Below are 72089 nucleotides of genomic sequence, written 5' to 3' on the forward strand. Positions count from 1 at the left end.
TTTGGTATCCCGTTTTTCCTTCGAATTTGATCCCTTTGTCGATGAGAGTGATGATATCAGAATTACTTCATCGACGTCAAACATTTTCTTTGTGGCTCGTTGCTCCCCGTAGATTGTTTTGATTCCCTCTAGTGTTGGGAATTTTAGAACCTGGTGAAGGGTCGAGGGTACTGCTCTCATGTTGTGGATCCACGGCCTCCCGAACAGGGCGTTATACCTCATGTCGCCCTCGATCACATGGAACTTTGATTCTTGGATGGTCCCGGCCATGTTTACTGGTAGAATTATCTCGCCCTTAGTTGTTTCACATGCCATATTGAATCCGTTTAGTACCAGGGTTGCGGGCACGACCTGGTCCTATAGACCGAATTTCTCTACAACCCTCGATCGAATGATGTTGGCCGAACTACCTGGATCAATTGAAACAGGCTTGACTTGAGTTTTATTCATAAGTACAGATATTACCAGTCCATCGTTATGGGGCTGCATGATTCTTTCTGCGTCTTTGTCATTAAAGGACAAGGTTCCTTTTGGTATGTAATCTTGAGCTCGAGATCACTTCTCTCTTACACTCGACATCTTAGTGCGTTTAAGCACTGGCCCCCGGGGGGCATCGATTACTCCGATGATCATGTGTATAATGTGTTATGGCTCTTCTTGTTCGTTTTGTCTATTGAACTCTCTGTTTTTGAAATGATTCTTGCCCGGTCACTTAAAAACTCTCGAAGGTGCCCTTCATTGAATAATCGGGTTACCTCTTCTCTCAACTGCCTGCAATCTTCCGTTCTGTGGTCATGGGTGCCATGATACTTGCACATTTGATTGGGTTTTCTCTGGGCCGGAGCGGTCTGCAGAGGTCGAGGCCATTTAGTATCTTTAATACGTCTGATAGACGATACGATGGCGGATGCATCAATGTTGAAGTTATACTCTGACAATCGCGGTGCTTCCTTAGGTTCGGTATGCCTGTCGAAACCATTCTTGTTCATCAGACCTCGAGACCCTTGGCCTCGATCACTTCTCCTTTCACCTCGTACGGAGTTGCATCCTGGTTCGCTACCCCTACGATCTCAATTATACGGCCAATATCGGTCCTCAATCGACCTCGGTTCTCGATCGATGTCCCTTTTAATAACGGACCCAGAAGGGCCCCCCAACTGGTCGTCTTTGACTCTAATCTTCAATTGATATCGATTATGTACATAGGCCCAAGGTAATAGCTGGGTACTCAATCAAGTTCTGCTTCAACTGCTGTAAAGCCATTGAGCTTCGTTCGTTTAGTCCTTGGGTGAAAGCTTGAACGGCCCAATCATCAGTGACTGGTGGTAGATCCATTCGTTCCATTTGGAAACGAGATACAAACTCTCTTAGCATCTCGTTATATTTTTGCCATACCTTGAAAAGGTCTGACGTCCTGGTCTCGACCTTTATGGCTCTAGCGTGTGATTTTACAAAAGAATCTGCAAGCATAGCAAAAGAATCGATAGAGTTAAGTGGTAAATTATGATACCATATCATTGCTCCCCTTGACAGGGTTTCCCTAAATTTCTTTAATAATACGGATTCGATCTCGTCGTCCTCTAGATCATTCCCTTTAATGGCATATATGTAAGAGGTGACATGTTCATTGGGGTCGGTGGTTCCATTATATTTAGGAATCTCGGGCATGCGGAACTTCTTGGGGATCGGTTTGGGAGCTGCGCTCGGGGGGAAAGGCTTTTGTACGAACTTTTTGGAATCCAAACCCTTCAATATTGGTGGTGCCCCTGGGATCTGATCAACCCTGGAGTTATAAGTTTCTACTTTTTTTGTCGTTTGCTTCAATCCTCTTTTCTCGTGACTCTATCCGTTTTGTCAGTTCCTCGAGCATTTTTATAATTTCGGGGTTAGTCCCAGATTCTTGTTCATTTGACCTTACTATAGCTGGCCCCATTCTGTAGGTGACTTCTCGGGGTGGACCGGGCTCAGGCCTGCTCGGTGTCTTGGTTTGGCTCTGCAACTGAGCTATCGCTACCTGTTGAGCTTGCAACATTTCAAAAATCATACGCAGGCTGATCCCGTCTTCTCCAACATTTTGGGTATTTCGAACTGCAGATTGAGTTCCACCATGAATGTTGTTTTCGGGGTCGGAATGTTGGTTCGCTTCAATGGCCACATGCGAATTAACGTCAATTGAATCCACGACCCGAGTTTCAATGGGGTCAACGAGTGGCCTTTCATCCTCGGGCGTCACGTTGTTATTCTCACCTTGATGGTCAGCTTCGTTGTCGATAGGTAGGGCCATTAATTGAGAGTTTGTCATTTTTAGCCTGAAATCAAAGATACTTCCAAGAGCAAGTGTAAAATAGTGCGTTTTAAAGAGATTCGTACCAAATAACCACTATTATCCTTAGCCCCACGGTGGGCGCCAAACTGTTTACCCGAAAAACGGATAGAGTTTAATTTATACGTAGTTCTAAGGATGCGTGATATAAATTGATAAAAATTGGGAAAGATATGTAAATGAATATCGAAATTAGTTGTAAAAGAAATGAATGCAAACCGAATGAACTAGTTAGCCTAAGCCTTCAAGCTTTATCACCTTCAAATTGAGTGAAGAATGATTAGTAGAAGAAATAATATGACTAAATATCAAAAGCCAAAAAAGTATAGTATTTGCTCTCTTTTCTGTATATCTCAAAATGAATCTGTCTTCTCTACAAATGATAACAACTCTTAATATAGTGGGGGAATTTTATTTTGGATATAATTAAAAATACATAGTGGGGATCCCATGATAGATTAATTAATTAACTTTTTCTTGATTCAAGCCGTGATTTCTGCCGAGATTCTCCCCCTAATTGCGGCTATAACGACTTTTTTGTTTCTTGGCTCGATCTTGACCTTGGCCGATATCGACCCTGATTGGTTTCTGGGGCTTGAGCTCGATCTTGGCCGATCTCTATTTGTTCGACCTCGATGTCTCGAGCTCGATCTTGGCCGATCTTTATTTATTCGACCTCGATGTCTCGAGCTCGATCTTGACCGATCTCGATCTAGATTGATTTCTGGGGCTCGAGCTCGACAATCAAACTCCACATCATGGCTCGATATTACAATGACGAACCTTAGTCCATCATGTTCCAATCTCGAAGGGCAAACCCGATTTTGACCGTATACAAACTCTATAGTAAAAGCTTAATATGGAGTGTTCTAACTGTGTTGTGTAGACAAGCGTTGCCTTCCTCTTGTTTCTAAATTTCCTCTTAATTCAGTAAGTTTGTGAAAATAGATTTTTTTTTAATATTTTTTCCTTTTTCTCTTGACTACAAGATCTGGTTCGATCTTTACATTTTAAGCGATGAGTTGGTCGAGTTCCATGAACAATTGTTTGTTCTTTGGTTTTATATAATGGAATTGCATAATCCTTCATGCATCACACTACGACACATTCTTAAGTTTTAATTAACAGCAGAATCTGTATGTAATAATCTTATAAATTTGGACTAAGAAAAATTAAGTAAGGTAGTGAGAATACAAAGTCAAACTTTGGTGAAAGTGTGTATTAAACCCTACAAAAGTGTTGGGCTAAAACGTCCCAATTATAGTCTTAACATGATGTGATATTGTCCGTTTCGAGCCAAGTATGCACAATTTTTTTCAAAGGACCTCACACCATTAAGAGATCCTGACACCTTATATATATAGACTCTTCTCTTTTCAGTTAATAATGTGAGACTTTATTCGTATACAAAACAAAAGGAACTGTTAAGAAATATACAGGCTTCCTAAGAAATTATTATTTTTTTGTTTTTCACCCGATGCCGGCAAGAATCCAATTTCGGCCGAGAAGTCTCATTTTGGGGATTCGTTATTTCCTAACAAAGGTGACTCTATATTCAGATATTATATTTGAAATCTCTGATTAAATATTAAAGAATATTTATCATTCCATTGCAATTCTTATTTTTCTAATAAACTTATTTCATTGGACATGTATATGATATCGACTGTTCATTATTTTTACCATATTACAATCAATCAAAATGGTCAGTACTATTGAGGGGTAATACACACAAGCTAGCCGTGGAAAAATATTAGTGGACAACATGTTGGCGCCTTTTGAATAAAGCAATTGATTCCCTTATCATTCCACATAAAGGTGAAAGGAATATAATGAATCACTCTTGTATATTCCTCCCCTTTAATTGCATGTCCATGAGCTTTTGGCAAAACTTATAGACCAGAATTAAATCATGGCATGGCAAAACAGTGCATAATAGTACTATTTCCGTTTCAATTTATACAGTATTTTCCTCTTTTCAATAGTTAATTTGATTAATCTTTGAAGTTAAATTGAATTAAATCAATTCAATATTTTAAAAACTACATTAAAAATACTATAAGTTATAATTCTTTTTATATCAATATAATAAAAAAAATATTTTAAAATATTAATCAAAGTTTACACAATTTATATCCCGAGAAGTAAAAAGTGTTACATAAATTAAGATAGAGAAAGTAATAGGTAACTGGCTTTTACATCAATCATATATGGGTAGCAATAAGACATCTTCTTTATGCTGGAAACTACAATGAGCAATCTTCCAAACATGATAAATATTTATTCCCTTCTATGCTGTAAAGTTCAGAGAGGTATATCAAAGATCTAATAAAGTAAATAATCCACTAACGAAATGTCCATGGGAATTATTCTAATCGCATGGCGGATCCAGAATTTAAACTCTATAAGTTCAATTTTTAAGATTTTTATCATTGAACTCATTATATTTTCAAAGTTATAATGGATTCATATCTACTATTTGTTACAATTTTAGTAGATTTTTGCACATAATTTTATATTCCGCGTCGAAAGTTATGGTTTCAGTTGAAGTCGTCACCTTAATGCCACAAACGCCCTGTCCCCAATGTAATTATCTCTTAAGGGTTTGATAGTATAATCTAGAAAAATATTTTTATCCTATCAATATATATATATAAGCAGTTAAACACCACAACTAGGAAAAATTTAATGCATGAGAAGTAGACAAACCAATGAGTAGTGCCATTATTTTGGATGCATGGACTTTCCACGTACTCAAAAACCTTTTTCTCATCTCTTTTTCTTGTGAGTACTGTTATATGTTATAGTTTAATTTTGCATGAAAGCAGTGGCGGATCCAAAATTTAAATTTTATGGGTTCAACTTTTAAAGTTATGAGTTCATATCTATTTTTTTACAATTTTAATAAATTTTTACACATAAATTTTTACTCAGTGTCAAAAGTTATGGGTTCAATTGAACCCGGTAGTAATATACTGCATCCGCCCCTGCTTCTCGTCAAGGTAAACTCTATATATATGTAAATTGTAAGTTGTGAGCTGTCTCTATTAATTAATAACAAATTCTTGGTATATACGTAATTAAGAGAAGGCAAAGGCTTCGTTCAATATACATATCCATGCATGAAATGTATAAGAAAATCAAGGTAAATTTACTGCTCTATTTTAAATTCAGAATTTACTGTTTTAGTTATCTGTTTATTTTGTACTACTTTGTTCATAAAACTTCTTACTGGCATTTACTGCTGACTAATATGATTAATAAGAAGCTCTAGGGCTTGATAAAGTTCATTACATTAATTACCAACAAAAAAGGTTCAATACATTAAACCACCACCATTCTTCAATTTTGCATAACTTTTTGGGGAATGGTTACTTTTAGCCCACGCCAGAAATTATTTATATCTACTAATTGAAAAAGTGTATAAAATTTTGTATAATTTTTGTATATAACATACAAAGTGTATATATATATATATACAAAACATATATAAATTTTATACATTTTTCGGCTATTATTTTTACATCGGCTATACAATGTCATTTTTCCTAACTTTTTTAAGTCACTCAATTTCTTATTTGTGCATAACATTTCACGAAACTAAAGATTATGGAATTAGCTGTCTTGTTATCTAACTTTGTGCAAAAGTAGCCACTTGTAGGACTGCTGTTTAAAACTTAATTATATAACCAGCATTTGCAGTGCATTCAAAACATAATCACAACTTAAAAAGAGCAGCAAAGACTTGTTTCTTTGAACTTCAGGTCATTGTCCTCTAGTTCAGTTTTCGCAATTCAAATTTCAAGCCATTGACCTGAAGCTCAGTTTTGGCAATTCAAACTTTATATCACTATATATCCTTAAGTTCGAAATGTAATTTTGTGATAAACCATAACAACATCAATTTTCTTTACCTTAATAAACTCAAACAAATTGGTAGAGGTGTGAAATCATACAAAATAATTCCGCACTTCGAAAAGATAAAAAGAACTTGCCAAACATATTTTGCTTAATAGTTACTTATAATTTCTTGTAATAAACTTATAATAATAATAATAATAATAATTTCTTGTTATAAACTTTATAATAATAATAATAATAATAATAATAATAAATTGTGACTATATTTTGAATTGCACAGTTAAAAGTGGCTACTTGGTGTCATTTCTACAGGGACCATTGCTGAATACTAAACAGTAACCTTATTGGGCCAATCTTGAAAGTACATACCAAGACCAGTCCAATTCACAGAGTGGGCTTTTGTAGTTAAGGCCCATAATATATTTATTCCTTAATGAAATTTCTTCTATTTCCACTTTCCACTTTCCATTTCTTCAATTCTTCACTTTCCACTTTGACCTCAAAATCCAAAGCTTTTTCACATCAATGGCGTTGGAATGGGTTGTTCTGGGCTACGCTGCCGGAGCAGAAGCAATCATGCTCCTTCTCCTTACAATCCCGGGTCTTGACCCGCTCCGACAAGGCCTAATCTCTGTGACCCGAAATCTCCTCAAGCCGTTCCTCTCAATTGTACCTTTTTGCCTCTTCCTCTTAATGGATATCTACTGGAAATACGAGACCCGACCCACTTGTGAATCGCCCGAATCTTGTTCCCCATCTGAACACTTACGTCATCAGAAATCAATTATGAAGTCTCAGCGTAACGCGCTTCTCATCGCGTGTGCTATAACCTTTTACTGGTTGTTGTATGCTGTTACTGGTCTCGTTGTGAAAGTTGAGCAGCTGAATAAGCGCGTGGAGAAGTTGAAGGCTTCGGATTGATCTGGTATGATTTGATGGATCGTGTTTTTGGGTCTTTTTAGTTTCGGATCGGATGTAAGATCCATTTTTTGTTGCTGCTGCTAAATATGGAGTATTTAGTGAATTGGGTATCATTTTTTCTGCTTTAGTTTAAGTTATCGTTGAATATTTATGTTGCTAAGCTTATTACATGTTATATTACTATGCTGATTTTTGATATTCTACTGTTTAAAGGTAGTGCCTTTTATTAAATTTTGGATTTGGTTATTATTATTATTGAGCATTGGAATGGTTCAATAAAATGAATATTGAGGATTCGTATAGTCAGACATCAATGATCACGGCGTAGTAATACTCATTGTTGTTAAGTGCTGTTTGATCGTATTGTTCTTGCTTCTGTAGAATTGATATGATTGGCAGAGTGTTGAATTGGAGTTTATCTTTAGTGGTTTGTTTTGCAACTCTTAGGTTAATTTTTAACTTGCAAAGTGCTAAAATTTTTGGCTTTTATGCTGGTTTGGGGGATTTATAATCTTTAGTATCTCAGTGTGGATAAATCGGGTGCTAACTGCTAAGCAATTAGTATGGACTTTCTGTGTTGGTTGCTGCATGTGTCTTCTTTGTACCGTTGTTTACATTGTTGGAAATTTAGTAGCTGCATGTATTGAAGAAGGGCATGTAGTGTTCTATCGTGTGCTGCTTACTCTTGGATTTTCTTTAACTGAAATTGGATTGCTAACTTGTAGTTTTAAGGATGAAATTCGTGAATTGGTGATTTGTCAAACTAATTGGCCTAACAGAATAAGTATGGGAAGCAATATAGGGAAGGAGAAAGTAGTGATGTATGTTTGCCTTACAATAATTTTGTAAGCTAATAGTGCACAAAGGACTTTTTGGTGTCCTTACACCTTTTACAGTGTCTTTTTGAGTGATCAGCGTTCGAGTTTTTCGTATGTCTAAATAAGTAAAATGTGGATAAAAAGAGTGTTCAGTGATAACATATTATGAACTCGCTATGCTAGCTGATGTGCGATCCTCTTAATTATTAACATTTTGAGTATTGATAGCTGCAAACATTTCCAATTTTTCTTGTACCTTGGTGGAGTTCTTGATTATGTGTCGTGCATTGTTAGAATTTAAGAGCCCAAGGTACTCTTGAATTGTCTATGAATGAACAATAAAATCGGCTATTGAATTCAGTGGTAGACCTAGTAGAGAATGTGAAAAATAAACAAGCAACCATTTCATGTTTCTACAGAGGAATATGAATATATGATAAGTTATAAGTAGTTAAGTACTCAAGAGAGGTTTAGGTATCGTTATAGCTTTACACTGTTTTTTTGAGAGATGAGTTGGTGAGTGGACTTTTACAACTGTTTTTCCAGTCTTTGCTATTACCTATCTGTCAACAGATTTGGCCAATCTCCATATTACAAGACCCTGTTCTTTTGCTATTTCAAGGATTCTTTGGAGACGCTTGATTTGGCACTTGAGCTTGCTATTAACTTAATGTACTGAGTTTCTGTTATTCTAGGAAAAAATTGTGCTGAAAGTGATTAAATTTTAACGTTATCTATCTTGTTTTCCCATGCATCTAACTGTTACTTGTGTTAGTCCTTTCGTTTTGTATTGTCAGTCACAGAAAATTTAGCGGCCTCCTTGGTTTCTATCGCCCTTTATGCCTTTTTTGGGTGAATGCTCTTTCCAAAGCCCAGCAATGACAATTTCCTGGCATTGCTGTTTCCTGAAGGTCCACTAGGAGTCTAGGTGTAGGCGGCCATTATTCAATTGTGAATCGCAGTCAGGTGTTTATACTTGTAATATTATGAGTTATTGCTGTTAAAGTCGGTCAGTTCAGTAATTCTTGTGGAGAAGTTGAAGCTTAGGACTTTGTAATTTATCTCATAGTTAGAGCCATTTTTTGGATCTTTAGTTTTTGGACCAGTAAGTGCTGTATTGGGTTTCTCTTGAGCAGCTGTTATTCTTGATTTCTTACTCTTTGGCATCCGTGTTTTTGGAGATTGACGTGGAAAACTGGTTAAGCGTCGGTTTAATCTGCTGATTTTTCGAATCAGGCTATTTATTAGCTAGTGCTTTGTTTATGGTTTGTCTGTTAATTGCTTCTTCTTGGTGCTGCATTCGTTAGTTGTTGATTCTAAACTAGAACATCGATATCTTAACCTCTGTGCTGAAAATGATGATAGCTTTGTGCATTGCACAAATCTTTCTTATTTTTTTATGGTTGTCCAATGTTGTTTGGTTTTAGAAATACAGTAACATATTGCTGCACTGGTTTAACTTACGTGTGTTGCTTACTCTTGAATTTTGTAAATGCAACTGGATTGTCAACATGTTCTATACTGAAGTTTCTAAATGGTTGAATAAATAATGAATTGTACAAACATTTACTTGTTCATGTTTCTATAGAAGGTTATATGTTTTGGGTGATTTTGGAGGGGAATTTCACTATTTGGATTGGGGTAAGTATTTTTGACTCGGATTTGGTTGTATTTCATCATTTCATCCTAAACTTGGCACTCATAAATTAGCATGTCATCTCTCATAAATGTGGTCGAATTCGGAAAGAAAAGCTTTTAGAAAACACCTAAAAAATCTGTCTAGCAACGTTAGTATATAATCCGTCAAGCTCGCGCCAGAAATTATTTACATTCGGTAGCGAAAAAAGTGTATAATTTTTATATATAACATACAAAATGTATATATATATTTATAAAATATATTTTTCGGCTATTAATTTGTTAGCGGGCTATATAGTGTCATTTTTCTTAGATTTATAGATGAGTTTTTCCGGGTATGGGTTTACAGATATAGCCGTGATAAAGGAAAAATTATTGTTTGGAATGGTAATTAAGCAAATTGTTGAAAACAACAAATAAATGAAAAGTAGTTTTAAGTCGAGTGGCTTATATTATGACCAGTTGATCCACATATATACTCGTCTGTGTGAGTTTCCCAAAATAATCGTGCATAATTTGATTCAAATTAACGTCTAAATTATAATCATGAATTGCTAGAGTAAAGACTTGTCTCTCGAATTTGAGCTACGGAAAAAGAAACAACCATATAGATATTCAATAATGAATAAAATAATTTAATTATGATGAATCTTTGAATATTACAGAATATATGTAATGTTTCGTATAAGTGAAGCAAATTAATTTGTAATTAAAGTGTAGTTAATTGATAGAACAAAACATACTAATATCATTTTTAACAAACATTAAAGAAAAATTAAAACTGGGGGGACCTACGTAGAATAAAAGCCAATGAAACTACTGTCTGCCTAACCAATGTAAATTAAATTAAAGAAAACAAAAGAATTTGGATTTACAGACAGAAAAATCAATTCCAATCAATATGAGAAGATGAATAGTAAATGCAACTAACATGTTGTTGATGCGTTATGTCGTTCCTTAAGTCTTTATAGTATCATTTTCTGTATCTCCTTTGGGGTTCGACTCATTTGGACTAGCATAGGAAAGTTCGATTTTACGATAAAATGATTCCCACCAAAAAAAATTTCATACTCAAAATTCGAAACTAAATCTCTAATTAATAATGAAGGAGTAATTATTATTCTAGGATTTACGTGATTTTAAGTCTTTATTATCGTTTGCTACCGTCCGAAGTAGTAAAGTTCCCACAGACAAGAGAGTTTATACCTGATCTAATTGGCCGAAATCTCCCTTTATCTTTTGACTTAATTACACTTTCCTCCCTCTTTCTCTAACATTTTCAAATTTCAGATTTTCTATTTGCATTGCGGCTGCATTGTTTTGTTTTATTGCAAAATGGCAAGAAATTATTTTCTTTTTCCTTTTCGATTTACTTGTCAGTTGTATCGCTTCACTTTGCTTGTCTTAATTTGACTCGACACAAGTTTAATAGATGGAGAAAACTTTTAAAATTTATGGTCTTAAATATATCATAATATTTGTGTAACGGTAAACCTTTTGAAATTTGAGGTCTTAAATAAACATAATATTTATTTATTATAAAAGCTTATCATTAAGAAATATAAGAATATATCATTCTTTTTGAATGGTTAAATAAAACAATAATATCAAATAAATTAGAACACAAGGAGTACTTGCTAAACGAAATGTGATAGACTTAAAATATATGAAGATAGAGAAGTTATTTCCAGGATTAACAATCACTTTTGAACCAATATGTTTAACTAATAACAGAACAAAAACATAGCAAAATAATTCCAATAAGCACCCAGCTACTAGGGATTAAAAAAGTTAGTTGCTTATTTATCTTTATAGTAGACAGAGGAGTTGCTTATTTATCTTTATAGTAGACAGAGGCGGAACAACCAGAATTTTAACGTGACGGGACATTATTATTCTGCTCAATCGGTGCCTTCTAAAGACTTTCAGTATTCAGGGTGCCAAGTTACTTATATAATCATTTTCAAAGTATACATACATATTTATAAGATTTCTGTCGAGGTTTGCATGGTTTGGTAATCCCTCAACGTGATACATAGGTCCCCTATAATTGTAATATGGCCAAATTTTCATGACATTTGTGATGACATAATATCTATTATAATAAAATTTGTGGATCATGACATTTGCCGTGACATAGTATCCATTATTAGGCCAAGGATTTCTTGCTATAAATAGAGGGGTTTCTCCTCATTTGCAAACACACCAATTCAAGAGCTTTTCACTCTTGTCTTTCTTTCTCTTCATTTATTTCATTATAGAGTATTTTGTAAGAGAGTGAGTGTTGGGAAACACTTGTGTGAACCATTTCTTTGGAGTGATCTTGTGAGGTTATTCTCTTGGGGTTTTGGGATTAATTAGAGTATTTACTCTAATTTTGTACTCTTGTTGGAATAGTAAAACTGTTCCTCTCCGCTTGTGGACGTAAGTCACCTTGACCGAACCACGTTAAATTTGTGTCTTCTTTATCTTTTTTAATTGCCTTTATTATCAACTTGCATTGTCTTTGTTATTGTCATTATAACGTTGTTTGGCTAAATTCTGCACTATCCGGTAACCCGATCCTAACAAATTGGTATCAGAGCCAGATCTAACCGGGTTAGTTTAAATAGCCAAAATGACTCTAACAAAGTCTTATGTTGAGAAATTTGACCGAAGTGCAAACTTCGGAATGTGGCAATTAAAGATGAAAGCTATCCTAATTCAGGATGGCTTAGATTTGGCACTGCAAGGAAAAGGGAAAATGTCGGATAAAATGACGGACGAGGAGTTTGCCGTCATAGACAAAAAGATAAAAGCATGTATTATTTTAAATCTTTCAAATGAGGTTTTGCGTGAAGTTGCAGCAGAAAGCTCAGCCAAAGGCATATGGAAAAAGCTTAAAATCCTATATATGAAAAGAACAGTAGAAAACAGGTTTTACCTAAAGCAAAAATTCTACACTTTTCGTATGGCTAAAGGTACCTCTATACTTACTCATCTTGATACTTTTGATTCTCTTCTTATTGATTTAAGTAACATAGATGTTGAAATCAAAGATGAGGATCAAGCTGTGTTATTGCTTGTTTCCTTACCCCGATCGTTTAAACATATAAGAGATACTATGCTTTATGGAAAGGATAATATCTCTTATAAAGATATCAAATCTATTTTGAAATCAAAAGAACAAATAGATAGAGATATTACTGGGAAAACTAGTGGGAACCAAGGGGAAGGCTTATTCATAAGAGGTAGATCCAATAAGAAGATTCAAGTAGTGAGAAACCTAAATCAAGGTCAAAATCCAGATACAGAAATGTCATGTGCAAATATTGTCATAAGAAAGGTCATATTATTTCTGAATGCTTTAAATTGAAAAACAAAGAAAAGCATACAGAAAAGAAAAATGAGCACAAAAATACTGACACTGCCGAAGCAAGTGTAGCTGCTGATGAGACTGAGGGAACTATTTTTTTAGCAACTAATAATAGTTTCAAATCTAACAATGAGTAGATTTTAGATTCAGGTTGTTCTTATCATATGTGTCACAATCGGTATTTGTTTACCACATATGAATCTATTGGGGGTGGAGTTGTCTTGATAGACAACAATGCTGCCTGCAAAGTTATTGAAAAAGGTACAGTCCGAATCAAAATGCACGATGGTGTGATGAGAACTCTCACCGATGTTAGACATGTTCCTGACTTGAAGAAAAATCTCATCTCTTTGGGAACTCTAGAATCTCTTGGGTGCAAGTACACAGGTGAAGGTGGAGCTCTAAAAATTTCTCATGGTGCTCTTGTGATCATGAAAGCACGCAGATCTGGAACGTTGTATACTCTTTTGGGATCTACTGTTACAAGTGCTGTTGCAGTTTCAATATCAGATAAATCAAATTCTGACATCACCAAATTATGGCATATGCGATTGGGGGCATATGAGTGAAAAAGGTCTTTCCATCCTCAGCAAAAGAGGTCTCTTATGTGGCCAAAGTACCGGAAATATAGAGTTCTGTGAACATTGTGTGTTCGGGAAGCAGAAAAGAGTTAGCTTCAAATCTCCCGCGATTCATAGAACAAAAGGTACTTTGGATTATATTAATTCAGATCTTTAGGGTCCTTCACGTACCCCATCAAAAGGTGGTGCCAGGTATATGTTAACTTTCATTGATGATTATTTAAGGAAAGTTTGGGTTTATTTCCTGAAAAATAAAAGTGATATTTTCTTAAATTTCAAACAATGAAAAGTTTTGATTGAGAAGCAAACAGGAAAACAGGTTAAGCGGCTTAAAACAGATAATGGCTTGGAATTTTGTAATGATGAATTCAACAAATTTTGCAAGAATGAAGGAATTGCTCGACATCGTACTGTGAGAATGACACCTCAGCAAAATGGTGTGGCAGAAAGGATGAATAGAACTCTTTTGGAAAGGGCTCGTTGCATGATTTCAAATGCTGGGTTGACAAATGCCTTTTGGGCAGAAGCTATCTCTACACCTTGTTATATTGTCAACCGAGCTCCTTCTCCACCTTTGAACTTTAAGACTCCAGAGGAAGTGTGGTCAGGTACTCCTGCTAATTATTCTGATTTAAAGATATTTGGTTGCCCTGCATATATGCATGTAAATGATGGAAAATTAGAGCCAAGGGCTAAAAAGTGCATTTTCCTTGGATATGCATCTGGGGTGAAAGGATACCGACTATGGTATCCTGATCCCATGGCACCGAAATTTATAATTAGCAGAGATGTAACATTTGATGAATCCTCTATGTTATATTCTAGAAAAGAGTCATCTAGTTCTTGTGATACAGATAAAGGAAAGTGTACACAGAACCAGGTCGAGATTGAGATTGGCATTCCTTCTTAGCCAAACTCATTAACTTTGTAGCAAAATACAGTTGAAAGTTGAAACTCCTGAAGTTGAGACAGAAGCTGAAATTCCTAAAGTTGAGACTCTTGAAGTTGAACCAGAAGAAGAGGAGTATTCTATAGCCAAACATAGACCAAGAAGAGAAGGTAAACAACCATTAAGGTTTGGAGATTATGTTGCATTTGCTTTTTCAGTTGCACAGGAAACTGAAGAAATTGAAGAACCATCAAAATATTCAGAAGCAGTTTCTGGTGCTGACTCAGCCAAATGGCTGATTGCAATAAATGAAGAAATTGAGTCTCTCCACAAGAATGGTGCTTGGTCTCTTGTGAAGCCGCCATCAGGAAAAAGAATTGTTGGTTGCAAATGGGTCTTCAAGAAAAAGGATGATATTCCAGGGGTTGAAGATGCGAGGTATAAGGTACGATTAGTTGCAAAGGGCTATAGTCAGGTACACCGAGTTGATTTTAATAATATTTTCTCACCTGTTGTTAAACATAGCTCTATTCGTGTCTTACTTGCCTTCGTTGCCATATATGATTTGGAATTAGAACAACTTGATGTTAAGACAACTTTCTTACATAGCGAACTTGAGGAACAAATATACATGCATCAACCCGAATGATTTGAAGTTGAAGGAAAAGAAGATCATGTTTGCTTGTTGAAGAAATTCTTGTACGGATTAAAGCAGTCTCCAAGACAATAATATAAAAGGTTTGATTCCTTTATATTGGGTCATGGTTATTCGAGAAGCATGTATGATAGTTGTGTTTACTTTCGGAAGTTAAATGATGGTTCATTTGTGTACCTATTATTATATGTTGATGACATGCTCATTCTTGCTAAGGATTTAACAGAAATTCACAATTTGAAAAGTCAACTGAAAAGTAAATTTGAGATGAAAGATTTGGGAGCAGCTAAGAAAATTCTTGGCATGGAGATCAAAAGAGATCGAAAAGCCAACAGGCTATTTCTGACCCAGAAGAAGTACTTGGAGAAAGTCTTGGAGAGGTTTGGCATGAAAGATGCTAAACCAGTTAGTACCCCTCTTGATGCTCATTTTAAGTTATCAGCTGCTCAGTCCCCGCAGTCAGAGGAAGAAGAGAGGTACATGGCACAAGTTCCTTATTCCAGTGCAGTCGGCAGTATTATGTATGCAATGGTTTGTACACGTCCAGACATTTTCCAAGCAGTGAGCGTGGTAAGACGGTATATGACTTGCCCTGGTAAAGCACATTGGCATGCTGTGAAATGGATTCTCAGATACTTATGAGGTACTTCAAACACATGTTTGGAGTTTGGGAGAAATACTAACACTTTGGTTGGTTTTGTAGACTCAGATTATACAGGTGATCTTGACAAAAGAAGATTACTGACAGGCTATGTATTTTGCATCGGTGGTTGCGCTATTAGTTGGAAAGCTATATTACAACATGTAGTAGCTTTATCTACTACCGAAGCAGAATATATGACAGTGACCGAGGCGATCAAAGAAGCTTTATGGTTGAAGGGTCTATTTGCGGAACTCAGTTTAGACCAAGGTGGTATTACCATTTTCTATGATAGTCAAAGTGCCATTCACTTGACTAAAGATCAAATGTATCATGAGAGGACGAAGCACATTGATATAAAGTATCATTTCATCCGAAAAACCATTGCTGAAGGAAAAGTCTCTGTTCAGAAGATCAACACTAGAGACAATCCTGCTCACATCTTCACAAAACCTCTTCCAGTATCCAAGTTCAAGCTTTGCCTGAACTTGATTGGCATTTACGAAGAATGATTTTGCCCGTTGGGATTTATGCGGAGAAGGTGGAGCAAATTTACTATATATAAGCCGAAATTAGGCTAAGGTGGAGATTTGTAATATGGCCAAATTTTCATGACATTTGCCATGACATAATATCCATTATAACAAAATTTGTGGATCATGACATTTGTCATGACATAATATCCATTATTAGGCCAAGAATTTCTTACTATAAATAGAGGAGTTTTCCTCATTTGCAAACACACCAATTCAAGAACTTTTCACTCTTGTCTTTCTTTCTCTTCCTTTATTTCATTATAGAGTATTTTGTAAGAGAGTGAGTGTTGGGAAACACTTATGTGAACCCTTTCTTTGGAGTGAGCTTGTGATGTTATTCTCTTGGGGTATTTGGGATTAATTAGAGTATTTACTCTAATTTTGCACTCTCTTTTGTACTCTTATTGGTATAGTAAAATTGCTCCTCTCCGCTTGTGGACGTAAGTCACCTTGACTGAACCACGTTAAATTTGTGTCTTCTTTATTTTTTTTAATTACCGTTATTATCAACTTGCATTGTCTTTATTATTGTCATTATAACGTTGTTTGGCTAAATTCCGCACTACCCGATAACCCGATCCTAACAATGATATTTGATGGAATCTAAGAAATCTTTTTGATTTGGTTATAGACTTGCATGTCATTGTAGGAATAAATGTGAAATTCAGAGAATCTCCAATTTTGGAGTAAACATAATTTTGCTTTAGAAAACAAATCGCTTATCAAAATTGGACGTGACTGAATAGAAGAGATGAACAATAGAGAATTTATATAGTTATAAATCTAACTAATTGAGAATTATACAGTCGATTCTAACTAATTCGAGGTTGAAACGCGTTGATAATTATGGTATAACAATTGACAAGCAATCTGAACCAAGTTTGGGTGGGTTAAGCACTTCTTGGCTTATTTCAGAGTTTGGTTAGCATTAAAAAAGAAACTCACAAATTAGTGTTTTTTAGCCGAAACAATTCAAAAGTCATAAGTCTTCTCCGTGATCTAGTGCCATTATTTTTGGTTTTTCATCCGGTATCTAGTACCTGCATTAGGGTCGACTATATCCGAATTTTAGTCGAGAAGTCCCCCATTGAGGGGTAAAACGCTCACTAATAATGCGACTCTATAACATGGCTCGATCCTGAACCTCTTATTAAGGATGAAGCAATATTTATCACTCCACCATAACACCACGTGGTTCTTTATCTAGTGCCATTAACCCCTGCTGCAGTCTTGAAATGACATCTTTTATTGTCACATTTTCTTACTTATTATATTTGAGTAACTTTTACATTACAAGATACAACTCAAAGTAAGATGTAGATAGATAGGGAAATTCCAACCATAATCTTACCTTATGATAAGGATCAAACTTGCCATGATATTTCTTCTTTGTTTCGTAACAAGGGTTACGTTTAAAATACCAAGTTGCCAACTATCAATTAATATGTAAACTATTGAAGAAATTTAGAAGTGGTCTTAGCTAGGACAAAAATCACGAATATTTCTGGAAAAATGATACTGTATCGCCGCTGTAAAAATAATAGCCGAAAAATGTATAAAATTTATATATTTTTTGTATATATATACATTATGTATGTTATATACAAACAAAAATTCTACAATTTTATAAATTTTTTCTGCTACCAAATGTAAATAGTTTATGACGCGAGTTAAAAGTAATAATACTATTAGGTTCAAAACTTTTTGCTTCTTTTAATGTTAGAGGGGGAGATAGAAAAAAAGGAATTTATTGGTATTAAAACCAGTAATTAAACATAAGCTAATTCAAAATTTTAAGTCAGAAGTTTACATGTCAGTGCACTCACTATTTTCTCAAATTGCAGCCACTTGCTAATATCACGTACAATGGCAAGGTCACAATAAAGTAAAATTGGTATAAATACTTTTTTTATATTATATAAAGGGAGGAATATTAGATTAAGTCGCATGTTCAAATTTTTTGAATCTCATTATTAAATTTTTGGTTTATAAATCCGTTCTAAAACTTACGTGATACATAATGAAATAGCAATAACTAGGCAAAAATCAATAACATTCTAACTTAATTTTAGCTTTTTTCTATATACAATTCATAAACTGAATATTTTAGAATTTTTAATAGTTTAATTATTGTATTTTAATCATGGTATAATGGATACACGAACCTTCCATAATTTCATCTGAGAACAGCTAAGATATCTTCTAAAGTGCGAATCTAATCTCAAGTTGTTCTTTAAGAAGCTGTCAATTCTCTGGCTTTGGTTGGTCAATTAATCTACCTTTTTTTAAATAATTTTTTAATACAATTTGTTCAAGTTAAAAATTCAATTTACATTCAGGAAAAAAATAATGATTTTTGAAGACGGTGGCAAGAATACTGATTATACATGAATTTGTACTTTTGATTATCCAACCTGGATTTATTGGAGTAAATCACAATTTATCCTATTTTATTTGTTTTTCCACGTCAACCATTTTTTTCTTTTCCTTTTCTTCCGAAGGTAGTTTTGTTTCTTTCCTAGATACACTGTCATTTTTCGTTAACCAAATGTTATAGTGAAATTGGCAGGACTCCTCCGCTCTTAATAAGAAGTTTCATATTCGAATTTTATGAATAACTTTTTTATGATAAGGAGCACTTCCATCTTTAATGAGCCTTATGCAACACGAGTCCGGATTAATCAAGATGCCAAGTTAAAAATTCAATTTTCACTCAGGAAAAAATTAATGATTTTTGAAGATGGTGGCAAGAATACTGATTATACATGAATTTGTATTTTTGATTATCCAATATAGGGGTGTTCGTCGGTTAGTACGGTACGGTATTTAGACATTTCGGTTCGATATTTTCGGTATTCGGTTTCGTAAAATGCTATACCAATACCGTCCTAATTAAATTCGGTATGGTTAGGTTTTTCTCCTTTCGGTTTCGGTAACTTCGGTTTATTCGGTTTGAATACTAACTAGTGCATAGAGTCATAGACGGTAATATTCTTAATTAAAGTACTCAAAAATATAAAACTAAAAACGTTTGTTGACAAAAGTTTTGTCCAAAACTAGCAAATATCAACCGAGAGAGAGAAAACTTAGAGAAATATCTTGTTACTTGCTTAGAGTTAATTGATTAACTTAGAGAATAAAGTAAAGTAAAAGTTTAGATTTCTTATATTTATATTATAATTAATAAAATGTGTATTGTGTAATATAATATATATTTCGGTACGGTATCGGTATTTCGGTATTTCATCTTAAAATACCATACCTAAATTTTTATTTTTTTTAAACTTAAACCAAATACCATACCGAATACCAAAGTTTTCGGTTTCGGTACGGTAATTCGATATTTACCAAATTATGCACGGCCCTAATCCAACCTGGATTTATCGGAGTAAATCACAATATATCGTATTTTATTTGTTTTGCCAAGTCAACCTTTTTTTCTTTTTCTTTTCTTCCGAAGGTAGGTTGGAAGTTTGGAGACAGACCTTGGAGTCTAAAGGTTTCAAACTGAGTAGAACCAAGACAGATTACTTGGAGTGCAAGTTCAGTGACGGGACCCATGATGCAAACGTAGAGGTTAAGCTTGATGCTCAAGTTATCCCCAAGAGAGCGAGTTTTAAGTATCTCGAGTCTATTATCCAGGGTAACGGGAAGATTGACGAAGATGTCGCGCATCACATCGGAGCGGGATGGATGAAGTGGAGGCTCGCTTTCGGTATTTTGTGTGATAGGAAGGTGACGTTAAGACTTAAGGGTAAGTTTTATCGAGTGGTGGTTCGACCGGCTAATCTATATGGGGCTGAGTGCTGGCCAGTCAAGAACTCCCACGTATAGAAGATGAGAGTAACAGAGATGAGGATGCTGAGATGGATGTGTGGGTGTACCAAGAGAGATAGGATTAAGAATGAAGCTATCTGGGACAAAGTGGGAGTAGCCTCCGTGGAGGACAAGATACGAGTCGAGGCAGAGATGGTTCAGACATGTTAAGAGAAGAAGCATTGATGCTCCTGTTAGGAGGTGTGAGAAGTTGGCCTTTAAGAGTTTGAAAAGAGGTCGAGGTAGGTCTAAGATGTACTGGGTAGAGGTGATTAGGCAAGACATGGCGCTGCTTCAGCTCACTGAGGACATGACCCTTGATAGGAGAGTGTGGAGGTCGAGGATTATGGTAGAAGGTTAGTAGGTAGTTTATAGTTGTTCACCGATAGTCTTAGTAGCATGCATGTCCCTTCATATTCTTAGATTTTTATTACGTTATGTGGTTTTGTTCGCCTCAGATATTGTATTTCCTGTTGCTATTATTTGGTACTATTTATCCTTTATCTCTCCCTTTTTCTTTTCTCTTCAATCTTTCTTCCTTTCTTGCTTTCCTCTTCTTCTTCTTCTTCTTGCCCTTCCTGAGCCAAGGATCTATTGGAAACAGCCTCTCTACCTACATTAGGTAATGGTAAGGTCTGCGTACAGACTACTCTCCCCAAACCTCATCTGTTGGGATCAAACTGGGTTTGTTGTTGTTGTTGTTGTTGTTGTTGTTGTTTTCTTTTGAAGGTAGATTTGTTCTTTTCTCCTTAAGATAGATACATTGTCTTTTCGTACCAAAGGTTTTGGTGGAATAGATACAATTTCTCCGCCCTTAATCAGAGGTCTCGGGGTCGAGCTTTAGGAATATTTATTTTTTATAAAGAGCAATTACTTCTTTAATGGGCCTTATACAGCACAGTTCGGATTAATCGGGATGTTAATAAAGATACCAGACACCGAACAGAAATCAAAAGAAAAACATAAGATATATTACCACGATTTAAAATTTAGTAATACGAATTAACAATGTAAACAAAGTCAACAATTTACGTAAGTTTAAAGGGAGGAAATAATGACATTTGTCTGATCTCAGTGTTCCGTTGATTGAATTCTATTGAAGTTTCTGTCCAACGGTCGGACAGAAAAATTAAGAAGCAATTAATCTGTTTATAAGATTCTCAAGAAATTAAAGAGATCTCGTCAAACTCCAAATGTTTATACTTTATATTATATTATTTAGAAAGAGAAAAAAATAAGCCCTCCTTGAGAAACGTTCTTATTTAATAATGGTAAAGTAAGTTTTAGTTTTGTTATTTATTGTGGAGCAGTTATATTTTAACTTAATAATTTATCATAATTTTAGTTAACTGCGTGTGTTGGAACCCATAAATGCAACATCATATAAATAGGGAATAAGCTTATTCAAATTTGCAATATACACCAAACCACATTAGATTTTTGTGTTAAGTGTTAAATCAACGTGAGAATATTACTTAATCATAATGATATAATAAAAATGTCTTTAAGAAGCACAATGTCAGGTTTTAATTAGTTTGATGTAAATATTATATGTAGGTTAGTTTTTTCTATTACTGTGATGTCCAAGTAAATTTGTGCGTACATCAACTAATTTTACGGGCGAAAAAGTCTTTTGGCAAGTGAGATGAATAAGGCATTGGCGATTTTTCCACTCTTTTAATTTATGATTTATATGATTACAAAAACATAAAGTAACATTTTTGACTTTTTATTTGGTTGGAAAATGTTTCCGTTTAAAAGCTTATAATATTTCCAAACTTTGGATGACAGTTGTAGAGATACGTTGTGCATGTTATCTTTATTGCCTTTCCAGTGAGACAAAAGGAATTAATAATATATATCTTTTTCGTATATGGTATTTAGTACCAGCTTTGAATCTCGAGTAATCTGAATTCATGTGGTATAAGACCTATTAAAAAAGAAGCGGTTCATTCATACTATGATCTTTTCAAATACGAAAAATGGCCAAAAATGTCCTAACGTAATAGAATTGACTCAAAAATGCTGTACATCTACCTATTTATTTAAATTTTTCCTTAATGTTATTTTTAAGTTTAAAAATACCTCTCTTTTAACGAAAAAATAACATGATATTGATAAACATTTTAAGTGAACATGTGACATTTATTTAGTGGTCCACATGAATTTTTTAACCCAACCCAAAAGATCCGACCTATCCATTCTAATAATCCGATCTTTTTAAGATAACCAAAACCACACCGTGTGATTTTTTTTCTCTCTCCTTCCCCCCTCTTGTTGAGATTTAACACTCTAATCTTATTTTCTCTTGCAAGAAACCAGTTGATAATTTTGCTCTTGAATCTGCAATAATCTTTTTCCCAGTGTGGAGATATAAAAGCTAGTGTAATGAGAAACATAAGTAAGCAGTTTTTACTTTCTCCTTTTGCAATAATCCATGGAATTTTTCACATACATTATAGAAACATCATTTCTTGGCTGCAACAATGAGCAGATGAACTTGACAGTCATTTTGTTTTCGCCCGATGACATAGGCAAAAGCTTCGGTATTCCGACCCAGTATCTCTTGTTTCAAGGGTTCTTATTTTCCTCCTCTTTCCTCCTTCCTTAATTTTTCATCAACATAATAGAACCAGCCATACATTAAACATAATTTAACCAATACAACAACTGTCACAATTAAGCAACATTAATATTAGAACTAATAAATGCACATCCAAATAGTTGAAGTATTATTACTCGGCGTATGATAGAGTGCTAATGCTATTGTGCGCCACCTTCACCGAAAAATGCCGCGAGGTCGACCTCGGAGACATGCAATCAGTATGGAATTGAAGGAGTTATCATCGAAGGGTTCAATCACGAAGTCAGTAGAGAAATTAGATAAGGCAATTACGGTTATAGCTAAGGAAAAACCGATGGAACAATGGCCAGCCCTAACAAAAGGGCTTAAGACCCCGCCGATAATAGCTGGAAGTTCAAATTCAGTACAATATGTGCAGAGAAAGAGTACAACTGTCATAATTGAAGAACCTAAACAGGCAGGAGGTGACAGGAGAACGGGAGAGCTTGGAGCTAAGAGGAAATTGGAGCTACCTTCTCAGCCAATTGCAGCGACAAAAAGGAAGAATCTATTTGCTGAGAACAAGATGGCTACTAGAGGTATGAATCTACATTACATAGCTCCTACGATTAAGAATGGAGTTAAAGTGGCCAAATTAGACAAAGAGGTGGTTGAGAGAGCTACTGAGCGATGAAAAATGGTTGTAATAGTGTATGTAGTGGGTGAAACGCCTACTATAGCTGCATTTGAAAGATTTGTCACATTCCAATGGAATTTTATTGCTAAACCCTCAATATACCTTCATAATGATGGGTATTTTGTGGTAAAATTTGTTACTATGGAGGATAAAGATGTTGTGTTGTATTCTGGACCTTATACGATGAATAGCAAACCAGTTGTGGTTAAAATGTGGAATGTTGCTTTTGATTTTTCAAATGAAGTACTGAAGACCATCCCACTATGGATTCAACTTCCTAAGGTGCCACTGAATTGCTGGGAGTATGACTCGCTAAGTAGAATTGGTAGTACATTGGGTGTTCATATATATGCTGATGCTTGCACCACTAAGGTTGAACGTATATCATATGCCAGAATTTTGGTTGAGATGGATGTTACTAGACCTCTCCCAAGACAGATCATGGTGGAAGATCCAAACGGAAGGGAATTCAAATAGGAAGTTTGGTATGATTGGATGCCTATGTATTGTAATAAATGCTTGCAACTAGGGCATGTGTGCCAGGAACCACAGAAAGAAGCTCTGCCAAAATAAATAAAAGGGAAAAATAAGAAGCCTCAACAATTCTGGAGGAGAATAGGGCATGCAGAAGGGGGTACACAAAGGTATCAGGGCATACAAAAGGATGTTATTCCACAAACTCAAGTACAAGATGAGAAGCAGAAGGGAATTGAAAATGTACAGCCACAGAACTCTTCACAAAGTCCAGCAATGAATGTAGATGATGAAGGTTGGAAAACTGTTAAGAACAAGTCTGTGTCAAAGGACACAAGAAATGTGGAAAAGAACATAGGGGTGAGCACATCCAATGGTTTCAATACCCTTGATCCATCAAGTTCTCAGGTTCCTGCACAAGTAAGCTTGGGGCCTAGCAGCATGAATAGGTGGGAATTGATGCAGGAGACAGATGATCCTTTTATACCAAGATGAATATAGTATCATGGAATGTGAGAGGCTTGAATAAAGTCTATAAACAAAGAGAAATTAAGCAGTATCTTAGAGACAATAAAGTAGTGTTGATAGCAATAATTGAGCACAACGTAAAACAACCTATGGCAGAGAAAACTATCCAAAAAATCTCTAGGAATTGGAAGTGGACAGATAATTATGTGGCTAGTAACAGAGGGAGAATATGGATCTTGTGGGATCCTGGAGTACTAGATTTTGTCATTCATAGTTATTCTGAGCAGCTAATCACTGGGAAGATTATCATACACCAAAGTCATAAAGAATTCTGGATGACAACAATATATGGTTTGCATACCATTGAACATAAAAAGGCCATGTGGGAAGAGTTGGAATAGCTGCATAATGAGCTACAGGGACCTTGGATTGCTATGGGAGACTATAATGCCATTCAAAGTTTTGAAGATAGGTATAATGGTAACCCTGTTATGGTGGTAGAAACTAGAGAATTCTCTGATTTCCTAGAGAACACAGGAATGACAGAACTTAAAACACTTGGCAAAGAATTTACGTGGACAAACAATCATGTATATAGCAGAATAGATAGAGCTTTAGTTAATGCTAGATGGATGATGAATATGACACAGTTAGAGGTGGTACTGCAAGATCCTCTCTTCTCTGATCATACCCCTATTTGTATTTACTTTGAACATGATCACCAACCTATGCCTAAACTATTCAAGTTCTTCAATAACCAAGCTGAGCATAAGGAGTTTCAAAGGCTAGTCAAAGATACCTAGGAAGTTAGCATGCTGAGGCCTGCTATGCAAAGAATTTGGATGAAGTTAAAGAGGCTGAAAAAAGGATTGAAACAGTTAATTGTTGAGGAGTATAGTAGAATTCCTGAAAAGATCCAAGCTATTCGAGAGAAACTACAACAAGTACAATTGGAAATGAGAATCCCTAATCATTCAGATGGATTGAAGAACAATGAAAAAGATCTGAAAGAGAAGCTGGAGAAGTGGATTATGGTAGAGGAAAGTATTCTCAAGCAGAAGTCTAGAATCCAGTGGCTAAAGCTGGGTGACTCAAATTCTGCTTTCTTTCATGCTAGCATCAAGAATAGAAATGCCCAAAAGAAAATCACTAAGTTGCTCACTCAGACAGGGATGCATACCCAAAATCAAGAGGAGGTGCAACAGGAAATCATTCAATTCTACAAACAGCTTCTAGGATCAGTAGTAGTGGAAATTTCAGCTATTGAACCTGAAGTAATGAAGAGGGGGAATGTGTTGATAAGAGATTAGCAATTGAAGCTAATAGCTCCTGTGACTAAGGAACATATCTACCAGGCTCTACAAAGTATATAAGATTCCAAATCCCCAAGGTGTGATGGATATAATGCTGTATTTTTTAAGAAGTTATGGGGAATCATAGGAGATGAAGTAGTTGAGGCAGTACAAGAGTTTTTCAGAACAACTGAGGTTTACAAACCAATTAATTTCACCACAGTGACTTTGAAACCAAAAGTGCAGAATCCATCAAGAATAGCTGAGTTCACACCAATATCCTGCTGCACCACCATATATAAGATTATTTCCAAACTCATTACTAGCAGACTACAAGAGGTAATAGATTATCTGGTAGATGATAGTCCGTCTGCATTTGTTCCTGAAAGGGTAATATCAGATAATATTATACTAAGTCATGAACTAGTTAAAGGGTATAACATGAAGTCTATCTCTCCAAGATGCTGTATGAAGATTCATATGAGGAAGGCATATGATTCTGTGGAGTGGTACTTTCTAGAACATATTCTAATTCAACTGAATTTCCCAGAGATCTTCATTCAATGGGTCATGAAATGTGTCACTACAGTCTCCTATTCCATTCTCATTAATGGGAATCCTATGAAGCCATTCCCAATAAAGAAAGGACTCAGACAGGGAGATCCTATATCCCATTTCCTATTTGTACTAGCCATGGAATATTTCACAAGAGTTCTAAAGGGGCTAAAGGAGAATAAGGAGTTTAAATTCCATCCAAAGTGTGCAAAGTTGAACATAGTACAACTTGGTTTTGCAGATGACCTTCTGCTGTTTTGTAGAGGTGATATGGCTTATGTGAAAGCTTTGTATGCTTGTTTTCAGATGTTCTCAAGAGTGTCAAGACTGGAGGTAAATATGGAGAAAAGTAGTATTTACTTTGGTGGAGTTAATAAGCAATTGCAGCTTGACATACTTGACCACCTTGGTTTCTTAAAAGGAGAACTTCCTATAAGATACTTAGGGGTACCTCTTAGCACAAAAAGACTGTCATTGTCTCAATGTAAGCCCCTAATTGATAAGATAATAGGCAGGGTCATAACCTGGACATCAAAGCTACTGTCTTATGCAGGGAGACTTCAGCTAATCAAGAGTGTTCTCTTTTCCATCCAAACATTCTGGTCTCAAATATTTACCCTACCAAATAAGTTGATTCAATTGGTCGAAAGTGTATGCAAAAGATTCTTATAGACAAGAGGAGTAGATAATTCAAAAAGGGTACTAAGTGCGTGGGATGAAATCTGTATTCCAAAAGTTGCAGGGGGACTAAATATCATGGATATTCAAGCTTGGAACAAGGCTGCTATATGCAAACTACTGTGGAATGTTTGTACCAAAAAGGATAAACTATGGGCGAAATGGATACATTGCTACTATGGGAGAAGAACCACACTGTGGATGAGTCAACCTAAGCAAGCATCTTGGATTATACAGAAGATCTTAAAAGCAGCAAAATACCTGGAAGAAGTGATACTACAAGAGAAGGAATTCATACTGATAAGGACCTTTTCTATTCAAAGAATGTATAGGAAGCTTCGAGGTGAGTTCCCTAAATGCTCTTGGAGAAGAATGATATGTAAGAACTATGGGGCTCCTAGATGGGTGTTTATACTGTATCTAAACTTACAAGGGAGATTCCAAACAAGAGATAGAATAGCTAAATGGAGTCAGATTGAAGACTTGACATGCCCACTGTGTGCTAGAGAACCAGAAATAACTGAGCATCTATTCTTTAAATGTGAAATGACATCGCAGATGTGGGAGAAATTATTGAAATGGCAGGGAATCAAAAAGAGAGCTCAAGGATAGTCTGAAGAAGTTCAATGGGCAGAGGTTCATGCAAAAGGACAGTCAGCAATGGCTAATATGTATAGACTATGCATGACAGCGTGTGTCTACCATATATGGATGGAAAGGAACTTAAGGATATTTCAAGGCAAGTCCAGGACAAAGGAGATCATCTTACGATTGATGGCACAGGAAGTCCATAGTCGAGGAAATCAGTATAAGAAGCTAATTAGAAAGTTGCAAGTTATGAAGTGGTACCCTAGAGATTGAGGATAGCCTTAGTTGTTTTCATTCTTGTACTCAATGATAGAGTCTGATGAGTATAGGACTTGGGGCATGGTGTCCAAGTTCCTAGTAAAACAAGTATTGTAAATGTTATATTTGGTTTGTGAAATAAAAAATTTACTTACCAAAAATAATAATATTAGAACTAAAAAAGGAAATTAAAAGAATCGAAATCAAAAAATTAACTTAAATCAAAGAATTAAAAGAACTAAGACAAAAAATTAAAAGAATTGGTATCAAAACATTAGAAGAACCGAAATATACAAAAACTGAACTCAAAAAGCAGATGAAAAATCAAGGAAGGAAGAAGAAGAGGAAATAGCTCTATTTGGAACAAAAGAGAAATAAATAATCGCCAATGGGGTTTTCAAAAACGTTGGGTTATTTTAAAAGGATCGGGCCATTAGAAGATGGATAAGATCTTTTGGATTGGATTAGAAAAAATCTATGTGGACCACTAAATAAATGCCACATGTTCAATTAAAATGCCATCAATGTCATGTCATTTTTCTGTTAAGAGGGGTATTTTTAAGCCTAAAAATAACATTAAGGGCAAATTTGAACCAATAGATGGAAGAAAAGCAATTGTGAGCCATTTCTAATAGGTTAATGGCATTTCTAACCCTTTTCCGTTTCAAATATTAGAAGAAAATTTTATTTGATAATACTTTCGTAATTTTTAAATGTATAAATTTTATTTCTGCAAAACAGATCGGGATTGATATAAAGATAAAAGAATAGTGATTTCACTCTCGTTGGCCGTTGCTCGTCATTTTTCACCAGTAGAAGAATAGATTTTATGATTTTGAAGTTCTCAATATAGTATATACTATAATAATTTCATTTGTACAAAAATAGCATGAACTCGTGACCAATATCCAATGACTGACGGGTTTCTAGTGTCACATCAAATATTACTTTGTTTTAAATATACAATTCTTTCAAAATATCATTTCGTAAATTAAATAGACTCAAGAATTTTAGGATACATGTTTTTAAATAGTCTATTGGAGAGTAGCTTGTTGGATATAGCAGGATAGATAGTGAAACTGACGTCTTGGGACTATGTTTAGACTCATTCGTATTTTTCTTGATTACTTTCTTGAACTGAACATATTCTTACTTGGTAATGAAAGTTATTAATTACCCAAAAATATACTTATTATTTATCAAATTTACATCCAACTTTAATGAATAGAGTATATTAAGAGCAGCTTTTAAAAAAAATACTGGTTTGAGAAATCTTGTATTTATCTGTTACGATTACTACAAAGTTTCAGATTACAACTAGCAATTACATAAAAAATCTTTTTGTAAGTTTGCCTTTTTAGTTGTTTATCATTAGGCATTTGGCTATAGCCTATACATAAAAATCTTCAAAACCTAATTATTTTAGACATTCATTTATTCTTGGATGAATTAAACTTATTTTTGCCTATTTTGCTACTCTTGCAAACCTTTTTCCACGTTCAAGGGTTGTGATAGAATGATTCAAATTCTATCATTTTTTATCAGAAGTTTCGAGTTTGAGCTCTGAGATAGAAAAAATTATAGTAGGGATCGTTTTATGGTCTTATGCGGCTCGAATGCGACTAATCAGGTTCAATGTCACTGCTGAATATGAGATTGTTTTTTAAAAATTAAAAAAAAAACCTTTTGTTCCATTTGTCAAACTGGCCTCATGTTTTTTACCTTACAACAGTTTAGGTCCTAAAAAACATTGTCTTTTCAGAAATCCAAAAATTACTGATTCCAAGAACTACTAAAATTAAGTCCTATCCAAAAGAGTTTTCTTCCCTTAAGTGGAGTTTATTTTCTTGGATTACGAAATGCAGAATGTTTTCTTACTTTTGAATTTATCTGCCGTTTTTGTTTCGTTTTCTATTTTGCTAATTGTTATTTAAAAATTTGAATTTTATATAATGGAAAGATGAGGTAAGCTAAATACAAAAGAAATTCTTAAAAAGAAATATAAGCTGCTTTTTAAAACGTTTTAACAAATAATAAGGGATATTAAAGACAATGAAGAAAAGATCTATTTTCGAGTTGTTAAAATGAAAGAAGAATACATGAGATTCGATTATCCTAACTACTCAATCTGAAAAATCCAATCTGTTGGTGCTTTGGTTTTCCTCCTTTTCTTTTAATAAGAAAAGGTGCCATTTTTTTCCTAGTTGTTGTAAATTGCAATTTTACTTATATTATGTACTTAGATATAAGTTCAGTGGAATATTTTATTTACATATTTATATCAAATCAAATAATAAATAATGCAACACAAATGTTATTCACACGCATGTTTATCACTTAATTATGATTAAATAAGATATAACATATTTTTAATTTGATGTGAACACCATATGCAAATGAATATTTATCCAAGTTCTAGTCTCGTCAGAATGGATTGAGTATTTAAACTTGATTGGTTTCGACATTTTAGAAAAACGACCTAAAATGCTACTCCAATAATTATCTTTTTAGTAAATTCTTTTAACAAAAATATATAGTTTGAACCAAAATAATTAAATTCCCCAATGAATCCCATAAAGAAGTCTTCATTTCTCCACCTTTTCTTCCCACAAAATTCACCGACAATCCCAACCTAAAATTAATAGGAAACAATAACCATTAAGAAATTAAACTTTACTGGCTTTCAATTTTTATATTTTAGTAGTTAAAACCACACTCATTTTTTCTTCAATTTTCTATTACTCCTACTTAAGTAGCCACCATCAATTATTTTTATATTTAATATTGACAATAATTGTTTAAAGTACCAAAATACAGCGGAATTCATCAAATTCATACTTCTTTCCCAATTCCCAACTAGTATTTCTCTATCTTCCCAGCTCACAAAACACACACACACACAGAGGCTCCCTCTCTCTGAAAAAGTAAACCAACATGATCTCCACTCCTTAAGAACTGAAAAAAACACCAAATCTGAAATATTGAAACCTCAAATCCTATTCGGGGTTTTGAGTTTTCTTTGTAAGGAAGAAAAATGAGCTTGAAAATCTTAATTCTCTTCACCATTTCAATTTTCTTGATTTTCCGGCCGACAACCTCAGACATTGTTTCCGACCGGTCAACACTACTTTCAATCCGATCTGCTTTACGTGGCCGTTCACTTTTATGGAACATAACAAGTCCGACGTGTTCTTGGCCCGGTGTTATTTGTTCACCGGACAAATCCTCAGTTCTCGAACTTCATCTCCCCGGAATGGGACTTTCCGGCCAAATCCCACCTGGTCTTTTCTCAAATCTTACTAAATTAAACTTCCTTAGTCTTCGTTACAATGCACTTTCCGGCGTAATTCCGGCCGACTTATTTTCTCCATTAAAAGACTTGAAAAACTTGTACCTTCAGCATAATCTGTTTTCCGGTCCGGTTCCGGATTCAATTTTCAGTCTTTCTAATCTTGTCCGGCTCAATCTTGCTCATAACAATTTCTCCGGTCCAATCCCTTCTTCTTTCAACAATTTGACTGGTTTAGGTACACTATACTTGCAGGATAATGGGTTTTCGGGTCAAATACCGGATCTGAATTTACCCGGTTTAGTTCAGTTCAATGTGTCAGATAATCAGTTAAGCGGGTCAATTCCTAGTAAACTTTCGGGTCAACCCAAGGATTCTTTTTTGGGTACTTCACTTTGTGGGAAGCCACTTGATTCATGTGATAATAATAATAATAGTAACGGAAATGAACGGGAAAAAAAGAAGAAACTTTCAGGTGGAGCAATTGCTGGTATTGTAATTGGTTGTGTTATTGGTTTGCTTTTGATTCTTTTATTTCTGTTCTTTTGTTGTTGTCGGAAAAGGAGTAACAAAGAAACAACAAGATCTGCTGACGTGGCTGGTGTTAAAGAAGTGGGAGTTGAAATTCCTGAAGAAAAGGGTGTTGAGAGTAATGGAGGAAAAGATGGATTTTTGGGTAGTGCAATTGCAGCTATAGGAGTTGGAGGGGGTAATAAAGATAAAGGGAAAGCTGAGGCAATTGTGGGAAATGGAAAAAGTTTAGTGTTTTTTGGAAAAATGAATAAAAGTTTTGATCTTGATGATTTGTTGAAAGCTTCTGCTGAAGTTTTAGGAAAAGGGACATTTGGTACTGCTTATAAAGCTGCATTAGAATCTGGGATTACATTGGTTGTGAAGAGATTGAGGGATGTAACTGTACCTGAGAAAGAGTTCAGGGAAAAAATTGAAGAAGTTGGAAAGCTGAATCATGAGAATTTGGTACCTTTAAGAGCTTATTACTATAGTGGGGATGAGAAGCTTCTTGTTTATGATTATATCTCAATGGGGAGCCTTTCTGCACTTTTACATGGTAAGAAAATAGTAACTTCTTTTCTTTGCTATGTTGTTTGCATTCTTAAAAAATATCGTCTGGTGCTTGTCTGATCCTCCAAAGTAGTGCATTTTTGGAGGATCTGATACGGTTTCGGCATTATTTCTTTGAGAGGCCGAGCTGAGGGTCTATTGGAAACAACCCCTCTACCTTCACTAGATAAGGGTTAGGTCAGCATACACACTATCCTCCCCAAACCCCACATGTGAGAATATACTGGGTTTGTTGTTGTTGTTGTTGGCATGTATATATTTAATCTCTATACATTCTTTTTTCTTCTTTTTTACGTTTAAAGTATAGTAGTGTTTTGCTGATACTGCTACTTTTGCTGATTTTTATGAGGGTAGTAGTTTTGGATAGTATTTGTTTTCTTGGATCTTGTTATCTGTTCTTGAACTGGTGGTATTGTGTAAAAAGTTGCTGAGTTTGGCTTATGTGCTGTAGTTGAATTTCTTTTCATCTCTAGGTTTATCGGAAACAATCTCTCTGCCTTCAAGGTAGGGGTAAGGTCTGCATACACACTATACTCCCCACCACACTCATTTTGTTGTTGTGCTGTAGTTGAATTATTGTGCCCAAATGTGTTCACGAGATGCATTTAGAACAGGTCAAAAATGGAGTTTTTTTAAGTATTGGAATGAGGACCACTTTGGCCCAACCACTCAAATCAAACTTTTCATGTTTTCTTTTTGTCTTGAGATACTGAAACTTTCAACTTACACTGTCAATTTTTGGTGTGAACTTGATCTGTCATTGAAGCATGTTGCTACTTTGTGCATATCAGATCTTATCTTAAAATAAATGTGAAAACATTGTATGAAATGAATAAGAAATCTGACATGTTCTTTATGTTACTCAACCTGGAATAGGCTTTAAAATTTGCAAATTTTGTAGAGAAATTAGCTGTATGAACTCTTGTTCGTCACTTATATTAAAAATACATTATATATCTAAGGAGTATTGGAAGTTGTTCCCAAACTGCATATATGTGAAGGACAGAATTTTGGTAGTTTATTAGAGAAAACTAACTAGTGAATTCTATCTGGTTGTATGAATTTAAACCAAATTAACCTTTGTTTAATAACATATCAACAATAACAAAAGCGCCTCATTATATGAATTCCCACTGTCCATGTAGCGCCATTTAAACTTATCTCGGTCCAAGATCTTAGGACTGGAACGAGCTTAAATGGAGCGACATGGACAGTTATGAATTATTTGGGTGCTTTACTCGGTATATCTTCATTGTTAGTATATCTCTGGCAGTTGAAATTTAGAAAGTAGAATTATTTCACAACTTTCATGTCACAATAGTTTATCATTCACCTTCTCTTGCCTATAGGCAACAAAGGAGCAGGTAGGACACCATTGAACTGGGAAACAAGAGCTGGCATTGCTCTTGGAGCTGCACACGGGATTGCCTATCTTCACGCACAAGGCCCCTCCGTTTCACATGGCAACATTAAGTCGTCCAACATCCTCCTCACCAAATCATACGAGGCCCGTGTTTCAGATTTTGGCCTTGCTCAACTTGTCGGTCCATCATCAACTCCCAACCGAGTTGCAGGTTACAGGGCACCAGAGGTAACCGACCCTCGTAAAGTTTCCCAAAAAGCAGATGTCTACAGCTTTGGCGTCTTGTTGTTGGAACTCCTAACGGGGAAAGCTCCCACCCATTCGTTAATGAATGAGGAAGGCGTCGACCTCCCAAGATGGGTGCAATCAGTGGTACGAGAGGAGTGGACAGCTGAAGTCTTTGACCTCGAACTCCTTAGGTACCAAAACGTCGAGGAGGACATGGTTCAGCTCTTGCAACTTGCAGTTGATTGCACTGCTCAGTACCCGGACAGACGCCCTTCAATGGCCGAGGTCACTAGCCGCGTTGAAGAACTCTGCCGATCTAGCTTCATGGATTCTGGAGCTGACATAATTGACAATGCAGAAGTGCAAACTGCATGAAATTGAACAAGAAAATAATTCCATCACATTATTTCCTTTTTTTTCCTTTTTTCTTTTAACGTTTTCGATTGAGCATTTTAATTTCTCTGTTCATTCTTGGAGATTCTTCAGTGAAGATCAATTGTTCATTTTTTTTTCTGGATTTATTTTCCTGTAGCAACAAAGTTTCATTAAGATCTGGTTGGCAGTTGAAGTGGGGTTGGTTTTTAGATATTAATGTATTCTTTTTTAAAGGGGTGTGAGCTGTATAAATAATTGAGATGACCTTGTAGTTACAACTCATTGCACAGTTTCTTGATTCTTTAGGATTTGCTTCTGATTAAAGATTGATTTGTTGGTAATAGTGATTGTAATTATCATTAATGGTGTGTAATGCCAACAGCCAGCAATACCATGTGAGATTATTCCTTTCTAAGGGTCCAAAAAACCTTATCAAAATTTGAAAAGACAGATGTAGCCAATTTGAAATTTACGGGTTCCAGATTTTAGGAGGACGACCTCAAGTGCTAGTAATTGAATTTTAAATTTAATTTTTGTACATATTTATGTCTTTTTCAGTCCCATTTGAAGTTTGATCTGTACATGTGTTTTCACCATTTTTTAATACCAGCAAATTGATATTTAGTAATGCTTTAAGACTTTATCAGATTTTGCGTCTAATTAGAGTAACGTAATAAACTTATTAATCTTATCACTGTCAAAATCTACTGTACTATGGAGTTAGGAGAGATTATTTTGGCTTGTGTAGTTAACAAAAGAGACATCATTCCAAAATGTTAACAAGTCTGAAAACGATTTTAAACTACTTTCCACCAGACAAAGTTAAATTAGAAGCAAATTCAAGGTCTCTTTCTCTGGTAAAAGAAGTTCACGAACCGTGGGCCTTCTACCTCCACGTGGCATTGCTCCATCAGACTTTCACCCATAGAGAGAAATTCCTGTTGTTGCCTCCGGTAGGGTTTGGGCCGTGTCTTAATTCTAGTGTGCTTGATCATCTTTTCGGACTAGCTACCGATTATCGCCTTGGTAAGCTATTATCTCACCAACTAGCTAATTAGACGCGAGACCCTGACTAACTATATACACACATATCTACACTTTGAGCACTCAGTGCGCTCTGATTGTCCGTCTGTCTGTGGATGAAATATTGTACTCAACTCAACCCGTGTGTCTAACTCACGGTAATGTGATATAATGATCAATAAAATTGGTGCAAATCTTAGAGACCAAAGTTCAAGTTTGAGACCAAAAAACACTAATTTTAATGGAGGCAAAATCTACTAGCTGAGATCCACCTAAGCCTTGGTTGGTAAAAACTATCTGGTACTTAGTTAATGCAATAGTCGAGGTAGCACCAACACCACATTTATAAATAAAAAAGAAGAAGAAGATATATGTCCCTACTTTTGTAGGTTTATATAATCACAAGTTCCCAGTGACAAGGTTATTATTCTTGAAGTTATGAAAAGTATTTGCTTTTGAATAAACTAATAGTTGATCAAAAGGTCCTCTTTATCAAAATAAGAGAAAGGGTTAAAATCTGTAAACATCACTGAAATGAATGTATATAAAGAGCATGACACATGAACACATGAACACATGAAGTACCAGGAAATTGTCTTGTACCAAATGATTTTATCCTTTCCCCTTTCGACCCCTAATTAATACCTTAATACCAATATATATTGATAATAATAACACCGATTTTACTCTTGTTTTTTTTTTTGGAAAAATTTAGCATCTGAACAACTCAACCATATTATATCAACATAATTCGTTAAATAAAAAGGAGGAATAATAAAATTATTTGTAAAGATAGTAGTAATATAAGTTTAATAAGCACTTCCGACTTGCATTGCATGTGCTATTAGGATACCTTTAGACTTGTAACATTCTTAACGATTAAACCATTGACCTCTCCTGACTACAAAGTTTGAGTAAATTTTGACATACTGGTTTACACCCTTTATTTTTCTTTTTGAAGTTTAAATGAAATGATCAAAAAACATTAGCAATGAATATACAGTTTAAAGAAAATGTCGGAAAAAATTGAGAGAAGATAAGTAGAGATTACTCGTAATGATCTTAGACATTCAAAAAAAAAATGTTTGTTATTATATTCTTTTTGCTTTTACAAAATATTACAACTTCACAATATTTTTGTACTACCCCTCTCGCTAGGTTACATGCTTTGGATATCTAGGGTATGCAACGTGCGCCATGTCCGCTAGAAGTAATTGTTGCATCGAATGTGGTGGACGATGCAATATTACCAAGTTTTCTATTTGTGTTCTTCCCAACTTGGCCAAGTGATCAGCACACGTATTTCCTTGCCTCAAAGTATGGATTAGAGTTATTTCAAGTTTATATATGAGGCTCCTGCATTCTTCCATCACAATCCTATCCGGGTGACTTTCAGGGACGTTACCTTCCACAGTTAGCCACATTAGGGCATCACTCGAATCGGTTTCGATTATTACATTTTTCAAGTTGTAACTTTTTGCTAGAGTCAGACCGCCATGTATAGCCCATAACTCCGGTGTAAGACTTGATGTCGCTCTCATGTTAAGTCGTCCGTAAAATCCTCCTATCCACCTTCCTTTATCATTTCGAGCAACGCCTCCGAACCCCGCTAGCCCTGAATTAGGCATAAAACTGCCGTCTGTGTTGATCTTGATAAACCCTATAGGAGGAAACGACCAACATATGAAAATAGGTGTAGTACTATGTTGAATTTTTGTTGATTGAAAATGGCAATTAGTTGCACTTCTAGGGCCGATTGGAAGATGACTTTGCCAGCAAATAGAAGACACGTACAATGATGCCATAGCTTTTTAAATACCACGAGATTCCACTATAAGACTCTGTTTTGACTATCAAAGGAAGAAAAAGAGACTATAGAATTAAACAGAAAACTGAAGCTCTTAAATTTATTATCACAACACATGTATATATATAAACAGGCAACCTAGCTAATCCTAATTTATGTAGGATTCTGCGTTTAGGAAATTAATAAGGAATAGGAAACTAAATAACGTGACTTTTTAAATCCTAATTCGAACTCATATGGGATTTCCATTTAAGAAACCCAGACGGAGAAGGAAACAAAAGAAAAAATGGAAATGAAAACGTGACTTTTTAAATCAAAACTCCAATGGGGTTTCCATTTAGGAAATCGAGGCGGAAAGTGAAACAAAAAAAATTAGTATTATAAATTATATGGTTTCGGATTCCCTTCTTATATTCATTATTATTACTATCCCATGTTAAATAAAATTATAAATTATGATTTTGCCACTAAAAATTTTCCTACCTACGAAGATGAATAAAATCCGTTTAAACCAAAAAATGATAAAAATAAAATCCATTAGAAAAGCACATCAACTAAAAACTCGTTCCTGTGAAATTCGTAACAAAAATACTCTCAATATAATACTTACATTGGAAATAACTCTTTTGCTTCTTAGAGCCCGTTTGGCAAGTTATCAAAAATTGATTATTTTGAAAAGTATTTTTTCAGAAGTGTTTTATCCAAAAGTATTTTTGAAAAACAAAACAGTTTGTGTTTGACCAATTTATTTAAGAAGTACTTTTTATAATATTTGGTAAACAAATTTGGTTTGACCAATCTTTCTAAAAAGTACTTTTGAGTGTCAAATAACAAAAAGGATAGTACCAAGGTCTTATAATTATTTTAAAGAGAAAAATGAACTGAAATATTTATCGTAAGAGACTTTTATTATTTTTTGTTTTATTTAATTAAAACATAAAACATAAAATAAGCATACATATTAAAGAAATAAATATAACATATAAAGTTATACCAAAGCATATAATATTATCTAGTATAATTACTTATTGTTTACATGATGATTTGAATAATTAAAATAAATCATTCAGTATGAATTAGAAGTCTATTCCACAAATTACTATATATTGATAATTCACCATGAAATAATAAGGAAAGTCACTCACATAAGATAACATCTCTCCACAATTTTATCTCTAATTCTATCACACAACGCCTCAATATTAGTAAAAGACTTGCCTTGCATTTCTTAAGGAATACCAGAAGGCCAATCTACTTCCTCAATCTCTGCAGTAATGTCTTCATTAGCATAGTAGTTGAATTCCTTATCGGTAGAAGAATGTCGTCGGATGAAATTTTGTACAGCTATGGTAGCTGTAACAAGATGATTCTGAGTGTCAAACATGAAAAATGGCATTGAGAGTAAAATAGAAATAATTTTAAATATACAAAAAATTATTAGTTTCATAAAAAAAATAGTTCAAATTCAAAAAAACTAACTAATTATTAACAACACATAAATCATAATTGTTTTAAAAAACTTTAAATTAAAAAATAATCTAATTATTACCTATCCTAACTAACTTTGTACTAAATTGCCAGGCCTATTTGTAGGTAATTTTCACAAATTAGATTTGATGACTGTTTTAAAGATTCCGCAATTAATAGCCTATAAGAGAAGAAATTATAAATGATTATTTGTAAGAAAAGATTTGATAATCCAAAGAAGGATAAAGATAATTTGCTTTAGCGTGGACTAAGAATAAGATAATTTGAAAAGTTACAAGACATTACACAAAGAAAAAATCAAAAACAAGAAAAGTCAATAAAGAATTTGAAAAGTTACAATATGATTCATGTATATGATATCTTTAAATTTAAAAGAATGGTAAAAACAAGAAACAAAAATGAAAAAAAAACTTGATTCAATAAGGGATAATTTGAAAAATATAAATTTATAGTGAGGATAGTTTTGTCTTGAATAAATTATTTTTTTGCTTTTGCTTCTACTTCTTGGAAGAAGCTAAAATTCTTTGCTTCTTCCCTTGCTGCTGGCCACAAGTACTTCTCCGTCTTGGCCAAATTGTCTTACTTTATCGACATTACAGATGCACCACTCTGCATAATTAGGTCACGAACATTTCTAAAAGCATGCAGATTTCTATATCGGTCGGCAGTATATTTGTATCTTCGCATTCATCGAGGATTGTCTAACTACTTATTTTATACTTCTCGCCCGACATTTGATACTCATATCCATTACACTACTTATTTTTTATCTTCGCATTCATCGGGTAACACTATTTACTTTTTGTTTCTCACTCGGTGTCCGATACTCATATTGAGACTCAACTAATCTGAATTCACACGGCGTAAGGCCTAACAAAAGGGGAAGCACTTCCTAACATGATTTTTTCTATTTCCAAGATTCAAATTCGAGCCCTTTAATTTAAAGGATGAAGGGATATCCATCTCACCACAATCCTCGGCGGTGGTAATGGGCACACTACGTTAAGAACAGTTCATGCTGAATTACAATCTTTTTATGCTTGAATTAGTTATTATTATGATGTAAGCTCAATGATGTGTTTTCGTTTGAGGGGAACAGAAAATGATTTATATTCTGAAAAATATTTTTCGATATTTGGTTGAAGAATAAAACCTTTTTTTTTTTTTTTCTAAAAAGACATTTAATAAAGGGGATACAGAAGTCATTTTCTAGAAAAAATATTTTCACTCACCAATTTAACACCAATAAACAGTTCCATTAAAGCTTTATTAATTACCAACTCATCCTTACTCCCCTGTATTTTTTTAATAATTAAAGCTTTATTAGTTACCAACTAACTATGTACAAATCTCAGCTCAGCTACAATTTACAACTCAGCTGGCTGATCACTCCCTTGTATTGTTTCTTCACTAGTTCACTTGTCCACGCTTCACGCGGTTATAAATAAGTAACATTGAGTTTATTAAGTGAACATTTTATAAATTAGTCCATATAAAAAAAGAAGGAACATAGCAAATACTAAACTAATTTTCACTTATAAAAATCATATCTAAACTCTAAACTAATCAAATGTAATTTTTAGTAAAATTGGAAGTACTAAATAAACAACGCTTGATTGAAAAATCTTCTAAAATTATAGAAAATTACAACAAAGTAAACACTTATTCAGTCATTCCCCACTAATAAAAAAAAATTCTTTAAAATAATCAAAAACAGCAGCAGTAAAACAAAGGAAAGAACAGATTCCTCATTTTGTCTAAATTTAGGTAGGAAAGGAACTTATGGACTTCGAATCATAAAAGTGAAAAAAATATAATCAATGCTTTAATCACATAACAAAAATAACTTGTATCTTTATCTCGATCAAATTAGAGTACGTGTGATATTACAATAGATATAAAAAATAAATAGAAAAGTTTCAAGGATATGAAAAAAAACTTCTATAATTCAGCCTCATGTAGTTGCACAAGCTCTGGGCTAAATTGCATTATTATTCATCACATGTTTATAATCATTATAGATAATTTAGAACCCCATGTAAAACATCAATTTCAAATGATTGAAGATACATTATATCTCAATAGGTGATACTTATTGTGTTATCTCTTTCTATTTGAATCCTGTTTAGTTACTTTTCTTAGGGTTTGGAAATTAATAGCATATCATTTTGATAGACTACCTTTTGAATGTAATTAGATATTGTTGAGGGGCTCAAAATGGAAACTATATCAAATCGAACCGAAAAAAGGAGTTAATTCGTATAATACAAATATAAAAAAATAAAAATCCATATAACACTACTTTCCGGCTAAAGACTATGAAGAGGAAACATGAAACATTCTTCCTTTACTTATGCTATTTTCATTGGAAAGACAATTCAACCAAAGCCATATTTCCCAAATATGAATCTCAAAAATAGTTGTTTTCTCTAGATAATCGTTTCTACCATTTACTCTCACAAGTTACATCTCTCTTCCATATAAATCTTAAAAGCAAATTCTTGAAAAAGAATCGAACTTATACATACTCAAGGTCACTAGTGATGATAAAGGAAAGAGTAAAGGAAAGAGTGAAGATCAATAGCCAAAAGATAGAAGATTTTCAAGTTGAGATCACTACAAGAGTAACATGTCAGCTTCCTTTTCATGGTTGGTACAAATGTAATATTGATGGAGCTTCAAAGGGCAATCCTGGACCTAGCTCCCTAGGCTTTTGCGTGAGGGATGATGAAGGTGATGTGGTGTATGCTAGGGCAGTAGAACTGGGAGTGACAACTAATGTGGTGGCTGAAGCTAAGGCTATTCTTCAAGGGTTGGAATATTTTATGGAGCATGATCTTCACCCTCTCATACCGGAGACTGATTCATTGGTGATGAAGAAGGCGATAGAAGGGGAATGTGATCCTCCTTGGATAATTGCACAGGATGTGAAGAAAATTATAGAGATGAAGGATAACTTCAATGTGATCTTTCAACATGTGTTCAGAGAAGGCAACTCAGTGGCGGATTTTATAGCTAACATTGTGTTCTCTTTTACAGGTACATCTGAGTTTCATTCATTCTCTGAACTGCCTAGGGCATGGAAGAGGTTGATCAATCTAGACAAATCTCAATCACCTAACCTTAGGGTTAGGATAGAAAAGAGAAGAACCCCAGACTGATGGCTTTACAGGATTGGACTCTGCACAAACTGATATGTCCAAATGCTAAAGAAAATGCTGAACCCATCATATAGTATTTTTGGAGATTGTTGAATCATTTCTCAGTGGTATTAGCATGTTTTAATGCTCAATCTGAGGATGGTTTAGCAATGTTTAGAATGATGTCTACATTAAAGGTCCTAGTAGGGAAGGATCTGAGCTTACAAGATCACAAAAAGGCACAATTTCAAAGGCTGGCCTTTGCCTTGCAAAGCCTGCTTAATTCCTGGCTTTTGCCTTGCAAAGCCAGCCTAAAGCCAGCTTATGCCTGGCTTTTGCCTTGTAAAGCCTGGCTAAAGCCAGCTCATGCCTGGCTCTTGCCTTGTAAGGCCTGCCTAAAGCCAGCTCTAGCCTGGCTTTTGCCCTGCAAAGACTGCCTAAAGCCAGCTTAAGCCTAGCTTTTGCCTTGTAAAGCCTGGCTTTTGCCTTGTAAAGCCTGCCTAAAGCCAGCTCTAGCCTGGCTTTTGCCCTACAAAGCCTGCCTAAAGCCAGCTCAAGCCTGGCTTTTGCCCTACAAAGCCTGCCTAAAGCCAGCTCAAGCCTGGCTTTTGCCTAGCAAAGCCTGCCTAAAGCCAGATCATGCTTGGCCTTTGCCTTGCAATGCCTGCCTAAAGCCAGCTCAAGCTTGGATTTTGCCTTGCAAAGCTTGCCTAAAGCCAGGCTCCTCTTCTACATATTAATTTTGATGAGTGAGAACATGATTAATACTTGAACAAAATTAGTCCACTGCATATGGAGATCATATAGTAGCTACACTTGGAAGACTGCTGGCTTCAATTTTGTGGTAGAGATGTTTGGAATTCATTTTAGCCTATGGACAATATACCCTAGCGCCTGGTGAGAGCTTGATAGGTGCTTCTTGGTATTTGCCAATGACAATTGGATTCACATACACTAATAGGAGAAAGAAGCATTCAACTTATCTTGTTGTAATAGCTAGTTCATTAGATTTTAGCTTTTTCTATCTTTTTAATAGCTAGTAGCTTCATGCAACTTCTATTTTGGTTTGGACATCTTGTAAGCTTTGGACCCATTTTGGGATTTTATTTATATATTAGCCACTAGGCAAGTGTTGTCGAGTAGTATAGTTGCTTAAAAAAAATATACTGCACTAGCTGACAGGATATGCCTACAAGCCTCTATTGATGGATGTACTGTGATCGGAACAGGGCCCTGACCTACCCATAACCTATCTACATATAGACACAAGATGTACACCAAACTTCTAGACCCGGCAATTCCGAAGGACGGGGAGCTTGCCGATAAAGCTGAAGTCGGGCAACACCTACTGAGGAGGTCTACCCGTCTATCTGTCTGAACCTGCACGCATGAAATGTAGTACCCCCAGGAAGGGACGTCAGTACACAATAGTGTACCGAGTATGTAAGGCAATATATTGAAAACTGAAACTGAACTGATAATATAATAACTGAAAGCAACTGGGGGTCAACGATAATTTGAAGATATGCTCACTTGCTGATACTAACTCTATTATAGTAAGTAAAATAATTATCCGGCCTTATAAGGCTCAATATATATATAACTGCTCTGCCGTAATAGTCTCGCTCACATGCGCTCGTCCATACTAGGCTCTGTATCTCGGCTAACTAGGCTCGCTCATAGGCGCTCAGCCACAGTAGGCTCGATATATAACTTACCATCTGATCAGAGGTTGCCCAATAGGGGCCTGCCCATCGATTATAGCTCGATGGTAATGAAAATACTGTAATATTGTATATATAGGATCTCTTCTCTCTTGACTAGAAGAAGATAATACTCAATTAAATATGAAGTCCCGATAAGGAGATTGATGTAATTTATGAGACTAGGATAATGCATATAAATTCGGGAGTATGAACTTCTCTTTATGCCTCGTTATCAAATACATGTAATTACGAGATCATGCCAAACTGAAGGAAGGCTTAGCCTTAACATAACCGGATTAGGAAAAAGTCCGTGCGATGTTCTTGGAAAAGGTAGCACCGTACTCCTTTAGAACCGCAAAATTTTACGTTGCTATGATTTCAATAATTCTCGTTATTTTTTTGTGTAGAAATTTGAAGAATCACTTGCTAGTGTAAGGTTTAGAATCTGATTTGAAGTGTTTTTGAGAATGAAATTTGTTGAAAACTTGCTAAGTGTAGCGTTTGTTTGAAATGCTTAAATTAGAAAGATGTTATAAGACTTCTTACAGAAAACTTGCTATATTGAGTGTTCTGTTTGAGATGGTTGAATTAGGAAAAATGTTAAAAGATCTCTTACTTTGTTTCTTTAAGTCCAATGAAGCCAAATACTAAATGACTTACACGTACTCACTTATGATGCCACCTTTCAATTAAGATCATTAGTCACTTATTTTAAATGGAGGGGTTGCCACATTTAGTCATTATCACATATATCCCTAATTAATTAGGTAATATCACCATTATCCAATAATTAACTAATTACCTACATAATTAAGAATTATCTCAACTTACTTAAAATACTACTCATTTTTAATACACCTTATACATCATACTATCGCGGTCATATGGTACCTTGTATGGCACTAGTCCATAAATACAGGGTATTATAGCTTGGACCGTATTTTATCCCAAATTGCCAAACTTCGACGAAACTCATTTTCTTCTATTTGCTTACCTTCTCTCCTTCACGAATTTTACTCATCACGTATTTGAAATAGCATAATGCTTATAATCCCAAAATAACTCCATTCCCGAACTTATGTCGATTAGCTTACTACGGAACATTAACGTATGAAAACGCAAGACGTAACATTCTGCCACCAATACTTCTTCACCAGTTGATCAAAATACTTCTTCACCAGTTGATCAAAGTAACCCTTCACCTGTTGATATAGGTATTTCTGAAACCTCACCTAGTCTCTCAAATACTATAGACCATCATACCACTAATACTTCCTCATCCCCAAGCCTCACAAGACCATCCAGAACAGTCAAAACACCAAGCTACCTAAATGAATATGTTTATTCTCTTCCAAATCTAAAGAGCAATGCCTCACACCCTGTTTTACTCAATATTCCTTCTTCAAATCACCAACATATCTGTTTTACTGCATTAAGCAAAGATAGTCAGCATATGATGAGAAATATTTCTCATGAATCTGAGCCATGTTCTTATGAGGACGCAACCTTAAACCCTGCATGGCAAGCAGCCATGACACAAGAGTTTGAGGCTTTGTATGCTAACCATACTTGGGATTTAGTGGCATTGACTGCTGGTAAGAAAGCCATAAGATGCAAATGGGTGTATAAAATCAAGCACAAAGCAGATGGCATTGTTGAGAAGTTCAAGGAAATACTTATGGTGAAAGGATACACATAATAAGCCAGAATAGACTATACTGAAACATTTTCTCTAATTGTCAAGATGACAACTATTAGGACCCTGATCAGTATAGCAGTTAAAAGAGGCTGGGACCTATTCCAATTAGATGTGAACAATGCATTATTGTATGGAGACCTACATGAAGAGGTGTATATGGATGTACCACATGAATTTCAGATTGAGGTTCCTAGTCTAGTTTGCAAATTAAACAAGTCCTTGTATGGACTGAAACAAGCAAGCAGATAGTGTTATGACAAGCTGACTGAGGCATTGTATACCGGGGGTTTTAGACATTCAGACAATAATTACGTTCTGTAAGAAGGATGGCTCTTTAATTATGTTTGTGGTACAAACACAAATGTAGAAGAAATGAAGGCACTAAAAGCTTTCATCTATGATCAGTTCAAAATTAAGGATCTAGGGAGGTTGCATTATTTCTTGGGACTGGAAGTGTTCTACAAAGATAATGGGGTCCCCATTTCTAAGAGAAAGTTCACTGCAAATCTGTTGAAAGAGTATGAAACTTAGTACACTTTAGTCTCTTCTCCTCTTGACTATACTGTCAAGCTGAAGGCAGAACCCTGTTGGCAGATCCTACTCACTATAAAAAGTTAGTTGGGAAGCTCAACTTCCTTACTAACACAAGGTTGGATATTACCTATAGTGTTCAGCACTTAAGTAAATTCATGTAAACACCTAGAGAGTCTCATCTTAAAGCTGCCTTCCATGTCTTAAGATATCTTAAGAATGATCCAACCTCGGGCATTTTCTTTTCCAACAACCTATATTGTACTGCGAAGGCCTTTTGTGACTCAGATTGGGCTGTATGCCCTGATTCTAGAAGATCAGTGAGTGGACACATTGTCTTGCTAGGTGATAGCCCTATTAGCTGGAAATCTAAGAAGCATGAAACAATTTCCATCTCCTTTGCAGAGGCAGAGTATAGATCTGTAAGAAAGGTGGTTGGAGAACTAGTCTGTCTTAAAAGATTGCTGGAAGAACTGATAGTTCATTTCTCACATCCTATCTCAGTTTTTTTGTGATAGCCAAGCTGCAGTACATATGGCAAGAAACCCAATGTTTCATGAACGTACCAAGTATATAGAAGTGGATTGTCATTTTGTACGAGACAAATTGCATGATGGTCTTATCACCCTGCATCACATCCTAATGAGTGTTGATTTTACCATTTATTTTAGTCTCTTTTATTTAGTTTTTGCATCCGTTAATTAAAATATAAGGTTAAGTATTGTGTATTGCTAGATTTTCAGGTAAATAAAGTCTTGAAGAGAATTGAAATCAAATGAAGTGGAATTAAGCAAAAAAGAGTTGAAATAGTGCAAAATCCTTAAGTGATTTCGCATGTGCGAAACACTGTTCGCTTCTGCGAGCTCACATCTGCGAGAAGAGGAACACTTCTTCTTCTTTTTCTTCTTCTTCTTCTTCTTCTTTTCTGAGTTTGCATGGTCGTATCCCCTAACCTTATGATTAGTGTTATTATTAGTGGTGAAAAAATTGGTTGAGTTTAGTGTGTTTGCTTGGTGTTGTTGAAACAAAATTGGGGAAATCTGAATTACCCAAATTGTTTTAAGAAAAGTCAATACACTTTATGCTTATCATGTGTTCGACGAATTGTCCAAGTGAAATAATATTGCCATTGGCCCTGAAATCATGTGTAATTGAGTCTCCTAATCATTTACTACACCAATTTAGAAGTCTTGAGTATAAATTGTGTGGCAAAATCATGTTTGAAATTGAAAAGAGATGATAGTTCAGGGCTTTTGAACCCTCTGATGAACACCACAGAAGCGGAAAAAGGGTCGCAGATGCGGTCTTGCACCTGCGATGCCTAATCCGAAGGTGAGATTTTTAGTCAGCAGTGACATTGCGTAGAAGAGATATAATTTCCACAGAAGCAGAACCGCACTTGCGAGAAGTTTTCCGCAGGTGCGATGACTGGCAGAATTGTGCAATTCCAGTAGCTTTGCAACTGGAGCTTTCGGAGCCCGTTTGACTTAGTTCTTTGCCCTAGTTTATGTCTTTTAAATTGTTTAACATATCTCTAATGCCCGACTAACTTTATTTTGACTTTTTAGGTACTTTGAGCTTAAAATGGACCTGAACATGAACGAAAATGCGGCGTTTAATCATGAAATTGAGAATGAGACTATGGAGGAACAATTCGACACTGATCGATTCATGTATGCTGATTGTCATCGCCGATATTATGACAACCTTTATACAAAGAAGGTCGTACTTGAAAAGGGAATCTCCGAGGATAAATTGGCCGAGCTACTTCCCGATTTTTATGGCCGTCTACAGACCACCGACTAGTCTTGTTTCATGCCTACTCCATGTGAGGACAATAAGGAGTGGGTTCGTGAATTTTACGCAAACCTTAAGCGTACAAACTTCGACGAACCACAACTCACCATAAGAAGCAAAACAGTAAGGTTTGGAACTGAACAAATCAATGATATTTTAGGGCTTCCCGGCCATCCACTTGAGCCGGTACGAGAAAAAGATCATTGCTCAAATGGAGATTAGCTAGTTTCTAAAATTTATCCCCCAGCCAAAAGAGCAAAGTAGGCCAACAAGAGAAAGGGTTTGAAGTCCATCGACTTCATAACTAAGGCCAAGATGTGGCTTTACATCATATGAAACAGAGTCTCACCTTTTGGCAATGTTTCATATGGCAGGACTGTGAAGTAACCTACAGGCTTGCACTACCACCTAGTTTATCAGCAGTTCATCCGGTGTTTCATATATCCATGCTCCGAAAATACCATGGTGATCCGCCCCATGTATTAGATTTTGGCTTAGTCCAATTGGACAAAGATTTGACTTATGAAGAGGAGTCGATAGCTATTCTATCCCGGCAGGTCCTACAGTTGAGGTCTAAAAGTTATCCTTCAGTTCGGGTGCAATGGAGAGGTCAGTCGATTGAGACAACTACCTGGGAGTCCGTGTCGTACATACATAGTAGATATCCACACACCAGCTCAGGTATTTTTCTAATTCCGTTCGAGGACGAACGTTTGTTTTAGAGGTGGAGAATGTGATGATCCAATATGTCATCTCTAATTTTGAACATTCATTTCTGTATTCTGAGACCTCGAGTAGAACCTTTCAGAATTTCTCGACTTGCGTGCGTAGTCTGTAAATTTTTTTGGAAAGTTTTTATGCGAAAAATTGATTAAAATGTAAAATAGTGCTTTAAAACTCACTTAAGTTAACTTCGGTTAATATTTTGAACAAACGGACCCGGATCAATATTTTGATAGTTCCGTATCATAATATGGGACGTGGGCGTATGCCTGAAATTTAATTTGGAGGTCCCTAGCTTGAGATATCGCCATTTATTGAAAATTAGAAGTTTGAAAGCTTAAAGATTCTAAAGTTTGACCGTCAATTTGATTTTATGGATATCGGATTCGGATTAAGATTCCGAGAGTTGGAATAGCTCTGTTATATCATTTATGACTTGTGCACCAAATCTAAAATCATTCTGGATTCATTTAATATGTTTCGGCACAGGTTTTGTAAAGTGAAAAGTTTGAAACTCGTAAGTCCGAATCGAGTTGTGATTTGTAGTTTCAACGTTGTTTGACATGATTTTTGACCCCGAGTAAGTCTGTAATATGTTACGAGACTTGATGGAATATTCGGACGAGGTCTCGAGAGGCTCGAGTGAGTTTCGGACGAGTTTCAGACCATTTTGTTCAAGAACACATGTCTGTTTCTAGTGTGTCGCACCTACGCAATTTTGGCCGCAGGTGCGTGATCGCTTCTGCGAAGGCAGTGTCGCTTATGTGACTCTGAGCCAGGGGAGAAGCTTCGCTTCTACGAAGCTTGGGACGCAGGTGCGATGCCCGCTTCTGCTGTGCCATGATCGCAGATGCGATCTTTTGCGCTTCTGCGGTTCCCTTCGCGCATCTGCGCAGTCTCTTATGCGACGTGAAGGTCCGCAGATGCGGTCCTCTGCTTTGCTGCCCTGTTCCACAAATGCAAGATTTGTCTCGCAAATGCGACCTCGCAGATGTAGATATTTAGTCCGCAGATGCGAAAATGCTGGACAGAATACATAAAATCGGGCGTTAGCCATTTTTACTCATTTTTGAGTTTTGAGTCTCGGATTTGGGCGATTCCAAAGGGGTTTTTCACGAATTCGACTTGGGTAAGTGTTCTATATCTGAAAGTGATTATATTTCATAAATCCATATTTATATTCTTCGTTTATTTCGGATTTATATGGAAGAAATCAGTATTTTTTTTAAACTTTCCAAAAATAAAAAATTTAGGATTTGAAAGACAATTCGATGTCGGAATTCGATAATTTTAGTATGGTTGAACTAGTATCAGAACGGGTGTCCAGATTCAATGATTTTTCGTTGGGTTCCGAAAATGGGCCCCACTTTGACCTTTGGTTAACATTTCCAAAACTGACTTAAATTAAGTCTCTTTCAAATTATGAATAATTTCTAAAGATCCCATTGAATTGTTGGCCAATAATTTGATAGGTTTGGAGATTAACTCGAAAGGAAAAGTTGTGGTCGAGTGATCACTTGAAATTGCGAAATGAGGTAAGTGTCGTGGTTAACCTTGACTTGAGGGAATAGAACCCTTGATTATGTGGGTATGAATCCCCGAATTTGGTATGGTATAAATTGTTTGGAGGTGACGCATACGATAGGTGACGAGCATGTGGACGTGCACCATATAAATTGTCTTGAATAAATCTTATGCAGTTGTAAGATTAATGAATCATGTTATTATCTGAACATTTTTCACGTGTTAGAGAAATTGAGCTGAGTTTCCTATTAAAGATCATGTTCAGGCTACGTGCCAATATTTTGGGACCCATGGGGTCGTATTGCTGTTGAATTAATTGTTCAAAAATATACATTTCACACTCAATAATATTTGTCCATTGTGAGGATATTTATGGGATTGAGTTGCGCGACGCAGCAGGCCATAATGGCTTTATACGTTATTATTATATGGATCGGGGTTGTCCGCCTGCAGCAGGCCTTATAGGCTTTACTATTTCCTGGATCGGGGCTGCCCGCCTGCAGTAGGCCTTATAGGCTTTGTTACTATACGGATCGGGACTGCTCACATGCAGTAGGCCATATTGGCTTTGTATTACGTTTGGGCTGAAGGAGCCCCTCCGGAGTCTGTACACTCCCCCAGTGAGCGTAGATGATCATATATATTCGGGATGGACTTCCCAAGGCATGGAGTTTCCTTATTCCCTGCTCTTATATATATATATATATATATATATATATATATATATATATATATATATATATATATATATATATGGGATATGGGTCCCAGGGCATGGACTTGCCTTACTTATTTGTATTGTAACGAGTTTATCTGGACATGGATCACAACCTTTCATCCGCAGACCGACGGGCAGTCAAAGCGGACAATTTAGATTTTGGAGGATATGCTCAGGGAATGTGTGATTGATTTTGGAGGTCAGTGGGATCGTTTCTTGCCTTTGGCCGAGTTCTCTTCTAATAATAGTTACCAATCCAATATCGAGATGGCTTTATATGGTCGGCGATACCATTCGCCCATCGGATGGTTTGAGCCCGGTGATGCTAAATTATATGGTACTGATTTGGTGAAAGATGCCTTGGAATAGGTAAAGTTGATTCACGAGTGACTTCGTACAGCACAGTCCAGACAGAAGAGTTACGCAGACCAGAAAGCGCAAGATTTATCATTTATGATGGGTGAAAAAGTTCTCTTGAAGGTTTCACCGATGAAGGGAATCATGAGATTCGCGAAGAAGGGCAAGTTGAGCCCGAGGTTTATAGGCCCATTTAAGATGTTGAGACGAGTTGGGGAGGTTGCTTATGAGCTTGCATTGCCTCCCAGCCTATCGGGAGTTCATCCAGTTTTCCGTGTATCTATGCTCCGGAAGTATCATGCCGACCTATCACATGTGTTAGACTTCAGCACAGTTCAGCTAGATAATAGCTTGGGTTATGAAGAGGAGCCAGTTGCCATTGTTGATAAACAGGTTCGCCAGTTGAGGTCCAAGAGGATTTCTACAGTAAAAGTCCAGTAGAGGGGCCAACTAGTCGATGAAGAGACTTGGGAGGCCGAGGAAAACATGTGGAGCAGATATCCACACTTATTCAGCACTTCAGGTATAATTCTAAACTCTTTCGAGGACGAACGTTTATTTTAGAGGTGGACAATGCGATAACCCAAAATATCATCTTTAAATTTAATAATTAATTCTGTATTCTAAGACCTCGAAAAGCACTATTTATCATTCCTCAACTTGCGTGCACAGTCCGTAAAATTTTTCAGAAAGTTTTTATGTGAAAAATAGATTAAAATGTGAATTAGAGCTTTAAGACTCAACTGAGTTGACTTTGAACAACATTTTGAGCAAATGAACTCAGATCAGTGTTTTGATAGTTCCAGTAGGTCTGTTTCGTGATTTGGGACTGGGGCGTATGCCTAGAATCAAATTCTGAGGTCCCTAGCCTGAGATATGGAATTTTGATAAAAAATTAAAAGTTTAAGTTAAATAGTGGACGGATTTCGAATTATGTGCAAACGACCCCAAAATAGAATTTTGATGATTCCAACAGCTCCGGATGGTGATTTTGGACTTAGGAGCATGATCAGAATTTTATTTGGAAGTCCATAGTGAAATTAAGCTTGAAATGGCTAAAACAAGAATTTAAATTTGCAAGTTTGACCGGAGTCGGAATACAGTTCCGAAAATTTTCATAGCTCTGTTATGTCTTTTATGACTTGTGTGTGCAAAATTTAAGGTCAATTGGACTTGATTTGATAGATTTCGACATCGAATGTAGAAGTTGGAAAATTTAAGTTTCATTAAGCTTGAATTGGAGCACAATTCGTGGTTTTAGCATCGTTTTATGTGATTTGAGGTTTCAAATAAGTTCGTATGATATTTTAGGACTTGTTGGTATATTTGGTTGAGGTCCCGAGGGTCTCGGGTGAGTTTCGGATGGTTAACAGATCAAAAGTTGGACTTAAAAATATCTGCTGCAAATTTTCTCTTCTGTTGGAAATTCTGGGCTGTGATCGAGCCCAAGATCGAGGCCCATGATCGGACTCCATGATCAAGGTCCAAGATCGAGGTTAGCCTCGACAGATATGTAAGTTATAAAAACAGGGGCATTCGTCCCATTTGTCATTTTGACGAACTTGAGCTTGAGGAGAGGCGACTTTTGACAGATTTTCAAGGAAAGACATTGGGGTAAGTGATTCCAACTCGAATTTGGTCTATATACACAATTATATCATTGTTTTCACCATTTAATTAGTGTTTTGAGATTGAAATTTGGGAAATTTTTGAAATCTAATAGAAACGAATTTTCGAGATTTCGGTATCGATTCGGAGTCGGATTTGAGTGAAATTGGTATGGTTGGACTCATAATTGAATGGGTTATCTGATTTCATAACTTTCTCCAGATTATGAGACGTGGCCCCCACGGACGAATTTTTAATTAATTTCGGGATTTTTATTAAAAATGTAGTATTTTCTTATATAGTTGATTCCTATAAATTTTATTGATTGTATCGAATTATTTTTTGTTAGATTCGAGCCAATCAAAGTTGGATAATCGAGGAAAGGGCCTTCTAGTGGATTAAATTGGAGCAAATTGAGGTAAGTCTCTTGTCTAATCTTACGAGGGGGAAATTACCCCATAGGTGATTAGATTAAATAATTGTTGCTAATTATGGGGGGCTACATACGTACGAGGTGATGAGAGTCCGTGCGTAGCTACTATTAATGCTAAAATTCGGGTAGTTTTAGGACTCAAAGCATGAATTACTTGTGTAAATTATATATATATATATATATATATATATATATATATATATATATATATATATATATATATATATATATATATATATATATATATATATATATATATATATATATATATATATATATATATATATATATATATATATATATATATATATATATATATATATATATATATATATATATATATATATATATATATATATATATATATATATATATATATATATATATATATATATATATATATATATATATATATATATATATATATATATATATATATATATATATATATATATATATATAAACTGTTAGATAAAAATATTAAAGGATGGAAATCTCATATACTTAATTTTTTGTTTAAATTAATTAATTGTTAAGAGAAATTATTCTTCCTCCCGAATTTATCTTATAATAAATATACTCTCCTTCCAGAGGTACATAAGAAAATATCTTCTTTTCTTGTGGAGCGGGCCGAACACCTCGGCAGGATAGATGCATCTATGGATCGTGTCGCACGTTCCTCGCCAGTGTACACGACACTCTGGATAGGGTCGTACGACCTCAGCAGAAATCGTGCTTAATAATAATAATAATTACACAATACTTGGACAGTTTATTGCAGCTTGTAAAGCTATTTGATAAATTGAAAATTTATTGAAATTGAATTGCAGCTTGTAAAGCTATTTGATAAATTGGAAATTTTATTGAAATTGAAGGATTTAATTAAAAGATTGGAAATTGTTACATTTGAAGGATTTTTATTATTTCTGCTAATTGAATAAAATTATTGGTAACTCTGTGAATCATGCTCACACCGTGCAACCGAACTATCTCCTGAATATAAATTTGGGCCAACCTCTCTGAAGTATACGTTGTCACAACCGGAATGAAATGTGCCGACTTGGTCAACCTGTCAACAATGACCCAAACTGCATCAAACTCCCGCAAGGTCCGCGGCAACCCAACTACAAAGTCCATAGTGATGCGTTCCCATTTCCACTCTGGTATAGTCATCTGCTGAAGTAGGCCACCTGGCCTCTGGTGCTCATATTTAACTTGCTGACAATTTAGACACCTAGCTACATGCTCACCAATGTCCTTTTTCATTTGTCACCACCAATAATGCTGCCTCAGGTCACGATACATCTTCGTAGCACCTGGATGAATAGAATACCAAGAACTGTGTGCCTCTTCTAGGATATATTTCCTCAGTCCATCCACATTAGGGACACATAGACGATCCTGGAGTCGCAGAACGCCATCCGCTCCAATAGTAACTTCCATGGCACCACCCCGTAGTACCGTTTCTCGAAGAACCATTAAGTGTGGATCATCATACTGGCGAGCCTTGATATGTTCAAATAGTGAAGACTGAGCTACAACACATGCAAGAACTCGGCTGGGCTCTGAAATATCCAGCCGCACAAGTCTGTTGGCCAAGGGCTAAATATCTGAAGCCAATGGCCTCTCCTCTGCTGAAATGAAAGCCAAATTACCCATACTCTCCGCCTTTCTACTCAAGGCGTATGCAACCATATTTGCTTTGCCCGGATGATACAGGATAGTAATATCATAATCTTTTAGTAACTCAAGCCATCTGCGTTGTCTCAGATTTAGGTCCCTTTGCTTGAACAAATATTGCAAACTGCGATGATCAGTGTAAACTTCACAAGACACACCATAAAGATAATGCCTCCAAATCTTAAGAGCGTGAACAATCGCAGCTAACTCCAAATCATGTACTGGATAATTCTTCTCGTGCGGCTTCAGTTGACGTGAAGCATATGCAATAACTCGCCCTTCCTGCATCAATACACAACCCAAACCAACGCGTGAAGCATCGCAATACACTATATACATCCCCAAACCGCAAGGCAACACTAACACTAGTGTTGTAGTCAATGCTGTTTTGAGCTTCTGAAAGCTCACCTCACAATCATTGGACCATCAGAACGGAGCACCCTTCTGGGTTTATTTGGTCAAAGGTGCTGCAATAGATGAAAAACCATCCACGAACCGACGATGATAACCTGCTAAACCCAGAAAACTCCTGATCTCAGTTGTCGAAGTGGGACGATGCCAATTTTGAATTGTTTCAATCTTTTTGGGATCAACCTTAATACCCTCGCCCGATACAATATGCCCCAAAAATGCTATAGACTCTAGCCATAACTCACATTTGGAGAACTTAGCATATAACTTTTGTTCCCGCAATGTCTGAAGCACTACTCTCATATGTTGCTCATGCTCCTCCTTACTGCGCGAGTAGATCAAAATGTCATCAATGAAGACAATGACAAACGAATCAATATATGGCCTGAATACCCTGTTCTTCAAATCCATAAACGCTGCCGGAGCGTTACTTAAACCGAAGGACATCACCAGAAACTCATAATGACCATATCTAGTCTAGAAAGCAGTCTTCGGAACATCCGAATCCCGAATCTTCAACTGATGGTACCCCGACCTCAAGTCGATCTTAGAGAACACCCTAGCACCCATGCAACCGGTTAAATAGAATATCAATACGTGACAACGAGTACTTGTTCTTAATAGTGACTTTGTTCAATTAGCGATAATCAATACATATCCGCATTGTTCCATCCTTCTTCTTTACAAATAATACCGGTGCACCCCAAGGCGATACACTCGGTCTGACAAACCCTTTGGCTAGTAACTCCTCAAGTTGTTCTTTCAATTCTTTCAATTCTTTAGGAGCCATACGATACGGTGGGATAGATATAGGCTGAGTATCTGGAGCCAAGTCAATACAGAAATCAATATCACGATCAGGTGGCATACCTAGAAGATCTGAAGGAAATACATCGGAGAACTCCCTAACTACAGGCACTGATTCAATAGCCGGAGTCTCTCCAGTAGTATCCCGAACATATGCCAGATAAGCCAAGCAACCTTTCTCAACCATGTGTTGAGCCTTTATAAAAGAAATAACTCAATTAAATGAACTAACCGATGAACCATTCCACTCCAGCTTAGGTAATGCTGGAATAGCCAAGGTAACAGTCTTGGCATGACAATCTAGAATAGCATGATATGGAGATAACTAGTCCATGCCCAGAATAATTTCAAAATCGGTCATATCAAGCAATAGGAGATCTGCTCTAGTTTCATAACCACATAATGCAATAATACAGGACCGATAGATCCGGTTCACAACAACATAATCGCCCACAGGAGTGGACACATACACAGGAGTACTCAAGGACTCACGAGAAACACCTAGGAATAGAGCAAATAGAGATGACACATATGAATATGTAGATCCTGGATCAAATAATACTAAGGCATCTTTGCCGCAAACAGAAATAATACATGTAATCATGGCATTTGAGGCCTCTGCATCTGGTCTGGCCAGAAAAGCATAGAACCGAGCTGGAGCGCCAACTGGCTGGCCTCCGCCTGGCTGACCTCCACCTCTAGGACGGCCCCTACCCACCTGTCCTCCACCTCTTGGTGGTCGGATAACTGGTGGGGCAACTGGTCCAGTAATCATAGGCTGCTGACCCTGTTGCACTAGCTTACCCCGAAGCCTAGGCAAAATCTCCGTATGTGACTGGGATCCCCGCACTCATAACAACTCTTCGGTGCGATGGGCTGCTGACTAAGAGTCTGGCCCTGGGGAACTGAATACCCACTGGGAAGACCCTGAATAGCTGGTGGGAGATAAGAACTCTCTGGTAGGGGTCTATGCTCCCCCGCCCGCCTGAGATGTGGCTGGGTTTGCCGAAAATAAACCAGCCTGAGTCATATTGTCCATGAACCGCACCATACAACATATGACATCCTGGAATCTTGGTGTAGATTTGAAATCCACCGGAGCTGGCTCTGCCACATGCATCTCACCCTGTTCCTCAACAATAGGGTTATCTGTTGGACCCACTAGCGGCATAACTGGAACAGTCTTGGGACGTCCTCGCCCCCTACCACGGGCTGGAGCCCTCCCTCGGCCTCTGCCTCGGCCTCTAGCAACTAGGGGGAGTAGCTCTTCCCTGGTCTGAAACCTCATTAGAGCACGTTCTCACCATCTGTGAGACAATAGGAGAAAGATAATTAGTATTACCTCAATTGCACGATAGAATATGAAGAAAGGTAGTTTCCTAACACCCTATAGCCACTCGAAGATAAGTACAGACGTCTCTGTACCGATCCGCAAGACTCTATTAGGTCTGCTGATAACTTGTGAGACCTATGTAAACCTAGTGCTCTGATACCATATTGTCACGATCCAATTTCACTTATAGGTCGTGATGGCGCCCAACACTATAGCTAGGCAAGCCAACTAATAAATTAAATATATATCGATAAAATTTAAATCCAAGAAAAATAATAAGGCACCAAATTCTACCAATGTGTGTGCCAAAACCTGGTGTCACAAGTGTATGAGCATCTAGTAGATTATACAAAACTCCAAATACTGTCTGAAACGAAAATAGACAGAATTAAAAAAAAATACAAGAAAAGGCACTGGTAGCTGCAGGACGGCTCAGAAGGCAGCTCACCACTATGCCCCTGGATAACGAGGATGTGCAATGATAGGTCCTCCACTAGTATCTGTCTCAGATCCTGCACAAAAAGTACAGCAAGTGTAGTATGAGTACGTAAACAACGTGTACCCAGTAAGTATCAAGCCTAATCTCGAAGTGGTAGAGACGAGATGGCCGACTTTGACATTCACTAAGGGTCAACAATAATAAATGAAATAAATTATAATTATTCAAATCAGCATGATTCACAGAGTTAACAATAATTTTATTCAATTAGCAGAAATAATAAAAATCCTTCAAATGTAACAATTTCCAATTTATTAATTAAATCCTTCAATTTCAATAAAATGTTCAATTTATCAAATAGCTTTACAAGCTGCAATTCAATTTCAATAAATTTTCAATTTATCAAATAGCTTTACAAGCTGCAATAAACTATCCAAGTATCGTGTAATTATTATTATTATTAAGCACGATTTCTGCCGAGGTCGTACGGCCCGATCCAGAGTGTCGTGTACACTGCCGAGGGACGTGCGGTACGATCCATAGATGCATCTATCCTGCTGAGGCGTTCGGCCCGCTCCACAAAAAAGGAGGACATTTTCTTATGTACCTCCGGAAGGAGAGTATATTTATTATAAGATAAATTCGGGAGAAAGAACAATTTCTCTTAACAATTAATTAATTTAAACAGAAAATCAAGTATATGAGATTTCCATCCTTTAATATTTTTATCTAACAATTCAGAATATATATATATATATATATATCAAATAATATATATATATATATATATATCAAGTAATATTAATTAAATAAAGAATATAATTTACACAAGTAATTCATGTTTTGAGTCCTAAACTACTCGGACTTTAGCATTTATAGTAGCTACGCACGGACTCTCGTCACCCCGTGCATACGTAAACCCCTACAATTAGCAACATTCTTCTGTGGGACCCACATCTCGGAATTCAGTAAAAGTCACGAAATCAGACAACCCATTCAATTACGAGTCCAACCATACCAATTTCACTCAAATTCGACTCCGAATCGATACCGAAATCTCGAAAATTCGTTTTTATGAGATTTCAAAAATTTCCCAAATTTCAATCTCAAAACACTAATTAAATGGTGAAAATAATGATATATTTATGTATATAGACCAAATCCGAGTTGGAATCTCTTACCCCAATATCTTTCCTTGAAAATCTGTCAAAAGTCGCCTCTACTCAAGCTCAAGTTCGTCAAAAATGATAAATGGGACGAATGCCCCTGTTTTTATAACTTACATATCTGTCGAGGCTGACCTCGATCCTGGACCTCGATCATGGAGTCCGATCATGGAGTTAGATCATGGAGTTCGATCATGGAGTCCGATCATGGAGTCTAATCATGGGCCTCGATCTTGGGCTCGATCACAGCCTAGAATTTCCAGCAGAAGAGAAAAATTATAGCAGCTGTTTTTAAGTCCAACTTTTGATTTGTTAACCATCCGAAACTCACCCGAGACCCTCGGGGTCCTCAACCAAATATACCAACAAGTTCTAAAATATCATACGAACTTATTTGAAACCTCAAATCACATAAAACGACGCTAAAATTATGAATTATGCTCCAATTCAAGCTTAATGAAACTTAAAATTTCCAACTTCTATATTCGATGTCGAAACCTATCAAATCAAGTCCGATTGACCTCAAATTTTGCACACACAAGTCATAAATGATATAACGGATCTATAAAAAATTTTGAAACCGTATTCCGACTCCGCTATTAAAAAGTCAACTCCCCGGTCAAACTTCCAAACTTAAATTCTTGTTTTAGCCATTTCAAGCCTAATTTCACTATGGACTTCCAAATAAAATTTTGATCATGCTCCTAAGTCTAAAATCACCATACGGAACTGTTGGAATCATCAAAATTCTATTCCGGGGTCGTTTGCACATAATTCGATATTCGGTCACTATATGAACTTAAACTTTTAATTTTTTATCAAAATTTCATATCTCGGGATAGGTACCTCGGAATTTGATTCCGGGAATACACCCAAGTCTCAAATTACGATACGGACCTACCGGAACTATCAAAATACTGATCCGAATCCGTTTGCTCAAAATGTTGACCAAAGTCAACTCAGTTGAGTTTTAAAAATCTAATTCACATTTTAATCCATTTTTCACATAAAAACTTTTCAGAAAATTTTACGGACTGCGCACGCAAGTCGAGAAATGATAAATAGTAATTTTTGAGGTCTTAGAATACAGAATTAATTATTAAATTTAAAAATGACATTTTGGATCATCGCACCTATAACCTACGTTTCGTCTCTTTTTTCCTTCTGAAACATATTTTTTCCTATTCTTTGTTTGTAGATTTGGAGTAATGACAACCTGTTATAGATGGTATATTATGAAACATGATAGCTACGTTGTATACAATATAAAGTCCTACCAGTTTGTCATAACTTGTGCATGGCACAATTCACTGATTTTGGTTGCTCTTGTCGCCACTTTCATCGCTCAACTCTAATGGTTTTTTTATTCTGATTAAAGGTGCGTCTGTATATATGGGGGATATTTCTATAATATTATCAATTCGGGGGACAAATATTAACACAAACAGCCGCTCATCTAATCACTTAAATTAAAAATAGTCGGTAGACGTATAATATATGCATAATTTATGTATTATATATGTATATATGTGTATAATATATGTATATGATTAGAAAAAATAAATAATGAATATGACCGACTATTAATGTAAATATCCCAAGTTTTAAGACTTACTTCAAAAAGTCCCCTTTTGTGTCAAATCTCACTGTGCACTAGGCTTCGACGGGCAGTGGCAGACGCACGTGGTGGCAAGCGGGTTTAACTGAACCCGCTTTATCAAAAAATAATACTGTGTATATGTATACATTAGGATTAAAACTGCATAAATTTTGTATAAATATTTTATTTGAATCCACTTGACAACTACTATTTTACGACTAAAGTTATGTACTTCTAAGATTGAACTCGCTTACACAAAAGTGAGTCCGCCACTGTCGACGGGTGGAAAGGAATCACCTAATTTTGTCGTTCCAACTTCACTAGTCCACCCACATAAGTGATTTATTTGTTGTGTGAAGCTAAGTTGAATCAAATAATTGACATAGATAATCATAGCTTAGCTTTACCTCAAGGAGAAAAAAGACAGTCACTGCTTAGTTTACTCAGAAGGGAAAGGCGATCATAGCATATATAGCTTACACTGTGTGCGCGCGTGCGTCCTAGAGAAGTAGTATTATTGAATAAAGAATGGCATTTAACTCGCTGCATGTATAATTTTTAAATATATTATAAATTTAAATAATCTAGCGTACGGAGGGGACCTCAGTTGGCGGATAACAATCGCACTGACATCGGTTGCTTAGCCTTACGTCGCCCTTTCAAGGAACTTCAGGAAGGCGCCGTGTAACAGTTATTATGATTAGAAAAACCTTTGTAAGAGAAGAAGAAGAAGAAAAGAAAATAACAGGATACCTTTACACTTGTAACATTTTTAACGATCCAACTCAATCACCTCTCCTGACTACAAAGTTTGAGTAAATTTTGACATACTGATTTATATCTTTTACTCTTTTTTTGAAGTCTAACTAAATGAAATAATCAAAAAACGTTACCCACGACTATACGGTTTAAGGAAAATGTCAGGAAAAAACAGAGAGAAGATAATTAGAGATAACTCATATGATCTTAGATATTCAAAAAAATATCTTTCAATGTTATTATATTCTTTTTGCTTTTACAAAATGTTACAACTTCACAATATTTTTGTCCTACCCTCTCGCTAGGTTACATGCTTTGGATATCTAGGGTATGCAACGTGAGCCATGTCCGCTAGAAGTAATTGTTGCATCGAATGTGGTGGACGATGCAATATTACCAAGTTTTCTATTTGTGTTCTTCCCAACTTGGCCAAGTGATCAGCACACGTATTTCCTTGCCTCAAAGTATGGATTAGAGTTATTCCAAGTTTATATATGAGGCTCCTGCATTCTTCCATCACAACCCTATCCGGGTGACTTTCAGGGACGTTACCTTCCACAGTTAGCCACATTAGGGCATCTCTCGAGTCGGTTTCGATTATTACATTTTTCAAGTTGTAACTTTTTGCTAGAGTCAGACCGCCATGTATAGCCCATAACTCCGGTGTAAGACTTGATGTCGCTCTCATGTTAAGTCGTCCGTAAAATCCTCCTATCCACCTTCCTTTATCATCTCGAGCAACGCCTCCGAACCCTGCTAGCCCTGAATTAGGCATAAAACTGCCGTCTGTGTTGATCTTGATAAACCCTTTAGGAGGAAATGACCAACATATGAAAATAGGTGTAGTACTATGTTGAATTTTTGTTGATTGAAAATGGCAATTAGTTGCACTTCTAGGGCCGATTGGAAGATGACTTTGCCAGCAAATAGAAGACACGTACAATGATGCCATAGCTTTTTAAATACCACGAGATTCCACTATAAGACTCTGTTTTGACTATCAAAGGAAGAAAAAGAGACTATAGAATTAAACAGAAAATTGGAGCTCTTACATTTATTATCACAACACATGTATATATATAAACAGGCAACCTAGCTAATCCTAATTTATGTAGGATTCTGCGTTTAGCAAATTAATAAGGAAATAGGAAACTAAATAACGTGACTTTTAAAATCCTAATTCGAACTCATATGGGATTTCCATTTAAGAAACCCAGACGGAGAAGGAAACAAAAGAAAAAATGGAAATGAAAACGTGACTTTTTAAATCAAAACTCCAATGGGGTTTCCATTTAGGAAATCGAGGCGGAAAGTGAAACAAAAAAAATTAGTATTATAAATTATATGGTTTCGGATCCCCTTCTTATATTCATTATTATTACTATCCCATGTTAAATAAAATTATAAATTATGATTTTGCCCCTAAAAATTTTCCTACCTACGAAGATGAATAAAATCCGTTTAAACCAAAAAAATGATAAAAATAAAATCCATTAGAAAAGCACATCAACTAAAAACTCGTTCCTGTGAAATTCGTAACAAAAATACTCTCAATATAATACTTACATTGGAAAGAACTCTTTTGCTTCTTAGAGCCCGTTTGGCAAGTTATCAAAAATTGATTATTTTGAAAAGTATTTTTTCAGAAGTGCTTTATCCAAAAGTATTTTTGAAAAACAAAACAGTTTGTGTTTGACCAATTTATTTAAGAAGTACTTTTTATAACATTTGGTAAACAAATTTGATTTGACCAATCTTTCTTAAAAGTACTTTTGAGTGTCAAATAACAAAAAGGATAGTACCAAGGTCTTATAATTATTTTAAAGAGAAAAATAAACTGAAATATTTATCGTAAGAGACTTTTATTATTTTTTGTTTTATTTAATTAAAATATAAAACATAAAATAAGCATACATATTAAAGAAATAAATATAACATATAAAGTTATACCAAAGCATATAATATTATCTAGTATAATTACTTATTGTTTACATGATGATTTGCATAATCAAAATAAATCATTCAGTATGAATTAGAAGTCTATTCCCCAAATTACTATATATTGATAATTCACCATAAAATAATAATTAGGAAAGTCACTCACATATGATAACATCTCTCCACAATTTCATCTCTAATTCTATCACACAACACCTCCATATTAGTAAAAGACTTGCCTTGCATTTCTTAAGGAATACCAGAAGGCCAATCTCCTTCCTCAATCTCTACAGTAATGTCTTCATTAGCACAGTAGTTGAATTCCTTATCGGTAGAAGAATGTCATTGGATGAAATTTTGTACAGCTATGGTAGCTGTAACAAGATGATTCTGAGTGTCAAACATGAAAATTGGCATTGAGAGTAAAATAGAAATAATTTTAAATATACAAAAAATTATTATTTTCATAAAAAAAAAAGTTAAGTATGTTTAAATTCAAATTCAAAAAAACTAACTAATTATTAATAACACATAATGCATAATTGTTTTAAAAAAAAATTAAATTAAAAAATAATCTAATTATTACCTATCCTAACTAACTTTGTACTAAATTGCCAAGTGGCCTATTTGTAGGTAATTTTCACAAATTAGATTTGATGACTGTTTTAAAGATTTCGCAATTAATAGCCTATAAGAGAAGAAATTATAAATGATTATTTGTAAGAAAAGATTTGATAATCCAAAGAAGGATGTAGATAATTTGCTTTAGCGTGGACTAAGAATAAGATAATTTGAAAAGTTACAAGACATTACACAAAGAAAAAATCAAAAACAAGAAAAGTCAATAAAGAATTTGGAAAGTTACAAAAGTAGAAGTTAGAGTAAAGGAAAGAGTGAAGATCAATAGCCAAAAGATAGAAGATTTTCAAGTTAAGATCACAACAAGAGTAACGTGTCAGCTTCCTTTTCATGGTTGGTACAAATGTAATATTGATGGAGCTTCAAAGGGCAATCCTGGACCTAGCTCCCTAGGCTTTTGCGTGAGGGATGATGAAGGTGATGTGGTGTATGCTAGGGCAGTAGACCTGGAAGTGACAACTAATGTGGTGGCTGAAGCTAAGGCTATTCTTCAAGGGTTGGAATATTTTATGGAGCATGATCTTCACCCTCTCATACCGGAGACTGATTCATTGGTGATGAAGAAGGCGATAGAAGGGGAATGTGATCCTCCTTGGGTAATTGCACAGGATGTGAAGAAAATTATAGAGATGAAGGATAACTTCAATGTGATCTTTCAACATGTGTTCAGAGAAGGCAACTCAGTGGCGGATTTTATAGCTAACATTGTGTTCTCTTTTACAGGTACATCCGAGTTTCATTCATTCTCTGAACTGCCTAGTGCATGGAAGAGGTTGATCAATCTAGACAAATCTCAATCACCTAACCTTAGGGTTAGGATAGAAAAGAGAAGAACCCCAGACTGATGGCTTTACAGGATTGGACTCTGCACAAACTGATATGTCCAAATGCTAAGGAAAATGCTGAACCCATCATATAGTATTTTTGGAGATTGTTGAATCATTTCTCAGTGGTATTAGCATGTTTTAATGCTCAATCTGAGGATGGTTTAGTAATGTTTAGAATGGTGTCTACATTAAAGGTCCTAGTAGGGAAGGATCTGAGCTTACAAGATCACAAAAAGGCACAATTTCAAAGGCTGGCCTTTGCCTTGCAAAGCCTGCTTAATTCCTGGCTTTTGCCTTGCAAAGCCAGCCTAAAGCCAGCTCATGCCTGGCTTTTGCCTTGTAAAGCCTGGCTAAAGCCAGCTCATGCCTGGCTCTTGCCTTGTAAGGCCTGCCTAAAGCCAGCTCTAGCCTGGCTTTTGCCCTGCAAAGACTGCCTAAAGCCAGCTCAAGCCTGGCTTTTGCCTTGTAAAGCCTGGCTTTTGCCTTGTAAAGCCTGCCTAAAGCCAGCTCTAGCCTGGCTTTTGCCCTGCAAAGCCTGCCTAAAGTCAGCTCAAGCCTGGCTTTTGCCTAGCAAAGCCTGACTAAAGCCAGCTCATGCTTGGCCTTTGCCTTGCAATGCCTGCCTAAAGCCAGCTCAAGCTTGGATTTTGCCTTGCAAAGCTTGCCTAAAGCCAGGCTCCTCTTCTACATATTAATTTTGATGAGTGAGAACATGATTAATACTTGAACAAAATTAGTCCACTGCATATGGAGATCATATAGTAGCTACACTTGGAAGACTGCTGGCTTCAACTCTGTGGTGGAGATGTTTGGAATTCATTTTAGCCTATGGACAATATACCCTGGCGCCTGGTGAGAGCTTGATAGGTGCTTCTTGGTATTTGCCAATGACAATTGGATTCACATACACTAATAGGAGAAAGAAGCATTCAACTTATCTTGTTGTAATAGCTAGTTCATTAGATTTTAGCTTTTTCTATCTTTTTAATAGCTAGTAGCTTCATGCAACTTCTATTTTGGTTTGGACATCTTGTAAGCTTTGGACCCATTTTGGGATGTTATTTATATATTAGCCACTAGGAAAGTGTTGCCGAGTAGTATAGTTGCTTAAAAAAAATATACTGCACTAGCTGACAGGATATGCCTACAAGCCTCTACTAATGGATGTACTGTGATCGGAACAGGGCCCCGACCTACCCATAACCTATCTACATATATACACAAGATGTACACCAAACTTCTAGACCCGGCAACTCCAAAGGACGCGGAGCTTACCGATAACGCTGAACTCGGGCAATACCTACTGAGGAGGTCTACCCGTCTGTCTGTCTGAACCTGCACGCATGAAATGCAGTACCCCCAGGAAGGGACGTCAGTACACAATAGTGTACCGAGTATGTAAGGCAATATATTGAAAACTGAAACTGAACTGATAATATAATAACTGAAAGCAACTGGGGGTCAACGATAATTTGAAGATATGCTCACTTACTGATACTAACTCTATTATAGTAAGTAAAATAATTGTCCGGCCTTATAAGGCTCAGTATATATATAACTTCTCTGCCGTAATAGGCTCGCTCACATGCGCTCGTCCATACTAGGCTCTGTATCTCGGCTAACTAGGCTCGCTCATAGGCGCTCAGCCATAGTAGGCTCGATATATAACTTACCATCTGATCAGAGGTTGCCCAATAGGGGCCTGCCCATCGATTATAGCTCGATGGTAATGAAAATACTGTAATATTGTATATATAGGATCTCTTCTCTCTTGACTAGAAGAAGATAATACTCAATTAAATATGAAGTCCCGATAAGGAGATTGATGTAATTTATGAGACTAGGATAATGCATATAAATTCGGGAGTATGAACTTCTCTTTATGCCTCGTTATCAAATACATGTAATTACGAGATCATGCCAAACTGAAGGAAGGCTTAGCCTTAACATAACCGGATTAGGAAAAAGTCCGTGCGATGTTCTTGGAAAAGGTTGCACCGTACTCCTTTAGAACCGCAAAATTTTACGTTGCTATGATTTCAATAATTCTCGTTATTTTTTTGTGTAGAAATTTGAAGAATCACGTTGCTAGTGTAAGGTTTAGAATCTGATTTGAAGTGTTTTTGAGAATGAAATTTGTTGAAAACTTGCTAAGTGTAGCGTCTGTTTGAAATGCTTAAATTAGAAAGATGTTATAAGACTTCTTACAGAAAACTTGCTATATTGAGTGTTCTGTTTGAGATGGTTGAATTAGGAAAAATGTTATAAGATCTCTTACTTTGTTTCTTTAAGTCCAATGAAGCCAAATACTAAATGACTTACACGTACTCACTTATGATGCCACCTTTCAATTAAGATCATTAGTCACTTATTTTAAATGGAGGGGTTGCCACATTTAGTTATTATCATATATATCCCTAATTAATTAGGTGATATCCCATTATCCAATAATTAACTAATTACCTACATAATTAAGAATTATCTCAACTTACTTAAAATACTACTCATTTTTAATACACCTTATACATCATACTATCGCGGTCATATGGTACCTTGTATGGCACTAGTCCATAAATACAGGGTATTATAGCTTGGACCGTATTTTATCCCAAATTGCCAAACTTCGACGAAACTCATTTTCTTCTATTTGCTTACCTTCTCTCCTTCACGAATTTTACTCATCACGTATTTGAAATAGCATAATGCTTATAATCCCAAAATAACTCCATTCCCGAACTTATGTCGATTAGCTTACTACGGAACATTAACGTATGAAAACGCAAGACGTAACATTCTGCCACCAATACTTCTTCACCAGTTGATCAAAATACTTCTTCACCAGTTGATCAAAGTAACCTTTCACCTGTTGATATAGGTATTTCTGAAACCTTACCTAGTCTCTCAAATACTATAGACCATCATACCACTGATACTTCCTCATCCCCAAGCCTCACAAGACCATCCAGAACAGTCAAAACACCAAGCTACCTAAATGAATATGTTTATTCTCTTCCAAATCTAAAGAACAATGCCTCACACCCTGTTTTACTCAATATTCCTTCTTCAAATCACCAACATATCTGTTTTACTGCATTAAGCAAAGATAGTCAGCATATGATGAGAAATATTTCTCATGAATCTGAGCCATGTTCTTATGAGGACGCAACCTTAAACCCTGCATGGAAAGTAGCCATGACACAAGAGTTTGAGGCTTTGTATGCTAACCATACTTGGGATTTAGTGGCATTGACTGCAGGTAAGAAAGCCATAGGATGCAAATGGGTGTATAAAATCAAGCACAAAGCAGATGGCATTGTTGAGAAGTTCAAGGAAATACTTATGGTGAAAGGATACACATAATAAGCCAGAATAGACTATACTGAAACATTTTCTCTAATTGTCAAGATGACAACTATTAGGACCCTGATCAGTATAGCAGTTAAAAGAGGCTGGGACCTATTCCAATTAGATGTGAACAATGCATTATTGTATGGAGACCTACATGAAGAGGTGTATATGGATGTACCACATGGATTTCAGATTGAGGTTCCTAGTCTAGTTTGCAAATTAAACAAGTCCTTGTATGGACTGAAACAAGCAAGCAGACAGTGTTATGACAAGCTGACTGAGGCATTGTATACCGGGGGTTTTAGACATTCAGACAATAATTACGTTCTGTAAGAAGGATGGCTCTTAAATTATGTTTGTGGTACAAACACAAATGTAGAAGAAATGAAGGCACTAAAAGCTTTCATCTATGATCAGTTCAAAATTAAGGATCTAGGGAGGTTGCATTATTTCTTGGGACTGGAAGTGTTCTACAAAGATAATGGGGTCCCCATTTCTAAGAGAAAGTTCACTGCAAATCTGTTGAAAGAGTATGAAACTTAGTACACTTTAGTCTCTTCTCCTCTTGACTATACTGTCAAGCTGAAGGCAGAACCCTGTTGGCAGATCCTACTCACTATAAAAAGTTAGTTGGGAAGCTCAACTTCCTTACTAACACAAGGTTGGATATTACCTATAGTGTTCAGCACTTAAGTAAATTCATGTAAACACCTAGAGAGTCTCATCTTAAAGCTGCCTTCCATGTCTTAAGATATCTTAAGAATGATCCAACCTCGGGCATTTTCTTTTCCAACAACCTATATTGTACTGCGAAGGCCTTTTGTGACTCAGATTGGGCTGTATGCCCTGATTCTAGAAGATCAGTGAGTGGACACATTGTCTTGCTAGGTGATAGCCCTATTAGCTGGAAATCTAAGAAGCATGAAACAATTTCCATCTCCTTTGCAGAGGCAGAGTATAGATCTGTAAGAAAGGTGGTTGGAGAACTAGTCTGTCTTAAAAGATTGCTGGAAGAACTGATAATTCATTTCTCACATCCTATCTCAGTTTTTTTGTGATAGCCAAGCTGCAGTACATATGGCAAGAAACCCAATGTTTCATGAACGTACCAAGTATATAGAAGTGGATTGTCATTTTGTACGAGACAAATTGCATGATGGTCTTATCACCCTGCATCACATCCTAATGAGTGTTGATTTTACCATTTATTTTAGTCTCTTTTATTTAGTTTTTGCATCCGTTAATTAAAATATAAGGTTAAATATTGTGTATTGCTAGATTTTCAGGTAAATAAAGTCTTGAAGAGAATTGAAATCAAATGAAGTGGAATTAAGCAAAAAAGAGTTGAAATAGTGCAAAATCCTTAAGTGATTTCGCATGTGCGAAACACTGTTCGCTTCTGCGAGCTCACATCTGCGAGAAGAGGAACACTTCTTCTTCTTTTTCTTCTTCTTCTTCTTCTTCTTTTCTGAGTTTGCATGGCCGTATCCCCTAATTCCCCGTTTCCTTATGATTAGTGTTATTATTAGTGGTGAGAAAATTGGTTGAGTTTAGTGTGTTTGCTTGGTGCTGTTGAAACAAAATTGGGGAAATCTGAATTACCCAAATTGTTTTAAGAAAAGTCAATACACTTTATGCTTATCATGTGTTCGACGAATTGTCCAAGTGAAATAATATTGCCATTGGCCCTGAAATCATGTGTATGAGTCTCCTAATCATTTAGTACACCAATTTAGAAGTCTTGAGTATAAATTGTGTGGCAAAATCATGTTTGAAATTGAAAAGAGATGATAGTTCAGGGCTTTTGAACCCTCTGATGAACACCACAGAAGCGGAAAAAGGGTCGCAGATGCGGTCTTGCACCTGCGATGCCTAATCCGAAGGTGAGATTTTTAGTCAGCAGTGACATTGCGTAGAAGAGATATAATTTCCACAGAAGCGGAACCGCACCTGCGAGAAGTTTTCCGCAGGTGCGATGACTGGCAGAATTGTGCAATTCCAGTAGCTTTGCAACTGGAGCTTTCGGAGCCCGTTTTACTTAGTTCTTTGCCCTAGTTTATGTCCTTTAAATTGTTTAACATATCTCTAATGCTCGACTAACTTTATTTTGACTTTTTAGGTACTTTGAGCTTAAAATGGACCTGAACATGAACGGAAATGTGGCGCTTAATCATGAAATTGAGAGTGAGACTATGGAGGAACAATTCGACACTGATCGATTCATGTATGCTGATTGTCATCGCCGATATTATGACAACCTTTATACAAAGAAGGTCGTACTTGAAAAGGAAATCTCTGAGGATAAATTGGCCGAGCTACTTCCCGATTTTTATGGCCGTCCATGTGAGGACAATAAGGAGTGGGTTCGTGAATTTTACGCAAACCTTAAGCGTACAAACTTCGACGACCCATAACTCACCATAAGAAGCAAAACAGTAAGGTTTGGAACTGAACAAATCAATGATATTTTAGGGCTTCCCGGCCATCCACTTGAGCCGGTACGAGAAAAAGATCATTGCTCAAATGGAGATTAGCTAGTTTCTAAAATTTATCCCCCAGCCAAAAGAGCAAAGTAGGCCAACAAGAGAAAGGGTTTGAAGTCCATCGACTTCATAACTAAGGCCAAGATGTGGCTTTACATCATATGAAACAGAGTCTCACCTTTTGGCAATGTTTCATATGGCAGGACTGTGAAGTAACCTACAGGCTTGCACTACCACCTAGTTTATCAGCAGTTCATCCGGTGTTTCATATATCCATGCTCCGAAAATACCATGGTGATCCGCCCCATGTATTAGATTTTGGCTTAGTCCAATTGGACAAAGATTTGACTTATGAAGAGGAGTCGATAGCTATTCTATCCCGGCAGGTCCGACAGTTGAGGTCTAAAAGTTATCCTTCAGTTCGGGTGCAATGGAGAGGTCAGTCGATTGAGACAACTACTTGGGAGTCTGTGTCGTACATACATAGTAGATATCCACACACCAGCTCAGGTATTTTTCTAATTTCGTTCGAGGACGAACGTTTGTTTTAGAGGTGGAGAATGTGATGATCCAATATGTCATCTCTAATTTTGAACATTCATTTCTGTATTCTGAGACCTTGAGTAGAACCTTTCAGAATTTCTCGACTTGCGTGCGTAGTCTGTAAATTTTTTTGGAAAGTTTTTATGCGAAAAATTGATTAAAATATAAAATAGTGCTTTAAAACTCACTTAAGTTAACTTCAGTTAATATTTTGAACAAACGGACCCGGATCAATATTTTGATAGTTCCGTATCATAATTTGGGACTTGGGCGTATGCCTGAAATTTAATTTGGAGGTCCCTAGCTTGAGATATTGCCATTTATTGAAAATGAGAAGTTTGAAAGCTTAAAGATTCTAAAGTTTGACCGTCAATTTGATTTTATGGATATCGGATTCGGATTGAGATTCCGAGAGTTAGAATAGCTCCGTTATATCATTTATGACTTGTGCGTCAAATCTAAAATCATTCTGGATTCATTTAATATGTTTCGGCACAGGTTTTGTAAAGTGAAAAGTTTGAAACTCGTAAGTCCGAATCGAGTTGTGATTTGTAGTTTCAACATTGTTTGACATGATTTTTGACCCCGAGTAAGTCTGTAATATGTTACGAGACTTGATGGAATATTCGGACGAGGTCTCGAGAGGCTCGAGTGAGTTTCAGACGAGTTTCAGACCATTTTGTTCAAGAACACATGTCTGGTTCTAGTGTGTCGCACCTACGCAATTTTGGCCGCAGGTGCGTGATCGCTTCTGCGAAGGCAGTGTCGCTTCTGTGACTTTGAGCCAGGGGAGAAGCTTCGCTTTTATGAAGCTTGGGACGCAGGTGCGATGCCCGCTTCTGCTGTGCCATGATCGCAGATGCGATCTTTTGCGCTTTTGCGGTTCCCTTCGCGCATCTGCGCAGTCTCTTATGCGACGTGAAGGTCCGCAGATGCGGTCCTCTGCTTTGCTGCCCTGTTCCACAAATGCGAGATTTGTCTCGCAAATGCGACCTCGCAGATGCAGATATTTAGTCCGCAGATGCGAAAATGCTGGACAGAATACATAAAATCGGGCGTTAGCCATTTTTACTCATTTTTGAGTTTTGAGTCTCGGATTTGGGCGATTCCAAAGGGGTTTTTCACGAATTCAACTTGGGTAAGTGTTCTATATCTGAAAGTGATTATATTACATAAATCCATATTTATATTCTTCGTTTATTTCGGATTTATATGGAAGAAATCAGTATTTTTTTTAAAACTTTCCAAAAATAAAAAATTTAGGATTTGAAAGACAATTCGATGTCGGAATTCGATAATTTTAGTATGGTTGAACTAGTATCAGAACGGGTGTCCAGATTCAATGATTTTTCGTTGGGTTCCGAAAAATGGGCCCCACTTTGACCTTTGGTTAACATTTCCAAAACTGACTTAAATTAAGTCTCTTTCAAATTATGAATAATTTCTAAAGATCCCATTGAATTGTTGGCCAATAATTTGATAGGTTTGGAGACTAACTCGAAAGGAAAAGTTGTGGTCGAGTGATCACTTGAAATTGCAAAATGAGGTAAGTGTCATGGTTAACCTTGACTTGAGGGAATAGAACCCTTGATTATGTGGGTATGAATCCCCGAATTTG

The 72089-nt window shown here is 36.0% G+C and overlaps 3 protein-coding genes across 3 annotated transcripts; all 3 read left to right on the plus strand.

The window, feature by feature from the left end:
- Positions 1 to 6709: 6709 nt before the first annotated feature.
- Positions 6710 to 7105, plus strand: LOC107797987 (uncharacterized). Its single transcript, XM_016620910.2, has one exon. The coding sequence runs from the start codon at positions 6710 to 6712 to the stop codon at positions 7103 to 7105; it is 396 nt and encodes a 131-aa protein (XP_016476396.1).
- Positions 7106 to 23293: 16188 nt separating this feature from the next.
- LOC142165721 (uncharacterized) lies at positions 23294 to 23770 on the plus strand. The gene has a single exon (XM_075224082.1). The coding sequence runs from the start codon at positions 23294 to 23296 to the stop codon at positions 23768 to 23770; it is 477 nt and encodes a 158-aa protein (XP_075080183.1).
- A 6644-nt stretch (positions 23771 to 30414) lies between these two features.
- LOC107797986 (putative inactive receptor kinase At5g16590) lies at positions 30415 to 34247 on the plus strand. The gene is made up of 2 exons (XM_016620909.2): positions 30415 to 31964; positions 33328 to 34247. The coding sequence occupies exons 1-2, from the start codon at positions 30641 to 30643 to the stop codon at positions 33942 to 33944; spliced, it is 1941 nt and encodes a 646-aa protein (XP_016476395.1). The 5' UTR covers positions 30415 to 30640; the 3' UTR covers positions 33945 to 34247.
- The last annotated feature ends 37842 nt before the right edge of the window (positions 34248 to 72089 follow it).

This window comes from Nicotiana tabacum, chromosome 11 (genome assembly GCF_000715075.1).
Source record: "Nicotiana tabacum cultivar K326 chromosome 11, ASM71507v2, whole genome shotgun sequence".
Classification (NCBI taxonomy): Eukaryota; Viridiplantae; Streptophyta; class Magnoliopsida; order Solanales; family Solanaceae; genus Nicotiana; species Nicotiana tabacum.

What these genes read in the sequence shown, in the direction of transcription:
- LOC142165721 (XM_075224082.1), top strand. Translation starts at nt 23,294, where the DNA reads ATGGTTGTAATAGTGTATGTAGTGGGTGAAACGCCTACTATAGCTGCA.
- LOC107797987 (XM_016620910.2), top strand. Translation starts at nt 6,710, where the DNA reads ATGGCGTTGGAATGGGTTGTTCTGGGCTACGCTGCCGGAGCAGAAGCA.
- LOC107797986 (XM_016620909.2), top strand. Translation starts at nt 30,641, where the DNA reads ATGAGCTTGAAAATCTTAATTCTCTTCACCATTTCAATTTTCTTGATT. An exon ending in CCTTTCTGCACTTTTACATG is followed by an intron (nt 31,965 to 33,327) that starts GTAAGAAAATAG and finishes TCTTGCCTATAG; the next exon opens with GCAACAAAGGAGCAGGTAGG.